The sequence below is a fragment of the Carcharhinus amblyrhynchos genome, unplaced genomic scaffold (assembly GCF_965287045.1).
Source record: "Carcharhinus amblyrhynchos unplaced genomic scaffold, sCarAmb.v2.hapA scaffold_491, whole genome shotgun sequence".
NCBI classification, from domain to species: domain Eukaryota; kingdom Metazoa; phylum Chordata; class Chondrichthyes; order Carcharhiniformes; family Carcharhinidae; genus Carcharhinus; species Carcharhinus amblyrhynchos.
The window spans coordinates 1-58,563 of NW_027650231.1; the positions used below are offsets into that span (position 1 = coordinate 1).

General features: G+C 44.0%; 1 protein-coding gene across 1 annotated transcript; it reads right to left on the reverse strand.

The window, feature by feature from the left end:
• Nucleotides 1–5,156: 5,156 nt before the first annotated feature.
• On the reverse strand, nucleotides 5,157–40,016 carry LOC145339478 (NACHT, LRR and PYD domains-containing protein 3-like; the record flags this gene model as incomplete). The annotated part of the gene is given in 3 exon segments (XM_080183946.1): nucleotides 5,157–6,367; nucleotides 7,514–7,998; nucleotides 39,824–40,016. Coding segments are annotated over 3 exon segments (1,889 nt in total), but the record flags the coding sequence as incomplete, so codon positions are not given.
• Nucleotides 40,017–58,563: the final 18,547 nt, after the last annotated feature.

Consider the following 58,563-nt stretch of genomic DNA (forward strand, 5'->3'; position numbering starts at 1 on the left):
GGTGGAAGCCGATCTGGGAGATTTTGTTATGGATTTGCAGCAGATGGAAAGGATTGAGTACGTGAATATTAAGGAGGAGGATGTGTTGGAACTTTTGAATTCTATCAAGGTAGATAAGTCGCCGGGACCAGATGGGATGTACCCCAGGATACTGTGGGAGGCGAGGGAAGTGATTGCAGAGCCCCTGGCGATGATCTTTGCGTCGTCAATGGAGACGGGAGAGGTTCCGGAGGATTGGAGGATTGCGGATGTAGTTCCTATTTTCAAGAAAGGGAACAGAGATAGCCCGGGAAATTACCGACCGGTGAGTCTGACCTCAGTGGTTGGTAAGCTGATGGAGAGGCTTCTGAGGGACAAGATTTACGAACATTTGGAGAGGTTTGACATGATCAGGAATAGTCAGCATGGATTTGTCAAGGGCAGGTCGTGCCTTACAAGCCTAGTTGAGTTCTTCGATAATGTGACTGAACACATTGACGAAGGAAGTGCCGTGGACATAGTGTACATGGACTTCAGCAAGGCGTTTGATAAGGTCCCCCATGCAAGACTTCTTGAGAAGGTGAGAGGCCATGGGATCCAAGGGCCTTTGGCCTTGTGGATCCAGAACTGGCTTGCCTGCAGAAGGCAGAGAGTGGTTGTGGATGGGTCTTTTTCTGAATGGATGTCAGTCACCAGCGGAGTGCCTCAAGGATCTGTTCTGGGACCCTTGTTGTTTGTCATTTTCATAAATGACCTGGATGAGGAAGTGGAGGGATGGGTAAGTAAGTTCGCTGATGACACGAAGGTTGGTCGTGTTGTGGATGGTCTGGAAGGATGGCAAAAGTTGCAGCAGGACATAGATAGGATGCAGGACTGGGCGGAGAAGTGGCAGATGGACTTCAACGCAGATAAATGTGTAGTCGTCCATTTTGGCAGAACCAACGGGATGAACGAGTACACTATCAAGGGCAGAAGTCTGAGTAGTGTTGAAGAGCAGAAGGATCTTGGGGTCCGGGTCCACAGGACTCTTAAATCGGCCTCGCAGGTGGAGGAGGTGGTCAAGAAGGCGTATGGTGTACTGGCCTTCATTAATCGAGGGATTGAGTTTAGGAGTCGGGAGGTAATGCTGCAACTTTATAAGACCCTTGTCAGGCCTCATTTGGAGTATTGTGCGCAGTTCTGGTTGCCTCACTATAGGAAAGATGTAGAAGCTATTGAGAGGGTACAGAGGAGATTTACAAGGATGTTGCCTGGACTGGGAGGCATGCCTTATGAAGTTAGGTTGAGGGAGCTGGGACTCTTTTCCCTGGAGAGACGAAGGTTGAGAGGTGACCTGATAGAAGTTTACAAAATGTTGAGAGGAATAGATAGGGTGGATTCTCAGAGGCTATTTCCCCAGGTTGAAATGGTTGCTACGAGAGGACACAGATTTAAGGTGCGGGGAGGGAGGTTCAGGAGTGATGTTAGGGGTAAGTTTTTCACTCAGAGGGTGGTGAGTGAATGGAATCGGCTGCCGTCAGTGGTGGTGGAGGCGAACTCGCTGGGGTCTTTTAAAAGACTTCTGGATGAGTATATGGGGTTTAATGAGATTGAGGGTTATAGATAGGTCTGTAGGTTGGTAGGTGTTGATGTGATCGGCACAACTCGTGGGCCGAAGGGCCTGTTTGTGCTGTAGTGTTCTATGTTCTATGTTCTATGTTCTATGTTCTATGTTCTATGTTCACCCTATCTATACCTTTCATAATTTTATACACCTCTAATAGGTCTCCCCTCATTCTCCGTCTTTCCAGGGAGAACAACCCCAGTTTACCCAATCTCTCGTCGTAGCTAAGACCCTCCATACCAGGCAGCATCCTGGTAAACCTCCTCTGCACTCTCTCTAAAGCCTCCACGTCCTTCCGGTAGTGTGGCGACCAAAACTGGATGCAGTACTCCAAATGTAGATGAACCAACGTTCTGTACAACTGCAACATCAAATTCCAGCTTTTACACTCTATACCCCTTCCTATAAAGGCGAGCATACCATATGCCTTCTTCACCACCTTCTCCACCAGTGCTGCCACCTTCAAGGACTTGTGGACTTGCACACCTAGGTCCTTCTGTGTTTCTATACTCTTGATGGTTCTGCCATTTATTGTATAACTCCCCCCTACATTCGTTCTTACAAAATGCATCACCTCACATTTATCTGGATTAAATTCCATCTGCCATTTCTTCACCCAATTTACCAGCCTATCTATATCATACTGTATTGTCTGAAAATGTTCATCACTATCAGCAAGTCCAGCCATCTTTGTGTTATCTGCAAACTTGCTGATCACACCAGTTACTCCCTCTTCCAAATCATTTATATATATCACAAATAGCAGAGGTCCCAGTACAGAGCCCTGCGGAACACCACTGGTCACAGACCTCCAGCTAGAAAAAGACCCTCCCACTGCTACCCTCTGTCTTCTGTGACCAAGCCAGTTCTCAGTCCATCTCGCCACCTGTCCTTGTATCCCATGAGCCTTAACCTTTTTCACCAACCTGCCATGAGGGTCTTTGTTAAACGCTTTACTGAAATCCATGTAGACGACATCCACGGCTCTTCCTTCATCAACCGTTTTTGTCACCTCTTCAAAAAATTCCACCAGATTTGTAAGGCACAACCTCCCTCTTACAAAACCATGTTGCCTGTCACTAATGAGCCTGTTCTGTTCTAAATGCGCATACATCCTATCTCTAAGAATCCTCTCCAACAACTTCCCTACCACGGACATCAAGAGAAATGGTAAATCTAATACTGACACAGAGGAAACTAAATTCATTGGTTGGTTAAAAAAAATGCCGTTTGCAACTGGCTTTATATTGCTGTGAATTGGAAGCTGCAACAGAAAGGATCAATGACGGTTCTGCTGTTGATGTGGTGTACACGGATATTCAAAAATCATCTGATGCAATCTGAGTCATATGTGAAAGCAATATAAAATAATCAGTAGAATTGTTAACGGATTGCAGGATCAGAGACACTGGACATACATGTACATGGATCATTGCTGTTAGGAAAGTAAGTGTAGATAACAGATAATAAAGAATACAGCATCTTGGACTTTGTTTGTGTTTGTGGGCATTAGACAATAATTCACAAGTTGAAGTTTAATTTGTGTTTCTGTGCTTGTGAGCTAAGAAAGGGCTGACACTTTAATTTCACTTCATGTTAAATAAAGCTGCCTGCCTGGTTTCACTTTAAACTGTCCCTGCATTTTAATTCAATGTTTTTGACGTTATAAGGCTTATAGAGGTTAAAAAAATGGTTTCTTATATTCAGAGACTCACAATGAATGATAGAAACACTGAGTTTCAGGCGGTGTTCACAGAGGCTGCCAGTATAGGCAGGGCAATGCAGAGATTCAGAAACCAACCCTAACTGAGGATGTCACCAGTGATCACGTGACTTATAAAGGGACATTGTCCCAATATAACACACACCTACTGTAATATATAACAGAGGGAGAGCTCAGTAAAATAATCCTGATAATAATTAAACACAAACTGTAAGCTGTACCGAACAAGAGAAACTAATTTCTGTACAGCATCGTACATAATCAGATGGTTTCTGTTGGGAGAGGGAAAGATCCTTTTTCAGATTTTGGAGGGAGGCCTTTACAGTTCTAATTATTTAAAATTCATCCCAATAATGTTTTCATTCACTCAAGGAATGTGATCATCACTGGTTTTGCCAACATTTACTGCCCATGCCTATTTGCCCACGAGAATCTGCCTTCTTGAAATGATGTAGTTTTATCAGAGAATCATAGATTTATTACAGGTTCAGAATGAGGCCAATCGGCCCATCATGTCTGCAGCTGCTCTGAAATGAGCATTATTACTTTACACCATTCTCCCACACTTTCTCTGTGACCATTGGACATTGTTTCCCTCTCGACTTCCTCGAATGAACATGTCTCTGTTTTATTAGATCAAAGGAAATGGCTTCTCAACAATGAAAATATTCGCTATGAGACCAAACAAACAAACGTTCGATAAGGTTCACCATGGTAGGCTTCTGCAGAAAATGCAGATGTATGGGATTGTGGGTAATCTAGGAAGTTGGATCAGGAATTGGCTATCAGATAGGAGACAGAGGGTGGTGGTCGATGGTAAATATTCATCATGGAGTACAGTTACGAGTGGTGTGCCTCAGGGATCTGTTTTGGGGCCACTGTTGTTTGTAATTTTTATTAATGATCTGGATGAGGGTATAGTTGGGTGGATTAGTAAATTTGCTGATGACACCAAAATTGGAGGTGTGGTAGATTGTGAGGAAGGGTGTCATAGTCTGCAGGGAGACTTAGATAGGTTGCAGAGCTGGGCCGAGAGGTGGCGGATGGAATTTAATGCGGAGAAGTGTGAGGTAATTCACTTTGGTAGGAGCAACAGATGTGTCGAGTATAGGGCTAACGGGAGGACTTTGAATAGTGTGGATGAACAGAGGGATCTAGGTGTGTGTGTACATAGATCCCTGAAAGTTGGGAATCAAGTAGATAAGGTTGTCAAGAAGGCGTACGGTGTCTTGGCGTTTATTGGTAGGGGGATTGAATTTAGGAGTCGCAGTGTAATGTTGCAACTGTACACTACTCTAGTGCGGCCGCACTTGGAGTACTGTGTGCAGTTCTGGTCCCCGCATTACAAGAAGGATGTGGAGGCGTTGGAGAGGGTGCAGAGGAGGTTTACTAGGATGTTGCCTGGTATGGTGGGGAGGTCCTATGAGGAGAGACTGAGGGATTTAGGGTTGTTTTTGTTGGAAAGAAGGCGGCTAAGAGGGGATCTTATTGAAACATATAAGATGATTAGAGGTTTAGATAGGGTGGATAGTGATAGCCTTTTTCCTCGGATGGAGAAAGCTAGCACGAGGGGGCATGGCTTTAAATTAAGGGGGGGTAGCTACAGGACGGATGTCAGGGGTAGGTTCTTTACCCAGCGGGTGGTGAGGGATTGGAATGCCCTGCCTGCTGCAGTTGTAAATGCGTCTAGTTTGGGGGCGTTTAAGAGATCTCTGGATAGGTTTATGGACGAAAAGGGATTGGTATAGGCTAGTGGGTCAGTGTTTTTGTAACTGGTCGGCGCAACATCGTGGGCCGAAGGGCCTGTTCTGCGCTGTAATGTTCTATGTTCTATGTTCTATGTTCTATTACCTCAACTCCTGACACTTGTGCAGAACGGGTCCCAGCCGCTGGAGCCCTTCACACTGAATGTAGCATCGCTGCAGATCGAGGTGTTTTATTGTATCACAGAGTCCAATGACATGAGACAGGACTGTACAGTCAATCGGGGTCAGTCGCAATCCCCTAAATGAAAGTATTTTCACAGATCCCACTGTGTTCTCAGCCAGTGCTCTATTCTGAGACTCAAACAGGTAGTGGAATGTGTTCAGGAGCTTCCTTTTCCCAGTTTCAGTCTTTGTGTCTCCAATCTGCCCTTCAACCTTCTCCTTCACCCAGTCAATCACTCGGCAGGTTGTTTGATGAAGAAATTGACCTAGAAACTCCTCCAGGGGTCGAGCTGACTGAGGGGAGGAGAGACCAGCAACAAAACGGAGAAATATCTCAAATCACCCATCTTCCTCACTGTGAGCTTCACTGAGGAGTTTCCCGATCTCCCTGGGATCTGGAGTCAGGAATTGTGTGAGTGCAGCTACAAACTCTTGGATGGTGAGATGTGGGAATGTGTAAACCACACTCTGGGCAGAATCATCTCTCTCTAAAAGTTCCATCAGGAACCCAGGCAGGAACTGGGAAGGTTGTAGATTGTACTCAATCAAATCTCCATTTCTAAACACAATCTTCTTCTTGGAGACTCCTGTGTAGGCCATCTCACCAAGCTTCAGTAACACATCACGGGGGTTTTCAATCTCTCGCCCATGGTTTTTCAGAAAGTTGTAAATATAGTAGGAATATAGTTGGGTGATGGTCTTGGGAACTTGCTGCTGTTTCCTGTCTCTTTGTGTAAAGAAGGGACCCAGTGACAGAGCGAGGATCCAGCAGTAGGAAGGGTTGTAACACATGGTGTACAGGATCTCGTTCTCCTCCACGTGTTTGAAAACAGCTGCTGCCACCGTCTGATCTTCAAAAAACTTGCTGAAATATTCCTTCCGTTCATCACCAACAAATCCCAGGATTTCAGCCCAGACACTGATCTCAGCCTTTTCTAATAAATGTAATGCAGTGGGGCGGCTGGTCACTAGCACTGAACATCCTGGGAGCAGCTTGTGCTGTATTAAACTGTGCACAATGTCAGACACTTTACACCAGAATTCAGGATCTGTGCACATGGACTGAGGTTCTGTATTTCTCCGATTGTCGGCAAAATCAATCGTGTCCTTGAATTCATCCAAACCATCGAATATAAAAACAGCAATCCCTCTGGGTTCTTCCAGAGCTCTCCCAGAATATTCCCAAAGTAGAACATAGAACATAGAACACTAGAGCACAAACAGGCCCTTCGGCCCACAAGTTGCGCCGATCACATCAACACCTATCTATAACCCCCAATCCCATAAAACCCCATATACTCATCCAGAAGTCTTTTAAAAGACCCCAGCGAGTTCGCCTCCACCACCACTGACGGCAGCCGATTCCATTCACTCACCACCCTCTGAGTGAAAAACTTACCCCTAACATCACTTCTGAACCTCCCTCCCCGCACCTTAAATCTGTGTCCTCTCGTAGCGACCATTTCAACCTGGGGAAATAGCTTCTGAGAATCCACCCTATCTATTCCTCTCAACATTTTATAAACCTCTATCAGGTCGCCTCTCAACCTTTGTCTCTCCAGGGAAAAGAGACCCAGTTCCCTCAACCTAACTTCATAAGGCATGCCTCCCAGTCCAGGTAACATCCTTGTAAATCTCCTCTGTACCCTTTCAATAGCTTCTACGTCTTTCCTATAGTGAGGCGACCAGAACTGCGCACAGTACTCCAAATGAGGCCTGACAAGGGTCTTATAAAGTTGCAGCATTACCTCCCGACTCCTAAACTCAATCCCTCGATTAATGAAGGCCAGTACACCATACGCCTTCTTGACCACCTCCTCCACCTGCGAGGCCGATTTAAGAGTCCTGTGGACCCGGACCCCAAGATCGTTCTGTTCTTCAACACTACCAAGACTCCTGCCCTTGATAGTGTACTCGTTCATCCCGTTGGTTCTGCCAAAATGGACGACCACGCTTTTATCCGCGTTGAAGTCCATCTGCCACTTCTCCGCCCAGTCCTGCATCCTATTTATGTCCTGCTGCAACTTTTGCCATCCTTCCAGACCATCCACAACACCACCGACCTTCGTGTCATCAGCAAACTTACTTACCCATCCCTCCACTTCCTCATCCAGGTCATTTATGAAAATGACAAACAGCAAGGGTCCTAGAACAGATCCCTGGGGCACTCCACTGGTGACTGACCTCCATTCAGAAAAAGACCCATCCACAACCACTCTCTGCCTTCTGCAGGCAAGCCAGTTCTTGATCCACAAGGCCAAAGGCCCTTGGATCCCATGCCCTCTCACAAAAACAGTAGAAAAACAGTATCAGATTCCTCAGGGTTATTCTCCCGTTAATAGTGTTCAAATCCCGGAATTTAAAACTGAAGACAAATTGAAAGTGTGGGTATATTTTCCCAGTGGCCCAGTCATAAACAATCTTTTGTACCATTGTTGTTTTTCCAATTCCCGGGACTCCGCTCACTGCTGCTGAATTCCCAGATTTGGATTTTCTCTGGGAAAAGCTGCTCTGGAACAATTGATCAGTTCGGATTTTTTCCAGTTCTCTCCGGAGATGTTTCACTCTCCATTCTTCATGGTCTCGGCCTCTTGCCAGCAGTTCATGTTCAACAAGTGTCCGATCTCGAACATTGGAAATAACCGTTAGCTCAGCGTATCGATCAACCAGCTGGAAAATCTTAACCTTCTCCTTTATGAGGATAGTGTTCACTCTCAGAGTTTCAGTTTGTACCCGGAGTGTCTCCTTGTGTTTCTGTTGGAGATCTTCAATCAGAACAGAGAGAAAATGTGTTTTTTTGTTATTAGCGTTAATAAGTAACTTCTCAAAACCACTATACTGAAAACAGATTTAATTCATTAAAAAGTTAATGGGAATCTTATTTGAAAGTGAACAAAAGCTAAGAAAATGTTCATATCCTTACTTGATTCTATCTGTATTTGAATACAGATCTCTATTCCGGTAATATTTTCTCTCTAATTGTGAATACTACCCAAGCTGCCGTGTATTGTAGACAGTACAAATCCCCACGTGATCCTGATTGCACAACAATGGAGATTCCAGTCGTTCAATGTTTGAATTCTTCAGTGATGTTTCCCCAGCTGAGTTCTGGATATTGTTAGGAGTTGGGGCACAGATTGCTCAGCGGCTGAATGCTATCAAAGCAGAATTTTACTATTTTTATTTGTGATGTTGTGCACAGTCGGAGGGAGAAAATTGTATGCCACATGCGTCCGTATGAAAATGCACCTCCATCTCAGCAACCTGAGAGTGCGCACAGCACTCCAGGATCCAGCCAGGCTGTGTATCAGCATTCTGCCGGCTGTGTACAGGGTTTCACAGTGTATCAGGATCCTGCCAGGTGTGTACAGGGTTTCACAGTGTATCAGGATCCTGCCAGGTGTGTACAGGGTTTCACAGTGTATCAGGATCCTGCCAGGTGTGTACAGGGTTTCACAGTGTATCAGGATCCTGCCAGGTGTGTACAGGGTTTCACAGTGTATCGGGATCCTGCCAGGTGTGCACAGGGTTTCACAGTGTATCAGGATCCTGCCGGGTGTGTACAGGGTTTCAGTGTATCAGGATCCTGCCAGGTGTGTACAGGGTTTCACAGTGTATCAGGATCCTGCCAGGTGTGTACAGGGTTTCACAGTGTATCAGGATCCTGCCGGGTGTGTACAGGGTTTCACAGTGTATCAGGATCCTGCCAGGTGTGCACAGGGTTTCGCAGCGTATCAGGATCCTGCCGGGTGTGTACAGGGTTTCACAGTGTATCAGGATCCTGCCAGGTGTGTACAGGGTTTCGCAGCGTATCAGGATCCTGCCGGGTGTGTACAGGGTTTCACAGTGTATCAGGATCCTGCCGGGTGTGTACAGGGTTTCAGTGTATCAGGATCCTGCCAGGTGTGTACAGGGTTTCACAGTGTATCAGGATCCTGCCAGGTGTGCACAGGGTTTCGCAGCGTATCAGGATCCTGCCAGGTGTGTACAGGGTTTCTCCTCGAGATATGCACTTTGCCGCAATATCAGAGTTTTGGCTGTAAAGTGTCAATAGCATTGAGAGAATCTTTGGAAACAAATGAGGAGGGAGTGAAATGATGAACTTGGTGAAAGATTTTCTTTTAGAAACTGAAAACTTTTCACTCTTTACTGAAATATCAAATTTTTGGAGATAACATTGTGGAAATCGTCGGAAACAATTCTGATCAGCTCAAAATGTTTTCTCATTCAGTTATGGAACTTCGCGAGGGATCTGACTTTTGGCAACAGAGACTGACTGGCATTCAGCGACCCTTTGGAAATCTATGTTGATCTACCCAGAATTCTTCGCGCAGTCATACACTGAGTGTAATATCAGATTTTCGGCAGGAATACTTCATTGGCATTGAGGAAATTATTGGAATCAAATGTGGGTTTGCTAAAATGCTTATCTCACCGAGATATGCACTTTGTTAAAATTTGTGGCGTTTAAGGTTGAAATGGTATTGAGGAAAACATTGGAATCAATTTTGGTGTTACTCAACATGCTTACCTCATCCAGATATGCACGTTGCTGCAACGTCAGCTTTTCAGCCAACATGAGTCAGTGGATTTGATGTTATACTTACCGCCAAACCTGGATTTACTCAAAATGCTGATCTCTTCGAGATATGCAATTAGCCGCAATCACAGAGTTTACGCAGTCAAGTGTCAATGGCGTTGAGAGAATCTTTGGAAACAGATGAGGAAGGAGTGATATGATGAAGTGAAACTGAAATGTATTCACTTTACACTGAAACATGAAATTTCGGAGATATGCTTGTGGAAATCGTCAGAAACAGTTCTGCATTCGCTCAAAATGCTTTTCTCATCTAGTTATGAAACTTGGCGAAAGATCTGACTTTTGGCAACAGAGACTCACTGGCATTCAGCAACTCTTTGGAAATCTATGTTGTTCTACCCACAATTCTTCACACAGTCAGTGAATGAGTGCAATATCAGATTGTGAGCGGGAACAGCTCATTTGGTTTGAGGAAATAATTGGAATCAAATGTGGGATGACTGAAATGCTTATCTCACTGAGATATGCACTTTGCGCAAAGTTAGAATTTGTGGAGTTTCACGTTATAATGGGAGAGGATAACATTGGAAACAATTCTGGTGTTACTCAACATGCTTACCTCATCCAGATATGCACTTTGCTGCTCTGTCAGCTTTTCAGCCTACATGAGTCAGTGGATTTGATGTTATATTTACCGCCAAACCTGGATTTAGAACATAGAACACTACAGCACAAACAGGCCCTTCGGCCCACGAGTTGCACCGATCACATCAACACCTACCAACCGACAGACCTATCTATAACCCTCAATCTCATTAAACCCCATATACTCATCCAGAAGTCTTTTAAAAGACCCCAGCGAGTTCGCCTCCACCACCACTGACTGCAGCCGATTCCATCCACTCACCACCCTCTGAGTGAAAAACTTACCCCTAACATCACTTCTGAACTTCCCTCCTTGCACCTTAAATCTGTGTCCTCTCGTAGCAACCATTTCAACCTGGGGAAATAGCCTCTGAGAGTCCACCCTATCTATTCCTCTCGACATTTTGTAAACTTCTATCAGGTCGCCTCTCAACCTTCGTCTCTCCAGGGAAAAGAGTCAAGCTCCCTCAACCTAACTTCATAAGGCATGCCTCCCAGTCCAGGCAACATCCTTGTAAATCTCCTCTGTACCCTCTCAATAGCTTCTACATCTTTCCTATAGTGAGGCAACCAGAACTGCGCACAGTACTCCGAATGAGGCCTGACAAGGGTCTTATAAAGTTGCAGCATTACCTCCCGACTCCTAAACTCAATCCCTCGATTAATGAAGGCCAGTACACCATACGCCTTCTTGACCACCTCCTCCACCTGCGAGGCCGATTTAAGAGTCCTGAGGACCCGGACCCCTAGATCCTTCTGCTCTTCAACACTACTCAGACTTCTGCCCTTGATAGTGTACTCGTTCATCCCGTTGGTTCTGCCAAAATGACGGATCTCTTGATTTACTCAAAATGCTGATCTCTTCGAGATATGCATTTTGCCGTAATATCAGAGTTTTGGCTTTAAAGTGTCAAAAGCATTGAGAGAAAGTTTGGAAACAAATGAGGAAGGACTGAAATGATGAACTTGTTGAAAGATTTTCTTTTGGAAAGTGAAAACTTTTCACTCTATACTGAAAAATCAAATTTTTGGAGATATCTTGGTGGAAATCGTCAGAAACAATTCTGGATTTGCTCAAAATGCTTTTCTCATCAGGTTATGAAACTTGGCGTAAGATCTGACTTTTGGCAACAGAGACTCTCTGGCATTCAGCAACTCTTTGGAAATCTATGTTGTTCTACCCACAATTCTTCGCGCAGTCAGAGAATGAGTGCAATATCAGATTGTGAGCGGGAACAGCTCATTTGGTTTGAGGAAATAATTGGAATCAGATGTGAAATTACTGAAATGCTTATCTCACTGTGATATGCACTTTGCCGCTATGTCAGAATTTGTGGAGGTTAAGGTTACAATGGTGAAGAGGAAAACATTGGATTCAATTTTGGTCTCACTCAACATGCTTACCTCATCCAGATATGCACTTTGCTGCGCTGTCAGCGTTTCAGCCTTCATGAGTCAGAGGATTTGATGTTATATTTACCGCCAAACCTGGATTTACTCAAAATACTGATCTCTTCGGGATATGCACTTTGCCGCATTATCAGAGTTTTGCTGTAAAGTGTCAATAGACTTGAGAGAATCTTTGGAAACAAATGAGGAGGGAATGAAATGATGGACTTGGTGAAAGATTTTCTTTTGGAAAGTGTAAACTTTTCACTCTTTACTGAAATATCAAATTTTTGGAGATATCTTTGTGGAAATCGTCAGGAACAGTTCTGGATTTGCTCAAAATGCTTTACTCATCTATTTATGAAACTTGGTGAAAGATCTGACTTTTGGCAACAGAGACTGACTGGCTTTCAGCAACTCTTTGGATATCTATGTTGTTCTATCGACAATTCTTCGCGCAGTTAGAGGATGAGTGCAATATCAGATTGTGAGCGGGAACAGCTCATTTGGTTTGAGGAAATAATTGGAATCAAATGTGGGATGACTAAAATGCTTATCTCACCGAGATATGCACTTTGCCGCAAAGTTAGAATTTGTGGAGATTCACGTTACAATGGGAGAGGAAAACATTGGAAACAATTCTGGTGTTACTCAACATGCTTACCTCATCCAGATATGCACTAAGCTGCTCTGTCAGCTTTTCAGCCTTCATGAGTCAATGGATTTGATGTTATATTTACCGCCAAACCTGGATTTACTCAAAATGCTGATCTCTTCGAGATATGCATTTTGCCGCATTATCAGAGTTTTGGCTGTAAAGTGTCAATAGCATTGAGAGAATCTTTGGACACAAATGAGGAGGGAGTGAAATGATGAACTTGGTGAAAGATTTTCTTTTGGAAAGTGAAAACTTTTCACTCATTACTGAAATATCAAATTTTTGGAGATATCTTTGTGAAAATCGTCAGAAACAGTTCTGGATTTGCTCAAAATGCTTTTCTCATCAGGTTATGAAACTTGGCGTAAGATCTGACTTTTGGCAACAGAAACTGACTGGCATTCAGGAACTCTTTGGAAATCTATGTTGTTCTACCCATAATTCTTCGCGCAGTCAGAGAATGAGTGCAATGTCAGATTGTGAGCGGGAACAGCTCATTTGGTTTGAGGAAATAATTGGAATCATATCAGAAATTACTAAAATGCTTATCTCACTGAGATATGCACTTTGCCACTATGTTAGAATTTGTGGAGGTTAAGTTTACAATGGTGTAGAGGAAAACATTGGAATCAATTTTGATGTCACTCAACATGTTTACCTCATCCAGATAGGCACTTTGCTGTTCTGCCAGCTTTTCAGCCTACATGAGTCAGTGGATTTGATGTTATATTTACCGCCAAACCTGGATTTACTGAAAATGCTGATGTCTTCGAGATATGCACTTTGCCGCATTATCAGAGTTTTGGCTGTAAAGTCTTGAGAGAATCTTTGGAAACAAATGAGGAGGGAGTAAAATTATGAACTTGGTGAAAGATTTTCTTTTGGAAAGTGAAAACTTTTCACTCTTTACTGAAATATCAAATTTTTGGAGATGTCATTGTGGAAATCGTCAGAAACAGTTCTGGATTTGCTCAAAATGGGTTTTCTCATCAGGTTATGAAACTTGGCGAAAGATCTGACTTTTGGCAACAGAGACTGACTGGCATTCAGCAACTCTTTGGAAATCTGTGTTGTTCTATCGACAATTCTTCGCGCAGTCAGAGAATGAGTACAAAAACAGATTGTGAGCGGGAACAGCTCATTTGGGTTGAGAAAACAATTGGAATCATATGTGAATTTACTAAAATGCTTATCTCACTGAGATATGCACTTTAGAACATAGAACATAGAACATAGAACACTACAGCACAAACAGGCCCTTCGGCCCACAAGTTGCGCCGACCACATCACCTCCCTTTGCCGCTATGTCAGAATTTGGGGAGTTTAAGGATGCAATGGCAACGAGGAAAACATTGGAATCAATTTTGGTGTCACTCAACATGCTTACCTCATCCAGATATGCACTTTGCTGCGCTGTCAGCTTTTCAGCCTACATGAGTCAGTGGATTTGATGTTATATTTACCGCCAAACCTGGATTTACTCAAAATGCTGATCTCTTTGAGATTTGCACGTTGCCGCATTATCAGAGTTTTGGCTATAAAGTGTCAATAGACTTGAGAGAATCTTTGGAAACAAATGAGGAGGGTGTAAAATGATGAACTTGGTGAAAGTTTTTTTTGGAAAGTGAAAACTTTTCACTCATTACTGAAATGCCAAATTTTTGGAGATATCTTTGTGAAAATCGTCAGAAACAGTTCTGGATTTGCTCAAAATGCTTTTCTTATCAGGTTATGAAACTTGGCGTAAGATCCAACTTTTGGCAACAGAGACTGACTGGCATTCAGGAACTCTTTGGAAATCTATGTTCTTCTACCCACAATTCTTCGCGCAGTCAGAGAATGAGTGCTATATCAGATTGTGAGCGGGAACAGCTCATTTGGGTTGAGGAAATAATTGGAATCATATGTGAAGTTACTAAAATGCTTATCTCACTGAGATATGCACTTTGCCGCTATATTAGAATTTGAGGAGTTTAAGGATACAATGGTGAAGAGGAAAACATTGGATTCAATTTTGGTGTCACTCAACATGCTTACCTCATCCAGATATGCACTTTGCTGCGCTGTCAGCTTTTCAGCCTACATGAGTCAGTGGATTTGATGTTATATTTACCGCCAAACCTGGATTTACTCAAAATACTGATCTCTTCGAGATATGCACTTTGCCGCATTATCAGAGTTTTGGCTGTAAATTGTCAATAGCATTGTGAGAATCTTTGGAGACAAATGAGGAGGGAGTTAAATGATGAACTTGGTGAAAGATTTTCTTTTGGAAACTGAAAACTTTTCACTCTTTACTGAAATATCAAATTCTTGGAGATATCTTGGAGGAAATCGTCAGAAACAGTCCTGGATTTGATCAAAATGCTTTACTCATCTATTTATGAAACTTAGAACATAGAACATAGAACATAGAACATTACAGCGCGGAACAGGCCCTTCGGCCCACAATGTTGCGCCGACCAGTCTTATTTTTAAAAAAAAAACATTGACCCACTAATCTAAACCACTCCTTTTTCGTCCATAAACCTATCCACCAATCTCTTAAACGCCCCCAAACTAGGCGCATTTACAACTGCAGCAGGCAGGGCATTCCAGTCCCTCACCACCCTCTGGGTAAAGAACCTGCCCCTGACATCCGTCCTATAACTACCCCCCCTTAATTTAAAGCCATGCCCCCTCGTGCTAGATTTCTCCATCCGAGGAAACAGGCTATCACCATCCACCCTATCTAAACCTCTAATCATCTTATATGTTTCTATAAGATCCCCTCTTAGCCGCCTTCTTTCCAGTGAAAACAACCCCAAATCCCTCAGTCTCTCCTCATAGGACCTCCCCTGCATACCAGGCAACATCCTGGTAAACCTCCTCTGCACCCTCTCCAAAGCCTCCACATCCTTCCTGTAATGTGGGGACCAGAACTGCACACAGTACTCCAAGTGCGGCCGCACCAGAGTTGTGTACAGTTGCAACATGACGCTGCGACTCCTAAATTCAATCCCCCTACCAATAAACGCCAAGACACCGTACGCCTTCTTAACAACCTTATCTACTTGATTCCCAACTTTCAGGGATCTATGTACACATACACCTAGATCCCTCTGCTCCTCCACTCTATTCAAAGTCCTCCCGTTAGCCCTATACTCAACACATCTGTTATTCCTACCGAAATGGATTACCTCACACTTCTCCGCATTAAACTCCATCCGCCACCTCGCGGCCCAGCTCTGCAACCTGTCCAAGTCACCCTGCAAACTTCGACACCCTTCCTCACAATCTACCACACCTCCGACTTTGGTGTCATCAGCAAACTTACTAATCCACCCAACTATACCCTCATCCAGATCATTAATAAAGATTACGAACAGCAGTGGCCCCAAAACAGATCCCTGAGGCACACCACTCGTAACCGAACTCCATGATGAATAATTACCATCAACCACCACCCTCTGTCTCCTATCTGCTAACCAATTCCTGATCCAAGTACCTAAATTACCACCAATCCCATACATCTGCATTTTCACTTGGTGAAAGATCTGGCTTTTGGCAGCAGAGACTCACTGGCATTCAGCAACTCTTTGGAAATCTATGTTGTTCTACCCACAATTCTTCGCGCAGTCAGAGAATGAGTGCAATATCAGATTGTGAGAGGGAACAGCTCATTTGGGTTGAGGAAATAATTGGAATCATATGTGAAATTACTAAAATGCTTATCTCACTGAGATATGCACTTTGCCGTTAGTCAGTATTTGTGGAGGTTAAGGATACAATGGTGAAGAGGAAAACATTGCAATCAATTTTGGTGTCACTCAACATGTTTTCCTCATCCAGATATGCACTTTGCTGTGCTGTCAGCTTTTCAGCATACATCAGTCAGTGGATTTAATGTTTTGTTTACCGCCAAACCTGGATTTACTCAAAATGCTGATCTCTTCGGGATATGCACTTTGCCGCTTTATCAGAGTTTTGGCTGTAAAGTGTCAATAGCATTGAGAGAATCTTTGGAAAAAAATGAGGAGGGAGTAAAATGATGAACTTGGAGAATGATTTTCTTTTGGAATGTGAAAACTTTTCACTCTTTCCTGAAATATCAAATTTTTGGAGATATCTTGGAGGAAATCGTCAGAAACAGTCCTGGATTTGATCAGAATGCATTACTCATCTACTTATGAAGTTGGGCGAAAGATCTGGCATTTGGCAGCAGTGACTCACTGGCATTCAACAACTCTTTGGAAATCTATGTTGTTCTACACACAATTCTTCGCGCAGTCAGAGAATGAGTGCAATATCAGATTGTGAGTGGGAACAGCTCATTTGGTTTGAGGAAACATTTGGAATCATATGTGAAATCACTAAAATGTATATCTCTCTGAGGTATGCACTTTACCGCTATGTTACAATTTGAGGAGGTTAAGGTTACAATGGCAACGAGGAAAACATTGGAATCAATTTTGGTGTCACTCAACATGCTTACCTCATCCAGATATGCACTTTGCTGCGCTGTCAGCTTTTCAGCCTTCATGAGTCAGTGGATTTGATGTTATATTTACCGCCAAACCTGGATTTACTCAAAATACTGATCTCTTCGAGATATGCAGTTTGACGCATTCTCAGAGTTTTGGCTGTAAAGTGTCAATAGACTTGAGAGAATCTTTGGAAACAAATGAGGAGGGAGTGAAATGATGGACTTGGTGAACGAATTTCTTTTGGAAAGTGAAAACTTTTTACTCTTTACTGAAGTATCAAATTTTTGGAGATATCTTTCTGGAAATCGTCAGAAACAGTTCTGGATTTGCTCAAAATGCTTTTCTCATCAGGTTATGAAACTTGGCGTATGATCTGACTTTTGGCAACAGAGACTGACTGGCATTCAGCAACTCTTTGGATATCTATGATGTTCTATCCACAATTCTTCGCGCAGTCAGAGAATGAGTGCAATATCAGGCTGTGAGCGGGTACAGCTCATTTGGTTTGAGGAAACAATTGGAATCACATGTGAAATTAATAACATGCTTATCTCACTGGCGTATGCACTTTGCCGCAATGTTGGAATTTGAGGAGGTTAAGGTTACAATGGCATAGAGGAAAACATTGGAATCAATTTTGGTGTCACTCAACATGTTTTCCTCATCCAGATATGCACTTTGCTGCGCTGTCAGCTTTTCAGCCTACATGAGTCAGTGGATTTGATGTTATATTTACCGCCAAACCTGGATTTACTCAAAATGCTGATCTCTTCGGGATATGCACTTTGCCGCATTATCAAAGTTTTGGCTGTAAATTGTCAATAGCATTGAGAGAATCTTTGGAGACAAATGAGGAGGGAGTGAAATGATGAACTTGGTGAAAGATTTTCTTTTGGAAACTGAAAACTTTTCACTCTTTACTGAAATATCAAATTTTTGGAGATATCTTGGAGGAAATCGTCAGAAACAGTCCTGGATTTGATCAAAATGCTTTACTCATCTATTTATGGAACTTGGCGAAAGATCTGGCTTTTGGCAGCAGAGACACACTGGCATTCAGCAACTCTTTGGAAATCTATGTTCTTCTACCCACAATTCTTCGCGCAGTCAGAGAATGAGTGCAATATCAGATTGTGAGAGGGAACAGCTCATTTGGGTTGAGGAAATAATTGGAATCATATGTGAAATTACTAAAATGCTTATCTCACTGAGATATGCACTCTGCCGCTATGCTAGAATTTGAGGAGTTTAAGGATGCAATGGCAACGAGGAAAACATTGGAATCAATTTTGGTGTCACTCAACATGCTTACCTCATCCAGATATGCACTTTGCTGCGCTGTCAGCTTTTCAGCCTTCATGAGTCAGTGGATTTGATGTTATATTTACCGCCAAACCTGGATTTACTCAAAATACTGATCTCTTCGAGATATGCAGTTTGCCGCATTATCAGAGTTCTGGCTGTAAAGTGTCAATAGACTTGAGAGAATCTTTGGAAACAAATGAGGAGGGAGTAAAATGATGGACTTGGTGAACGAATTTCTTTTGGAAAGTGAAAACTTTTTACTCTTTACTGAAGTATCAAATTTTTGGAGATATCTTTCTGGAAATCGTCAGAAACAGTTCTGGATTTGCTCAAAATGCTTTTCTCATCAGGTTATGAAACTTGGAGTATGATCTGACTTTTGGCAACAGAGACTGACTGGCATTCAGCAACTCTTTGGATATCTATGTTGTTCTATCGACAATTCTTCGCGCAGTCAGAGAATGAGTGCAATATCAGGCTGTGAGCGGGTACAGCTCATTTGGTTTGAGGAAACAATTGGAATCACATGTGAAATTAATAACATGCTTATCTCACTGAGGAATGCACTTTGCCGCAATGTTGGAATTTGTGGAGGTTAAGGTTACAATGGCATAGAGGAAAACATTGCAATCAATTTTGGTGTCACTCAACATGCTTTCCTCATCCAGATATGCACTTTGCTGTGCTGTCAGCTTTTCAGCCATCATGAGTCACTGGATTTGATGTTATATTTACCGCCAAACCTGGACTTACTCAAAATGCTGATCTCTTCGGGATATGCACTTTGCCGCATTATCAAAGTTTTGGCTGTAAAGTGTCAGTAGCATTGAGAGAATCTTTGGAGACAAATGAGGAGGGAGTGAAATGATGAACTTGGTGAAAGATTTTCTTTTGGAAACTGAAAACTTTTCACTCTTTACTGAAATATCAAATTTTTGGAGATATCTTGGAGGAAATCGTCAGAAACAGTCCTGGATTTGATCAAAATGCTTTACTCATCTATTTATGAAACTTGGTGAAAGATCTGGCTTTTGGCAGCAGAGACTCACTGGCATTCAGCAACTCTTTGGAAATCTATGTTCTTCTACCCACAATTCTTCGCACAGTCAGAGAATGAGTGCAATATCAGATTGTGAGCATGAATAGCTCGTTTGGTTTGAGGAAATAATTGGAATCAAAAGTGAAATTACTAAAATGCTTATCTCACTGAGATATGCACTTTGCCGTTAAGTTAGAATTTGTGGAGGTTAAGGATACAATGGTAAACAGGAAAACATTGCAATCAATTTTGGTGGATTTGATGTTATATTTACCGCCACACTTGGATTTACTCAAAATACTGATCTCTTCGAGATATGCAGTTTGCCGCATTACCAGAGCTTTGGCTGTAAAGTGTCAATAGCATTGAGAGAATCTTTGGAAACAAATGAGGAGGGAGTGAAATGATGAACTTGGTGAAAGATTTTCTTTTGGACAGTGAAAACTTTTCACTCTTTACTGAAATATCAAATTTTTGGAGATATCTTTGTGGAAATCGTCAGAAACAGTCCTGGAATTGCTCAAAATGCTTTTCTCACCTGGTTATGAAACTTGGTGAAAGATCTGGCTTTTGGCAGCAGAGACTCACTGGCATTCAGCCACTCTTTGGAAATCTATGTTGTTCTACCCACAATTCTTCGCGCAGTCAGAGAATGAGTGCAATATCAGATTGTGAGAGGGAACAGCTCATTTGGTTTGAGGAAATAATTGGAATCATATGTGAAATTACTAAAATGCCTATCTCACTGAGATATGCACTTTGCCGCTATGTTAGAATTTGAGGAGTTTAAGGATGCAATGGCAACGAGGAAAACATTGGAATCAATTTTGGTGTCGCACAACATGCTTACTCCATCCAGATATGCACTTTGCTGCGCTGTCAGCTTTTCAGCCTACATGAGTCAGTATATTTGATGTTATATTTACCGCCAAACCTGGATTTACTCAAGATACTGATCTCTTCGAGATATGCAGTTTGCCGCATTACCAGAGTTTTGGCTGTAAAGTGTCAATAGCATTGAGAGAATCTTTCGAAACAAATGAGGAGGGAGTAAAATGATGAACTTGGTGAAAGATTGTCTTGTGGAAAGTGAAAACTTTTCACTCTTTACTGAAATATCAAATTTTTGGAGATATCTTTGTGGAAATCGTCAGAAACAATCCTGGATTTGCTCAAAATGCTTTTCTCATCAGGTTATGAAACTTGGCGTATGATCTGACTTTTGGCAACAGAGACTGACTGGCATTCAGCAACTCTTTGGATATCAATGATGTTCTATCCACAATTCTTCGCGCAGTCAGAGAATGAGTGCAATATCAGATTGAGAGAGGGAACAGCTCATTTGGGTTGAGGAAATAATTGGAATCATATGTGAAATTACTAAAATGCTTATCTCACTGAGATATGCACTTTGCCGTTAAGTTAGAATTTGTGGAGGTTAAGGTTACAATGGCAACGAGGAAAACATTGGAATCAATTTTGGTGTCACTCAACATGCTTACCTCATCCAGATATGGACTTTGCTGCGCTGTCAGCTTTTCAGACTACATGAGTCAGTGGATTTGATGTTATATTTACCGCCAAACCTGGATTTACTCAAAATGCTGATCTCTTCGGGATATGCACTTTGCCGCATTATCAAAGTTTTGGCTGTAAATTGTCAATTCCATTGAGAGAATCTTTGGAGACAAATGAGGAGGGAGTGAAATGATGAACTTGGTGAAAGATTTTCTTTTGGAAACTGAAAACTTTTCACTCTTTACTGAAATATCAAATTTTTGGAGATATCTTGGAGGAAATCGTCAGAAACAGTCCTGGATTTGATCAAAATGCTTTACTCATCTATTTATGAAACTTGGTGAAAGATCTGGCTTTTGGCAGCAGAGACTCACTGGCATTCAGCAACACTTTGGAAGTCTATGTTGTTCTACCCACAATTCTCAGAGTTTTGCTGTAAAGTGTCAATAGCATTGAGAGATTCTTTGGAAACAAATGAGGAGGGAGTAAAATGTTGAACTTGGTGAAAGATTTTCTTTTGGAAAGTGAAAACTTTTTACTCTTTATTGAAATATCAAATTTTTGGAGATATCTTTGTGGAAATCGTCAGATAGAGTTCTGGATTTGCTCAAAATGCTTTTCTCATCAGGTTAGGAAACTTGGCGTAAGATCTGACTTTTGGCAACAGAGACTGACTGGCATTCAGCAACTCTTTGGATATCTATGTTGTTCTATCGACAATTCTTCGCGCAGTCAGAGAATGAGTGCAATATCAGGCTGTGAGCGGGTACAGCTCATTTGGTTTGAGGAAACAATTGGAATCACATGTGAAATTAATAACATGCTTATCTCACTGAGGTATGCATCTTGCCGCAATGTTGGAATTTGTGGAGGTTAAGGTTACAACGGCATAGAGGAAAACATTGGAATCAATTTTGTTGTCAGTCAACATGCTTACCTCATCCAGACATGCACTTTGCTGCGCTGTCAGCTTTTCAGCCATCATGAGTCACTGGATTTGATGTTATATTTACCGCCAAACCTGGATTTACTCAAAATACTGATCTCTTAGGGATATGCACTTTGCCGCATTATCAAAGTTTTGGCTGTAAATTGTCAATAGCATTGAGAGAATCTTTGGAGACAAATGAGGAGGGAGTGAAATGATGAACTTGGTGAAAGATTTTCTTTTGGAAACTGAAAACTTTTCACTCTTTACTGAAATATCAAATTTTTGGAGATATCTTGGAGGAAATCGTCAGAAACAGTCCTGGATTTGATCAAAATGCTTTACTCATCTATTTATGGAACTTGGCGAAAGATCTGGCTTTTGGCAGCAGAGACACACTGGCATTCAGCAACTCTTTGGAAATCTATGTTCTTCTACCCACAATTCTTCGCGCAGTCAGAGAATGAGTGCAATATCAGATTGTGAGAGGGAACAGCTCATTTGGGTTGAGGAAATAATTGGAATCATATGTGAAATTACTAAAATGCTTATCTCACTGAGATATGCACTTTGCCGCTATGTTAGAATTTGAGGAGTTTAAGGATGCAATGGCAACGAGGAAAACATTGGAATCAATTTTGGTGTCACTCAACATGCTTACCTCATCCAGATATGGGCTTTGCTGTGCTGTCAGCTTTTCAGCCTTCATGAGTCAGTGGATTTGATGTTATATTTACCGCCAAACCTGGATTTACTCAAAATGCTGATCTCTTCAGGATATGCACTTTTCCTCAAACCAAATGAGCTGTTCATGCTCACAATCTGATATTGCACTCATTCTCTGACTGCGCGAAGAATTGTCGATAGAACAACATAGATATCCAAAGAGTTGCTGAATGCCAGTCAGTCTCTGTTGCCAAAAGTCAGATCTTACGCCAAGTTTCATAACCTGATGAGAAAAGCATTTTGCGCAAATCCAGAACTGTTTCTGACGATTTTCACAAAGATATCACCAAAAATTTGGCATTTCAGTAATGAGTGAAAAGTTTTCACTTTCCAAAAGAAAATCTTTCACCAAGTTCATCATTTTACACCCTCCTCATTTGTTTCCAAAGATTCTCTCAATGCTATTGACAGTTTACAGCCAAAACTCTGATAATGCGGCAACGTGCATGTCTCGCAGAGATCAGCATTTTGAGTAAATCCAGGTTTGGCGGTAAATATAACATCAAATCCACTGACTCATGATGGCTGAAAAGCTGACAGCGCAGCAAAGTGCATATCTGGATGAGGTAAGCATGTTGAGTGACACCAAAATTGATTCCAATGTTTTCCTCTTCACCATTGTAACCTTTACCTCCTCAAATTCCAACATTGCTTTAAAGTGTTTTAATTGCTATATGTTTTACTTTTTTCTTAACCTCTGACCTTTAATATATAACATGATAATTGCTCTGAAATGTATTTATTGTGATTTTAGATGATTCATTATTTTATATCGGTTGTAAACCTGCTGTGACCAGTTTCCCCTGAGGGATATGGCAGCCTCACATTTAACAGCTGCAAACTATAAAGGATGCAATTGTTTGTTTTATTGTGACAACAAATTCAAGTGTTAATCAGATTGCAGATTACAATTGATAACCGGTGAGCTGTGTGCCAAGTGTGAGGGACAGAGAGTGGGTTTAATGTAAACAGTTTTGATTCTCAATCTACCCCACCGACTCCCCACCCCCCCAAAGTCCCACCAAAAAGAGACCATTAAAGAAAGGGGATTTTGATTTCTTAGTTATCCCTCCATATGTGCTCGTGTGTTTTCCACAACCCGTCAGTTTGCAGTGACTGAATTCTCCATGGAAATTCTCGCAGTAAAATTGAGACCAGGAAACATAAGAGGCTTTGTTTTTATTCATATTCAGTTAACGCAGCAAGAGTTATGAGGACTCCCTGCTGCTTTTATTTTACATTGATACTAACAGTGATGAATAAGTGTAATGAAGTGGTACACAGCAAGACGACAATAACAACAACATAATGGTTATAGATTTCCTGTGAGCCTAGGGTCCAGAATCAGAAATCCACTGGTGCATGTCTCCATAACTCAGGAGGCTGGAATTGATGGAGAGTGATGTCACCCTTCCGGGTATAAGATTCTGTTAGTCGGTGTATTCCTGTGACAGCGAATTCTATGATCAATTCACAATTAATTGTAACATTGGACAGTGTATCAGCTGTTGCCTTAGATTATCATTTTACATTCCACCCGGTAACACCGCGATATTTTTCTTTCGTTGCAGTGAATTTAAAACCAGCCTGATAGTCAATATACAGGTGAAAATACGCAATTCTAAGTGGCAAAACGAAGTGTTAGTTACCAGGATACACAGAACTTCCTAAGCACACACAGTTGAATAAACTTTCAGTTCATTGTTACACTCTGCATAGTTAATAAGATCCATGAGCATTTTCGAGCAATGAATTGCTTTATTGGGTTTGATATTAATGCCTGCGGTCCATGTGAGTGTTTATTTTGATATTGTGCTAGATAATGGTGCACGTTGCATTTTTATTTCAGTTGTTCTCATATTCCTGCCGGGGAGAAGCGGCCTCATTCGCTTGGTGATTCTGTCTGACTCACTCAGTCGGACAGTGGGCCTGGCATCCTCAGTCAGTCAGTCTCACTCACTCGGTCAGTCTGCATTTCTCTTTCTGCCTGCCTGTCTGACTCAATCAGTCGGTCAGTCGACCTGGCTTCCTCAGTCAGTCAGTCAGCCCCGCACACTTGATACATTTATCAGCCTCACTCAGTCTGTCCGTCATTCAGTCTCACTCAGTCTGTCCGTCATTCAGTCTCACTCAGTCTGTCAGTCATTCAGTCTCACTCAGTCTGTCCGTCATTCAGTCTCACTCAGTCTGTCCGTCATTCAGTCTCACTCAGTCTGTCAGTCATTCAGTCTCACTCAGTCTGTCAGTCATTCAGTCTCACTCAGTCTGTCCGTCATTCAGTCTCACTCAGTCTGTCCGTCATTCAGTCTCACTCAGTCTGTCAGTCATTCAGTCTCACTCAGTCTGTCAGTCATTCAGTCTCACTCAGTCTGTCCGTCATTCACCCTCACTCAGTCTGTCAGTCATTCACCCTCACTCAGTCTGTCCGTCATTCAGTCTCACTCAGTCTGTCGGTCATTCAGTCTCACTCAGTCTGTCAGTCATTCAGTCTCACTCAGTCTGTCCGTCATTCAGTCTCACTCAGTCTGTCCGTCATTCAGTCTCACTCAGTCTGTCCGTCATTCAGTCTCACTCAGTCTGTCAGTCATTCAGTCTCACTCAGTCTGTCCGTCATTCAGTCTCACTCAGTCTGTCCGTCATTCAGTCTCACTCAGTCTGTCCGTCATTCAGTCTCACTCAGTCTGTCAGTCATTCAGTCTCACTCAGTCTGTCCGTCATTCAGTCTCACTCAGTCTGTCAGTCATTCAGTCTCACTCAGTCTGTCAGTCATTCAGTCTCACTCAGTCTGTCCGTCATTCAGTCTCACTCAGTCTGTCCGTCATTCAGTCTCACTCAGTCTGTCCGTCATTCAGTCTCACTCAGTCTGTCCGTCATTCAGTCTCACTCAGTCTGTCCGTCATTCAGTCTCACTCAGTCTGTCCGTCATTCAGTCTCACTCAGTCTGTCCGTCATTCAGTCTCACTCAGTCTGTCCGTCATTCAGTCTCACTCAGTCTGTCCGTCATTCAGTCTCACTCAGTCTGTCAGTCATTCAGTCTCACTCAGTCTGTCAGTCATTCAGTCTCACTCAGTCTGTCAGTCATTCAGTCTCACTCAGTCTGTCCATCATTCAGTCTCACTCAGTCTGTCAGTCATTCAGTCTCACTCAGTCTGTCCGTCATTCAGTCTCACTCAGTCTGTCAGTCATTCAGTCTCACTCAGTCTGTCAGTCATTCAGTCTCACTCAGTCTGTCAGTCATTCAGTCTCACTCAGTCTGTCCATCATTCAGTCTCACTCAGTCTGTCAGTCATTCAGTCTCACTCAGTCTGTCAGTCATTCAGTCTCACTCAGTCTGTCCGTCATTCAGTCTCACTCAGTCTGTCCGTCATTCAGTCTCACTCAGTCTGTCAGTCATTCAGTCTCACTCAGTCTGTCAGTCATTCAGTCTCACTCAGTCTGTCAGTCATTCAGTCTCACTCAGTCTGTCCGTCATTCAGTCTCACTCAGTCTGTCAGTCATTCAGTCTCACTCAGTCTGTCAGTCATTCAGTCTCACTCAGTCTGTCAGTCATTCAGTCTCACTCAGTCTGTCCGTCATTCACCCTCACTCAGTCTGTCCGTCATTCAGTCTCACTCAGTCTGTCCGTCATTCAGTCTCACTCAGTCTGTCAGTCATTCAGTCTCACTCAGTCTGTCAGTCATTCAGTCTCACTCAGTCTGTCAGTCATTCAGTCTCACTCAGTCTGTCAGTCATTCAGTCTCACTCAGTCTGTCCGTCATTCAGTCTCACTCAGTCTGTCAGTCATTCAGTCTCACTCAGTCTGTCAGTCATTCAGTCTCACTCAGTCTGTCCGTCATTCAGTCTCACTCAGTCTGTCCGTCATTCAGTCTCACTCAGTCTGTCAGTCATTCAGTCTCACTCAGTCTGTCAGTCATTCAGTCTCACTCAGTCTGTCCGTCATTCAGTCTCACTCAGTCTGTCCGTCATTCAGTCTCACTCAGTCTGTCCGTCATTCAGTCTCACTCAGTCTGTCAGTCATTCAGTCTCACTCAGTCTGTCAGTCATTCAGTCTCACTCAGTCTGTCAGTCATTCAGTCTCACTCAGTCTGTCCGTCATTCAGTCTCACTCAGTCTGTCCGTCATTCAGTCTCACTCAGTCTGTCAGTCATTCAGTCTCACTCAGTCTGTCAGTCATTCAGTCTCACTCAGTCTGTCAGTCATTCAGTCTCACTCAGTCTGTCAGTCATTCAGTCTCACTCAGTCTGTCAGTCATTCAGTCTCACTCAGTCTGTCAGTCATTCAGTCTCACTCAGTCTGTCCGTCATTCAGTCTCACTCAGTCTGTCAGTCATTCAGCCTCACTCAGTCTGTCAGTCATTCAGCCTCACAAACTTGCTTGGTCATTTGTTCATCTGTTTATCAGTCACAAGCCACATTAACACTGCAATGAAGTCACTATGAAATTCCCCTAGCCGCCAGATCCAGTGCCTGTTTGGGTCAATGTATCTAACCAGCAGGTCTCTCAGAATGTGGGAGGGAGCGGAGTATTCAGAGGAAACCCAGACAGACATGGGGAGTACGTGTAAACTTCACACACACAATGGCACAAGCTGGGATTCGAACCCGGCTCCGTGGCTCTGTAATACAGCAGTACTAACCACTTTGCCGCTGTCCCACCGAGTAAGCTTCACTCGGCCGAATGGTCACTCTGCATTACTGACTCCGATATTCACTCAGACTCACACACTCACTCAGTCAGTCGGAGCCTTTCCCCACTCAGTTCACCTTAATCACTCAGTCAGTCAGTCCATCTTGTTTGCTCCATTGGTCATTTAGAACATAGAACATTACAGCGCAGAACAGGCCCTTCGGCCCACAATGTTGCGCCGACCAGTTAAAAAACAATGACCCTCTAACCTAAACCAATCCCTTTTCGTCCATAAACCTATCCACGGATCTCTTAAACGCCCCCAAACTAGGCGCATTTACAACTGCAGCAGGCAGGGCATTCCAATCCCTCACCACCCTCTGGGTAAAGAACCTACCCCTGACATCCGTCCTATAACTACCCCCCCTTAATTTAAAGCCATGGCCCCTCGTTGTCCTCTCCCACGTGGTCAATCGGTCTCGGTCGGTCATTCTGGTTTAATCAGTCAGTCGGTCGGCCTCGATCTGTCGGACGGTCAGTCAGTCTCAGTCACACAGTCAGTCAGTCTTGTTCCATCAGTCAGTCGGACTCCCTTGTGAATCCAGCCGTCCTTGCTCATGCAGTGAGTCACCGTGACTCGCTCAGTCAGCCGATATTGCTCATTCAGTCAGTAAGTTGGCCTTGCTTGCTGGGTCAGTCAGTTCACTTCGCTCAGGTTGGTGGCCATTCCATCTCCGTTATTTGGTTGGTTTCTCAGTATTGTTTGTTGTGTTAATTAGTCAGCCTCACTCTCTCAGTTGGTCAGTGGGCCTCACACACTCAATCAGTCAGTCGGCTTGGCCCACTCCATCAGCCAATCGCCTCATTTGCTGGCCGGTCAGTCGGCATCCCTCACTCAGTATGTCCCTTACCCTCAATTACTGAGTGTGCCACTCAGTCAGGCCATCTTGGTCAGTCAGCCTCCCTCGCTGGTCAGTTGATGACTCGGGCTCACTCACTTCCTCGGTTAGATAAGAATACAAGAAGATAAGACCTTGGAGCAGGAGTGGGCCAGTTTGTCCCTCCAGTCTGTTCCGTCAGATTGTGGCTGATCTTTTTGGTGGACTGACCCGCCCACTCACCATAACCCTTATTCCCTTTACTGTTCAGAAATGTATCTATCCTTGCCTTAATAACATTGAATGAGGCAGCATTAACTGCTTCACTGGGCAGAGAATTCCACAGATTCTCCACTCTTTGTGTGAAAAATTCCTCCGCATCTCAGTCCTAAATTGGCTTCCCCTTATTTTGAGGCCATCCCCCGAGTTATAATTTCACCCACCAGTGGAACCAACTGCAACACTTCTATCTTATCCATTCCTTTCATAAACTTCCATGTTTCTGTAAGTTCTCCTCTCATTCCTCAGAAATGCAGCAAGTATAGCCCCAGTCTACTCAGCCTCTCCTCATGAGCCTACCCTCTTCACTCTAGAATCAACCGAGTGAATCCCTTCTGCCCCTCCTCCTCCCCCCTCAAGTCTATCTTTTTTTTGTAAACAATGGCATCAAACCTGCTGTTTTCTAATCTGTGGGAACCACCCCAGAGTCCAGTGAATTTTGGTAAATTGCCACTAGTATATTTGCTATTTCTCCCGCCATCTCTTTCAGTATCCTGTGATGTATTCCATCAGCACCAGGAGACTTGTCTAACTTTAGCCTGATTAACTTGCCCGACATTACCCCTTTCGTGTCAATGATTGTTTCCCAGTCCTCACCTGTCTTCCTGGCATCATTTTTTTCACATGCTATTTGTGTATTCCACTGTGGAGACAGAAACAAAATACTTGTTCAATGACTCAGCCATTTTCACATTTCCAGTTATTCCATTCCCCTTCTTCATCTTTAGTCCAACATTCAGTCCAACACCCAACTTTATTTTTAAATAAGCAGAAGCAAAACCAAAAGGAATATTGCCCGAGAAGAATGAATAAAGAGTTTGGTGTGAACATGGCCACAAGCAAATGTTAACATTCAGTAGATATAACCAGCCGTTTAAGGGGCGTTTAAGAGGTCTGTGGACAGGTTTATGGACGAAAAGGGATTGGTTTAGGTTAGTGGGTCATTGTTGTTGTTTTTTTTTAACTGGTCGGCGCAACATCGTGGGCCGAAGGGCCTGTTCTGCGCTGTAATGTTCTATGTTCTATGTTCTATGTTTTTCTTCTGAATCCATTCAGTAATGATTGGTTCAACAACTTTCTATATTGCTGTACTGCCATTTATCCCACCCTCAATGGCACTTACTGGATATTTTTGGGAACAAGGAATATCCATAGCTACCGATTGGGTGGAAAGGATTGTGTTTCCTTCGAAATGTACTCCCATATATGTATCATTCTTATCGGCTTATTTTGGGAGAGATCGAAGTGTCCTTGTGAGAAGACACCAATTTGTTGGTATTATGATCCCCCCGTTTGTGTTTGAAAGAATATTAACTGATGTTGAAGCTGTTAAGTCTGTTTTGAAACAGGTTCTCAATGACACTGCGGCAGCTCTCATTGAGTGGAGTCATGAGATGGTTACAATGCGAACTGTTGAGCTACAGAATTAAACGACACTAGTCTCCATTTTTGCAGCTAATATTTGACCTTCTGCTTTCAGTGGAATGAAGTGTTGCTCACACATAACCAACACTTCAGAAAAGAGAACGGATTGGTCACCCACCAGTTGAAAAACTGCAATGGCAAACATAACTTTCCCTGTGGAACTGGCCAACTGGCTGGATGGGTTATCTGGGCCAAACCTTGTTCAAGGGCTGGGGTTTTTTCTTCATTACTATCTTAATGTTCATTGTGATTGTACAACTTTTCAATGCTGCTGTTATTTAGCAGCAAAATCCACAGCAGGTGCAGCAGCAGAAGCATCGATCCAGGTGAGCAAGGAACTGTCCTTATTACCAAGCGTTCCTCCAGAATATAAGAATATGTATTGACAGACATCTATCTACACAACATGAAATAATCGTGTTTTTTCTTGGTATTTTAGTATTAATGGGGATAATATTTTAAATAGTGATATACAGCTTGTATAACATTGGCAATGACTATTAAGTTTAAGGACCAATCGCTTCTTCAGTTTTGGGTCATTTTATTTACTGGCCTAGTATTGGCCAATGGTCAGATCGGGGATGGATGTGGGGCTCCTCACAGGTTAACACGAGTTTTAAACATTCGATATTAAGGCACTGATAGAATAACCAGCAAAGTGTGAAATGGTTCTCAAAAAGAGAAAGAATACAATCGAACAAGAGAGCAGTTTACACGCACGGAAATACAGCGAGAAATTTAAACAAGTAATTGTGATTTAAAACATTTACGCTGATATTTCAAATTTATTTGAAACATTGATTAAAGATCAGAGAACAACAAACAGAGAAAATTACAGCACTGTTTAAGGAGTCTGACTCTGTTTAATATTCGACAAAGTCTAGCCAGGCATTGCATTAGCAAATTTATGAAACACTCTTTCACAAAATGTTTGGTAAAATATTTAATTGTTCTGGGCACAGGAATGGATTCCAGAGCAACTTATACTTTAACTGCAGGTTTAATGGATTTATGGTGATCAAAGTTCTTCAGGTTAAGGTGCAAAACTGGACATCAGGATTCTGACCACAAATCTTTCAGAACATTGTTGAGTGGCAGCCTGTGTGTGTCCTGCAGGGGCGCCACTGAGCTGTAGGATCCTATCCTGGCCTATCAGTAATGTCAGGTCCTTAAAGCACGGGAATGTTTGTCAGACATTGTGGCAACTGATAGCGGGTCATTTCCGGGATAGAGGAAAATAATTAACAGACAGGGAAACAGCTCGAAATTAACACGTTGTTGTATAACACAAAGGGTCAGAATGGGATGATTCTGCTAATATCCTGAGATCAGTGAGCACAGTTTAGTTCTCCATACGTATTGATTCAATCAGAACGACATCAATGTGCACATTTCCCGATCCTTCTCCCTTATTTAGTCTAATGGAAAAAAACACAGGGTGCAGCTTTTAGGAAAGGCTGAAATTACTCTGTCCCACTCTGATATCAAGGCCGTTCATTTAGACAGCAGGAAGCACATTGTGTAGAGTTATCGTCTCCACGTGGTTCGGGTAGACCACACATGGATCACTGAGCTAATTGTGGATCCCCAGACTTGTCATATGGACAGCAGTGTCATCACTGTACAGTTGTGGTCTGCAACTCCATCACTCCAGGATCAGTCGGTGCTGTATACCCCGTTATTGTATCAGTAACCCCCCTTTCAGGCAAACCATGAGAGCACTTTGTGCAGATCCTGTATCTATAACCATCTTTGAGACCACACCTGGAATATTAAGTACTGCTCATTTCCCCATTTCCCTGTTCTTGAAAACAGTTGGAGCACTGTGCACACTTCTGAAATCCAAATCCCTCATGTAGACACTGATGGGTTCATTGTGCACAAACCCGCCTTCCATCACCCTCAGTTGCACATATCCTGAAGCACTCTCCTTTGGTTCCATATCTCACTGTTATACAACAGCATTCTGCACAGCTGTCCCCTCAATATCGGATATCACTGGTAGGGCGCTGATACTAAATATCACCAACAATATTGTTTGCTGTGTACATCGTATCGGTATCCCTAACTCTCATTTAGACAATGCTTGGAGATGTTTGTTCCATTTGCCTCATTTGGACCACGATTGGAGCACAGCCCAACTTTTGTATTCATATCTGTCATTTAGGGAACTCTGTGATAATGGTGCACAATCCAGACAGATTTAATCCTCTATTTGGCCACACTGCAATCACTGTGCACAGCCCTGATCTCCATATTATTAATTGAAACCACATATGGAGATCTGCACAGTTTTGTTTTTAATCCATAGTCTTTAATACCGCAGCACTGGGGACTTTACTATGGACACATTTGTAACATCAATATCCATCATTAGCACAGAACTGGAGACACTGTCGAGTTTTGGTCCTAAATCACTCATTTAGCCTCCAGTTTGAACACTGTGCCCAGCAGTGCTCTCCATGGTTCTCATTGATGGGAAAGGACTTTGCACAGCCATATTTCCCATTTCACCTGGGATCAAATGTGGACCCCACAGATTCCTGAAAGTTATCATTTTTCTGTTTCCCAGAATGCCTCAAGGAATGGAGCACCTGGAGAACTGAATCCTGCTCAGGAAATGAATGGATCCGGGAATATTGCTGCTTCTTTCGGCAGTGCCACAGACTTCAAACCATTATCTCCAGAGAATATGTTCCCCACTGTGAGATCGATCCATTAAACCAACTGAAGACAGTCACAGTTCCATGTTTCAGGATCTATTGCAGTGGGTGATTAAATAGCCTCTGACCCACTGTTTTCTGAATCATGTGAACAGAAGTAGCTGCGTTCATGACTGTCCCCCCTGACTCTATCTGATTGTTCTCTGGGGTCAGTGTCTCAGCATATTGACTGAGAGGGAGGGGAATTTAACATGACAACTTTAATATCCGGTCTCGCCAATTTACTTATTCTCACACAATGTACAATGGGACATTTTCCCAGTCACGGACACTACGATCCACACCTTTTCTCGCACTGGCAGGACTGACCCACTGGCAACCAGGGAACAGTGATGGACATTCAGGAGTTGCTCTCACAGGTAATATACAACATGGGCACATGGCACCCGGTCAGGGATGGCCTGTGATATTTCCTGATGATTCACACCTCACATTCTCCCCAGCTGATTAATCAGTACAAATTAATGTTGCCCATTGCAGTCAGTGTGGATTTGATGGGACGGAGGGCCTTTACTGCACTGTGTGAGTCTATGATGCAGTGAGTTATATTAACCTGGAATTCGCTGCCTATAATGATGCTGGAAGGTGAGATGATCAAAGACTTTAAAAAAGGGCATGGGGTCTTCACTTGACAAAGCTAAAATTCTCCCAGAGCGGCAGGCACACAGCAGGAGGAATGAGGCTGAGCGGATGATTCTACAGAGAGCTGGCATTGCCCCCACGTCTCGAATATCCACCTTCTGTTGCAGAATAACTGAATCATAAGATAAGCACAGCAAATGTCCTTTTTTTTATCAGGCATTGCAATTACAATGAGCTCTGATGACAATCTCCCAGTTTCAAGTCACCATTTCTGGAACCATCTTTTCATTACAGAAAGAATGAGTGAATTATATTGAGATTGTTCTAATGTGGCATTTAGATTTACACCCACATCTCCAGACCATTTACTGATGTCTCTGGATTATCGGCACAGTGACATAGAACATAGAACATTACAGCGCGGAACAGGCCCTTCGGCCCACGATGTTGCGCCGACCAGTCTTATTTTTGAAAAAAAACATTGACCCACTAATCTAAACCAAACATTACAATGATACTATTGCTGTTGAATGGGAAAACCATTCATGGGAAATATAAAACCAGGAGCACAGGATACAGTGCAGTTATAGTCTCCCTGAATTGGCCTCTATATCACTCCAGACACTAAACAAAGTTTTTTTTTGACATTTAATTCTTTTCGGAAACAGCCCAGTGAGCCTTTCAGTTCACAGAAAACTAGCGACAAGCTACAGATGTGTGTCTCACCAGTGAAACAGATCAAATAAATATAAAATACCCATTGAAGATCTGGAAAAAGTAATGATACACAAATGCAGGAAATAATGGGATTATGGAGTGATATCTCCACAGTGTAGGATGATCTCTATCCCAGCGACGGAAGGAAATAGATGAATAATTACAGATGTCTGTACTATAAACAAACAAATATCTCTGAATCTTTATAATAGGTGTTCTGCAAACAAGAATCAATTCTAGAGGAATTGGTATTTTTAATGCAGTGTTTGGTAGATTTATCATAGCCAAGTGAAATATGGTTAAGGGGGAACAATCTGGCTGATTGTATTCAGGTCATTTTTTTACACAACCTTGTTGAATGTTGGCCTGTTGTCTTCACATTCAGTCAATATGAGGCTGGATCTGATCCATCACTCTCAGATCCTCATACCATGTTCACGGCCATCAGACAGGATGGCAACTGGTGGCTGGCCAGTTCCGTGATGCAGGTAAATATATAACAGCTCAAAACCAGCAAAACATGTTGCAACACAAATGGCAAGAATGGAATTGTTGTATTCACGTGGAATGCAGTCTGACCCCCAAAACTGCGACCCAATATTCAGGCACCTTCCACATCTCATTATTACAAGTTCTTAGGACGTGAAAGCCACTTACAAGGCCAACTTTGATGAGCCGTTGCTATATGTCTTTGAAGAATTGTTAATCCCCTGCCTTTCCATATGGCAGTAATCTATTTGGAGCACCCACACATTGCGTAGTTACAGCGGGAAAAATGTGTCGGGGCAAGAGGGCACTGCAAGAGGAAATTATTTGAATAAAAACACTGTTCAGGAATACAGAGAAAAAAAACACACAAGCCAAAAACACTGAGCCAAAAATCCAATTTTCACGGCTATAGTTGCAAAAGGCAGAATGGACTCCATTAACGCTGCAACAGATATCTGATCAGTCATTCTGTGATTCCATGATGTTCAATGGGCTTTAGATCCAATGTAGAAATGGTAAAGATTTGTATTACTATCATGCTGTTGCCATCAAATCGATGATTGGAAGGTCCCTACATCCAATGAAATACCCTTGACTTGTAGTCAATATTGTAGCATAGGTAGAACATAAGAACATAAGAAATAGGAGCAGGAGTGGGCCATCTAGCCCTTCGAGCCTGCCCCGCCATTCAATAAGATCATGGCTGATCTGTCGTGGCTCAGTTCCACATTCCCGCCCTCTCCCCATAACCCTTAATCCCCTCTCTTATCAAAAACCCAGCAACCCGTGTCTTAAAAATATTTAGCGAGGCAGCCTCCACCACCTCAACGGGCAGAGAATTCCAGAGATTCACCACCCTTTGAGTGAAGAAGTTCCTTCTCAACTCTGTTCTAAACTGCCCCCCCTTTATCTTGAGGCTGTGCCCCCTAGTCCTACTGTCCTTTCTGAGCGGGAAGAGTCTCTCCATCTCTATCCTATCCATCCCATTCATCATCTTATACGTCTCAATGAGATCCCCCCTCATTCTTCTAAACTCTAACGAGTACAAGCCTAGTTTATTCAGCCTCTCCTCATAGCTCAACCCCCTCAACTCCGGCATCAGCCTAGTAAACCTCCTCTGCACTCCCTCCAAGGCCAAAACATCCTTGCATAAGTACGGTGCCCAAAACTGCACACAGTACTCCAGCTGTGGCCTCACCAATGCCCTATACAGCTGCAGCAAGACCTCCCTACTTTTATATTCAATCCCCCTCGCTATGAAGACCCGCATCCCATTCACCTTCCTGACCACCTGCTGCACCTGCAAGCTGGGTTTTTGCGACTCATGCACAATGACCCCGAGGTCCCTCTGCACCATCGCCTGCTGCAGTTTTTCGCCACGTAAGTAATAATCCTTCCTACCATTATTCCTACCAAAGTGGACCACCTCACACTTGCCAACATTAAATTCCATTTGCCATTTCCTGGCCCATTCGCCCAGCCTATCTAGATCCTTCTGCAGACTTTCCACACCCTCCGCACAATTTGCCTTTCCACCAATCTTGGTGTCATCAGCAAATTTCGACACCCTACACTCGGTTCCCTCCTCCAGATCATCTATATAAATGGTAAATAGCTGAGGCCCCAGCACCGACCCCTGAGGCACTCCACTAGTCACCATCCGCCAATCCGAACAGCACCCATTGACCCCCAGTCTCTGCCTCCTATTTGACAACCAATCCTCTATCCACGCTAACACCCTACCCCCAACTCCATGTCCCCTGACCTTCTGCAATAACCTCCTGTGAGGTACCTTGTCAAACGCCTTCTGAAAATCTAGAAAGACCACATCCACCGGCTCTCCTCTATCCACCGCCCTCGACACATCCTCATAGAACTCCAATAAATTTGTCAGACACGACTTCCCTTTAACGAAACTGTGCTGCGTCTGCTCTATCAAGCAATTCCTCTCAAGATGCCTCGCTATTTCCTCCTTGATGATGGATTCTAACATTTTACCTACAACAGACGTTAAACTAACCGGCCTATAATTCCCTGCCTTTTGCCTGGCACCCTTCTTAAACAACGGCGTAACATTAGCCGTTTTCCAATCTTCCGGCACTTCCCCGGAATCCAGCGACGTCTGGAAAATAACCACCAAGGCATCCACTATCACCTCCGCCATTTCTTTCAGAACCCTCGGATGCATTCCATCCAGTCCTGGGGACTTGTCCACAATCAGCCCCTCCAGTCTGTCGAGCACCGCCTCTCTAGTAACAGTAATGTCATTAAGACCCTCCAGTCCTACCACCTTTCCATCTCTAACACCCGGCAAATTATTCACGTCCTCCTCCGTGAAGACAGAAACAAAAAAGTTATTCAGGACCTCAGCCATATCCCCATCCCCTACCACTAAGTCCCCCTTCTTATCCTCTAAGGGACCAACGTTCACCCTAGCCAGCCTCTTCCTTTTTATATATTTATAAAAACTCTTGCTATCCTTTTTTATATTAAGCGCAAGCCCAGCTTCATAGTTTATCCTACCCTTCCTTATCAACTTCTTTGTCAATCTTTGTTGACATTTAAACCTCTCCCAATCCTCTTCTCGCCCACTACTCTTAGCTCTTCTAAACGCCTCCACTTTTAATTTAACACTTTCCTTCACCTCCTTCGTTATCCACGGCTTATTACCTCTCCTCCTACGGTCCTTTTTAACCATCGGAATAAATTTCTGCTGAGCACCAAGAAAGATCTCCTTAAAGATCCTCCACTGCTCCTCAGCAGACCTACCTTCCAACACGCTCCCCCAGTCCACATTCGCCAATTCTTCTCTCATCCTACCGTACTCCCCTCTGTTCAAACAAAGGACACGCGTTCTAGTTTAATAATATCCTCTCTATAATAGGGTGACCAAGTGTGGCCTTACCAAAATATTGTATAACTTCAACAAGACGTCCCAACCCCAGTATTCAATGTTCTGATCAATGAAACCAAACATGCTGAATGCCTTCTTCACCACTCTGTCCACCTGTGACTCCACTTTCAAGGAGTTATGAACCTGTACCCCGGGATCTCTTTGTTCTGTAACTCTCCCCAGTGCCCTACCATTAACTGAATAAGTCCTGCCCTGGTTCAGTCTACCAAAATGTATCTACTGGCATCTGTCTAAATTAGACTCCATCTGTCATTTGTCATCCCACTGGCCCTGTTGATCTAGATCCCGTTCCAATCCGAGATAACTTCCTTCACTGTCCACTATGCCACCAATCTTTGTGTTATCTGCAAACTTACTAACCATGCATCCTATGTTCTCATCCAAATCATTAATGTAAATGGCAAATCACAGTGGGCCCAGCATGAATCCCTGAGGCACACCACTGGTCACAGACCTCCAGTTTGAAAAACAACCCTCCACAACCACTCTCTGGCTTCTGTCATCAAGTCAGTTTTTTATCCATTTAACTACATCACCCTGGATCCCGTGAGATTTAACCTTATGCAACAACCACAGCCAAGAGGAACCCACTCCAGCAGAATGATTGACAGCCAGTCTGGGTTCACTAGGGCACATGGTGATGAAGCAGTTTCTCGCTGTAGATTGGATAATCCCAGCCTGGAAGAGGTGGCAAGGGCAGCACCCTCTGTCCCCAAGGGCAGTGCCCTCTGTTCCTAAGGGTAGCACCCTCTGTCCCTAAGGGCAGTGCCCTCTGCCCCCAAAGGCAACATTCGCATCATCCCACTTTCTCTTCCATTTGGGTAGCACCTCAAGCAGTTTCTTGTTATTTCTTCCATTGGCAGCATCTCCGGGTGCTCTTGGTGCTCCCGTTCCAGCACCTTTCCTCTTAATTATAGGGGAATGGGGCTCCCATAGCCCAGAATAAACATCCAACAACACTGTCAACACCCAGCTTCTGTACACTTATCACCATAACTCTGGGTGCTGTCTACCCGTCCTCCCTCTCAGGACAAGCTCCACAAGCCTCATAACCGGATCTTTCCTGGTGACTTTCTCTACCTGGTTAGGTGATAGTAGAACTTTATTTACTTGTCTGAAATACATTATCAAAATGCATTTGCAAATCGAGACAGGGGGCGCTCTTAATTGACAGGGGGCACTAAAAATTGCCACAAGTACTCCTGATGGACAGGGACACTCCTAAATGACAGGGTGCACTCCTAATTGAGTAGGGGGGTCTCCTGTACCCTACCTCAGTTTGGAGTACCCGTGTGAAGTGCCCTATCTTGATTTGGAATGTACCTTATCTGGACTTGGTGTACCCCTATCCAGATTGGGAGTCCCCTCCATCTCGATTTAGAGTGCCCCCATCTCAAATTGGAGTGCCCCAGTTCTGGATTTGGAGTGCCCCCATTAGGTGTGGTGGCTGTCTCAATTAGGAGTGTCCCTTTCCTCAATATGGATTGTCGATTTGGAGAATTCCCTATCACTAATAATGGAGCCTTCTATCTCGATTGGGGTGCCCCCCATTTGGATTTGCAGCAGGGACTATTACTGTTACGAGTGCCCACACCTCAACTAGGATGCCAATGTCAACTAGGAGTGCCCCGTCATTCAGGAGTGCCCCCTGTCATTTAGAAGTGACCCTCTGTCAAGTATGAGTGCCCCTGTAAATGATGCTGGAAGGTGAGATGATCAAAGACTTTAAAAAAGGGCATGGGGTCTTCACTTGACAAAGCTAAAATTCTCCCAGAGCGGCAGGCACACAGCAGGAGGAATGAGGCTGAGCGGATGATTCTACAGAGAGCTGGCATTGCCCCCACGTCTCGAATACCCACCTTCTGTTGCAGAATAACTGAATCATAAGATAAGCACAGCAAATGTCCTTTTTTTTATCGGGCATTGCAATTACAATGAGCTCTGATGACAATCTCCCAGTTTCGAGTCACCATTTCTGGACCCATCTTTTCATTACAGAAAGAATGAGTGAATTATATTGAGATTGTTCGAATGTGGCGTTTAGATTTACACCCACATCTCCAGACCATTTACTGATGTCTCTGGATTATCGGCACAGTGACATTACAATGATACTATTCTGTTGAATGGGAAAACCATTCATGGGAAATATAAAACCAGGAGCAGAGGATACAGTGCAGTTATAGTCTCCCTGAACTGGCCTCTATATCACTCCAGACACTAAACAAAGTTTTTTTTTTGACATTTAATTCTTCTCGGAAACAGCCCAGTGAGCCTTTCACAGAAAACTAGCGACAAGCTACAGATGTGTGTCTCACCAGTGAAACAGATCAAATTAACATAAAATACCCATTGAAGATCTGGAAAAAGTAATGATACACAAATGCAGGAAATAATGGGATTATGGAATGATATCTCCACAGTGTAGGATGATTTCTATCCCAGCGACGGAAGGAAATAGATGAATAATTACAGATGTCTGTACTATAAACAAACAAATATCTCTGAATCTTTATAATAGGTGTTCTGCAAACAAGAATCAATTCTAGAGGAATTGGTATTTTTAATGCAGCGTTTGGTAGATTTATCATAGCCAAGTGAAATATGGTTAAGGGGGAACAATCTGGCTGATTGTATTCAGGTCATTTTTTTACACAACCTTGTTGAATGTTGGCCTATGAATTGTCTTCATATTCAGTCAATATGAGGCTGGATCTGATCCATCACTCTCAGATCCTCATACCATGTTCACGGCCATCAGACAGGATGGCAACTGGTGGCCGGCCAGTTCCGTGATGCAGGTAAATATATAACAGCTCAAAACCAGCAAAACATGTTGCAACACAGATGGCAAGAATGGAATTGTTGTATTCACGTGGAATGCAGTCTGACCCCCAAAACTGTGACCCAATATTCAGGCACCTTCCACATCTCATTATTACAAGTTCTTAGGACGTGAAAGCCCCTTACAAGGCCAATTTTGATGAGCCGTTGCTATATGTCTTTGAAGAATTGTTCATCCCCTGCCTTTCCATATGGCAGTAATCTATTTGGAGCACCCACACATTGCGTAGTTAGAGCGGGAAAAATGTGTCGGGGCAAGAGGGCACTGCAAGAGGAAATTATTTGAATAAAAACACTATTCAGGAATACAGAGAAAAAAAAACACACAAGCCAAAAACACTGAGCCAAAAATCCAATTTTCACGGCTATAGTTGCAAAAGGCAGAATGGACTCCATTAACGCTGCAACAGATATCTGATCAGTCATTCTGTGATTCCATGATGTTCAATGGGCTTTAGATCCAATGTAGAAATGGTAAAGATTTGTATTACTATCGTGCTGTTACCATCAAATCGATGATTGGAAGGTCCCTACATCCAATGAAATACCCTTGATTTGGAGTCAATATCATAGCACAGGTAATGTGACAGACAAAGTGTGTGCCGAAATATCTTGCCAACAGCAAGTCCTGATGAGCTTTGTTAGTTTTGTGTGCCGTTTTCTGAGCCATTGGCCTCAGGGCGCAAAGGAATTGTTCCAAACTCTTCATCAATGGATGGAGCTGGAATATTTCAAAGGTTGCTGTTGGGAGATCAGGGCCATATCAAAGTTGTAGATAATTTATTTTTGATGCATCAATGATCTACACTGCGTTCTCTTAAAGGGTGGTGGAAACACATTCATTATTAAAAAAAATCAAAATATGAAAAGCATCAACAAATAGACAATGAAATTGTGTCAGGCCATTGGGGAGCTGCGTGGGGAGTGTGCGCCGTGGGTGGAGGATGTTTGGATACATTTGGATTGTGTTTTTCATGAAAATTTGGAAATACTGTTCTCCAATGACCTCTTGTCCTGCTGAAAGGAGTCAATTTAATCAAAGCACTTTGTTTCTATAAATCAGTTCTATTCCCTCAGGTTTTGCTTTGGTTATTAATCAAAGGCTTTCCTTGGAGAAATATTGAGTCAATGATTGGACTTATTATCGCTGTCAGTTACTGAGCTGACAATATAATACGCCCAAGTTCTAGCCAATCCGCAGAGGGGGTGTATGATCATTAACTAGATAATGCTTTCTGAAGTGATATAACTCCAGTCCACTTGCAAAGTAAGGTGACAAACTGAACCGAAGATGATGAAAACACTGCTCTTGATGCTTGGTGTCATGTCACTGGCCCACAGCAACATCCTGGATAAGAGAGGCGATTGGGCTAAAACTGGAGGTAAGTGCTGGAGCAAACTCTCCGTAGCATAGGTGTGTTATTCCATTCCAACATGCAAATATAATCGCATACCTCTGGTACTGCCTACTACAAGCTGTACAGCATCACTCGATAATATTATTGTCTTATCTCATCAACCGCTGCAATCCAAACCCAGCCCTTGGTTATCTGTATACACCACAATCCCAATGCACACCTGGCTCTGTAAAGATACACCTTCCAAATAGCTGCGGAAATGTCTTTACCCTCACCAAGTCCTGTTCACGCAGGGACTCCTTATCCACCGAGCTACCTTGGTTCGAGTCCATTTAATTATTTAGCATTCAAAGTCTCATGCTTGTTTTCAAATTAACCATGGCCTCGCCAATTCACTATCTCTGCAATCTTATTCAGTCTGTTCGCCAAGTTCTCTCAACTCCTCCAATTCGGGCCATTAGAGTCCAGCTCATACGAACCAAAGCATCATTTGCCGTGGCGTTAAAACCCCAGTGAAAAAGACCAATGAATTATTTCCCTAAAACCTCTTCAGCCTGTCCCCGTTTGATTTGTTCTGAAGTTATGTGATAAAGCAGGAGGCTTCTGGCCACCTGCCCTGGTATTTGCCAAGGTCGGGAATGAGTGAATTAATGTGACAATTCTCATCAAAAATCCCCGTGGTGAATTGTATTCGGTTTCAACACTAATTGTTTGTTTTGTGACTAAGATGTGGAAAATTCTTGTGGACTGGAAGTTGTGAAAGTTTTCCACTTGTGGTCTAGAGTTAAAATCTAGGTGCTATCGGAATCACAGTGCCGTGAAGGAATTAGGAGGAATGTCTTTGACCAGAGAGTGGTGAGAATATTCAATCTCCTACCCAAGAGGAGGCTTTCAGATGACTTTATGAATACATTTAAGGTGAATCTGGATAAGGACGTGAGTCAGAAATGTAATTTTATGTCACACTGTGTTCCTCAGTACTTCACCTTGAGTGTGATATTGACAGGTATAATGTGGGGATGTTTCAAAGATCGCCACCTTCACTCCACCCCTAGAATTATTGACCAAATCAATGCTCCTTGCTTGATTACAGGTGATGACTTCGGATGCACCTCCGTTGGTGGTTTTTGCTTCAAAGGTCACTGCGGATCGGGAATGATTGAGAAACCCGACCTTTGCCCCTGGGGCCACCATTGCTGCGTACATCAATGACATCCAATTACAAGATGCACCGAGCTGTGAGGCTGTCCGAGGCTACAGCACATTGTGACTCATGATTTCTCTGATCAGGCAGACTCCCTCACACCAGCTGTCTCAGTCCTGCCATGAAATAAATTTGCATTAATCACTGCTTCTTGTCTGTCTCTTATTTCTTATTTGAAGGTGTTGTGTCATCACATTGACTGGGTGGGAGGGAAGGCCACAAATGCCAATCATCCATTTCGTCCAACGTGGCATCAGTCACGGTATCAGGCTTTTCCACAAGTGTCCCATAATTGTCCATTAATATCATTGTGTAGGTCATGTCCCACTCTCAAAACAGATTTATAAGCTGTAGTAGTACATCTTCATGCAGTCAGAAAGTTCTAGCCGGAGGACATCCCAGTAGCCAGTCTCCATCATGTCTCATTGCATCAGGGCAACCAAAATCTCTGTAACCTCAGCAGCTCATCACCTCCTGTCATCCCTCATCTAATGACTCAATAATCTCCACAACAGGGAAAAGCACCGAAACTCGGACAAATATCAAAAATTACTCTGGAAAGGGGTTAGCAATGTCGATCATGTAGAATGAACGGGATCACCAATATTGAACGACCTGACTGAGCCTCAGGCGATATATTTGAATGACTGGGTATTTGCTGAGAGAAGCATGACAAGCGACTTGACATCCATTTCATAAATATAAGGATATAAGAACATAAGAATTAGGAGCAGGAGTAGGCGATCTGGCCCCTCGAACCTGCTCCGCCATTCAATAAGATCATGCCTGAACTTTCTGTGGACTCAGCTCCACTTACCCACCTGCTCACCATAACCAGTGATTTCCTTTACAAATTAATCTAAATTGCCTTAAAATCATTCAATACGTTAGTCTCAACTGCTTCACTGGGCTGGGAATTCCACAGGTTCACAATCCTTTGTGTGAAGAAGTTCCTCCTCAACTCAGTCCGAAATCAGCTTCTCTTATTTTATAGTCATGCCCCACGGTTCTAGTTTTACCCTCCAGTGGAAACAACTGTCCTGTTTCGATCTTATCGATTCCCTTCATAATCGTATATGTTTCTATAAAATCTCCCCTCATTCTTCTGAATTCCAGTGAGTATAGCCCCAGTCTACTCAGTCTCTCCTCATAAGCCAACCCTCTCAACTCCGGAATCAACTTACTGAATGTTATCTGTGTCCCTCCAGCGCCAGTATATCCTTCCTCAAGTCAGGAGACCAAAACTGTACACAGTAGTTCAGGTGTGGCCTCACCAGCACCTCATACGGCTGCAACATAACAGAACATAGAACACTACAGCACAAACAGACCCTTCGGCCCACAAGTTGTGCCTATCATATCCATACCTTCCAGGCCTATCTGTAACTCTCAATCCCATTAAATCTCATGTACTCATCCAGAAGTCTCTTAAAAAACCCCAGCGAGTTCACCTCCACCACCACCGACGGCAGCCGATTCCATTCACTCGCCACCCTCTGAGTGAAAAAGTTCCAGGTTCTAGTATTCCCGGGTATTTATCCTCTCCGGTCCTTATAGGTGGTGGTGCGATGGGGGTGCGTGGGGTGGGGAAGGTGGTGGTGGGGGGGTGGCTTTGGAACTTCCTTCAAAGAACAATACAGCACAGGAACAGAGCCTTCGACCCTCCAAGGCTGCACCGATCATATGTTCCGAACTAGACGATCCTTCTGTATCCCACTATTCCCAGTTTGTTCACGTGGCTATTGGGATAAGGCTGAAATGATCCTGACGTGTCCGCCTCAACCACCTTGCTTGGTAGTGCATTCCAGGCCCCCACCACCCTCTGTGTAGAAAACGTCCCCCACATATCTGTAATGAAGCTTGCCCCCCTTCCCTTGAAATTCTGGCCCTTTGTGTTTGTTATTTCCGACCTGGGAAAGAACTTCCAACTGTTCCGCCCTATCGATGTCCTTTTATAAGCTTCTATTATGTCGCCCCTCAATCTTTCCAGGAAGAACACACCTAATTTACTCAATCTCACCTCAGAGCTAAGACCCTCCATACCAGGCAACATCCTGGTAAACCTTTCCTTCCGAAGGAAACTTGGTGAGTTCCTGCAGTACAATTTGTAGATGACACACACTACTGCTACCGTGTCTCAGTCAGAGGGTAGCTTTTTTTTTTGCGAACCAGAAGTGACACTGATTTATTCTGCAGTCGTCTTGGACGATTTTGTAGAAAAGAATACAGGGATGATCTTACAAAGAGCGATGCCATTTCTTATCATAAAAAGCAGAGTGTATTGGAAAGAAAAGTACAGTTCCACGATACAGCTGGAGCAGTTTTTTTCTGAACAACAGATTATTTTTATATTCCGGAACTTTCGTCCACCGCACATCTGGATATTTATTGTGAATAACAGTGAGGAATGAAGGACAGCAATCTTCCTGTTCAGATTCTAATTGTGAAAAACGGAGTCAAATATAACACGGAGGCGTACGACTCGGAGTGACTGAGATATTAATGTGAAAACAAGAGCACAAAGATGTTCTCAGATAAAGCTGGAAAATGCATCGAGGGCAATAACTCTGTGCCTACTCACAAAGTTCGACCACAATACATTTGGAAATGTTCTTTTCAACAGAAGCATAGAATAAAACATCTTGAGAAATTCTTTGTCTTCTGGAAGAGTTTTTGTGAATAAAAACGATAGTGGAACACATTTCTGTCATGTAAACAGAAGGGCTGGAATGTACAATTTTGGAAAAATAATGGAATTAAACGGCGTCACAAAAACCCAGTCTGCAGGTGAAGCAGGTGATCAGGAAGGCAAATGGGATGCTGGCCTTTATAGCGAGGGGGATAGAATATATATTGAAATCCAAAATATTACCTGTTAGATCAGCGGCACTTATTTCGTGTGGTATCTGAATGATGGTCTCAGATTATCCACTTCCCCTTTCCCGAAGGAAAGCCCTCAAAGAGTAATGTGTTTGTCATACATAATTCCTCTTTCAATAATCCGTGTTGCCTTTGCCCATATATGTTACATTTTGTAATTATATGGTTATCGAGTATAATAAGCTTTATAACAGTTTCAAATACTGGCCTTCCGAAAACTTCTTACTCACAGGATCCATTAGATTAATTTATTTCTCCATCCCTTCTTAGGTACTGGGGTGACTTTGCTGTAAATTTAATGGCTAACATCACAGCCTTTGCTCATAAAATATTTACTGCCTGATAAAGCCACAGAGAATAAATAATCATTAATTTTCTGTATCATTTTCCTTTGTCTCTTGCAGTTAATTTAGTGACAATTGTGATCCTATCTGGGGGAAAGTGAGGCCTTTCCGCCATCACCATTCGTTACCTCGTGGCAATGGCAGTTGCAGATCTACTTTACGTTATCATTGACGTCATACTTGGCCAAGTCAATCAATTTCATTTCCCAGTGTCTTTCCTTGACATCACCCCTGTCAGGGCTGGTAAGAAAGTTCTGTCGGAGATAGCCACGGATTGTTCTGTCTGGTTCACTGCAGCCTTCTCATTTGATCGGTTTGTGGCCATCTGTCTCCCAAAGCTAAAGGAACAATATTGCACGAAGAGGACTTCGCTTGTGGTTCTTGCAACAGTCTGCATTCTGTCTTGTCTAAAATGCATGCCTTGGTACTTTACGTATGTACCTCGGGAGATCATTGATAATGTACCATGGTTCACTAAACCAACACCAGGGTTCTTTACTCATCCTGGGTGGAAGGCATATTTCTCCTTGGAAAAGATTGTCATCCCAGTTACCCCATTCATTCTAATTCTGTTAATCAATGCTCTGGCAATCAGATACATTTTAGTGGCCAGCCAAGTATGTAAGAGACTGAGGGGACAGAGCAAGAAGGAGAATGACCCAGAAATGGAGAGCAGAAGGAAGTCTATAATTCTTATCTTCACCATATCTGGTGCCTTCATAATCCTGTGGACTGTCAATGTTGTTGATGTATTTTATACTAAATTTAAAGGGTATATATACATGACATTTCCCGAATACGTGTGTACAACCGTTGGATCTATGCTGCTGTACTTAAATTGCTGCACAAACACATTCATTTATGGTGTAACTCAGTCCAAGTTCAGAGAACAGGTCAAGAAAGCAGTGACATACCCAGTGACACTGATCATCACAACAATGAAAAAGCCATGAACAGACGAGAGTCCTGAGATAACAAAAACAATTGATCTCATTTTTGCTTGCAAACTTCAAGTCGGCAGTGAAGCAATGGGAGGGTGTTACAATGGTTAGTCCTACTGCCTCACAGCATCTGGGACAGGGATTCAATTCCAGCCTCGAATGACTGTCTGCCTTGAGTCTGCACTGCCCCACTTTCTCCCATAGCTCTGCATCAATTCCCAAACTAATCACATTGTCCTGCTTGATTCTGATCTCTCTGTATTCGTTCCCACACTAATCCCTCTTCCCCACTGTCTCTCAGTAGCCCAGTATCAACCTGCAATGAAATTCCAAAGTCCCATTTTCTCCACAATCCCCATATCAATCCCAAATTATTACCACTAACCGGCACTGTCATAGCCCTGGATCAATCCCAAAAGTAACGTCACTGCCTGTACCCTCCCCATAGCCATTTGAGCAATCCCAAAATGAATCCCACTCTCTCTCCATAGCCCTGTATGAATCCCCAAATACATGAGCCTGTCCTGCTCAATCCCTATTGCTACGTATAAATCAACAAACTAATCCCACTGCCCCATTCTCTGCCCATAGCCCTGTTTTGCATACCTGCATGTTTTAACATCATGATGTGGAAAGAATGTTCCGAGGTATGGTACACTGGGGAGACCATGCAGACACTATGACAACAGATGAATGAACACCACGCGACAATCTCCAGACAATACTGCTCCCTTCCTGTTGGCGAACACTTCAGTGGTCACGGGCATTCGGCCTCTGATCTTCGGGTAAGTGTTCTCCAAGGCAGCCTTCACAACATACAACTGCGCAGAGTCGCTGATCAGAAACTGATAGCCAAGTTCCACACACATGAGGACGGTCTCAACAGGGATCTTGGGTTCATGTCGCACTATCTGTAACCCCTGTGACTTGCCTGGCTTTGCAAAACCTCACTTACTGTACTGTCTGGACAAAATACCTATGCTTAATGCTATCTCCACTCACATTGTCTGCACCTTTAACAATTGATTATCTGTAAAGACTCACATTCTAATCAGTGTTCTGTAAATTGTGTGTGGCTTTATATGCCCTGTTTGAGACCAGAACTCTCCACTCACCTGATGAAGGGGAAACCCCAAAAGCTTGTGGGTTTAATGTCAAGTAAACTTGTTGGACTTTAACCTTGCGTTGTGAGACTTCTTACTGTGTTTTAACATCTGCAGTGAATAAAGGCACAATGTTAACTTTCTGTAGTTGCATAAGCATTACACTTGCAATGTGTAAACCGAGCACTCCCTATCATCGAATCATTGAATCCCCACGATGCAGAAAGAGACCATTTGGCACAATGAATCTGCACTGACAATATTCCCACTGAGACCCTATTACCGCAACTCACACATTTACCCCCATAATCCCTCTAACCGGCGCATCCTGGGACGCAAGAGGCTAATTTTACATGGCCAGGGCACCTAACCCACACATCTAACCCAGCGGAAACCCACACAGACACGGTGCAAAATCCACACAGGCAGTGACCCAACCGGGAATCGAGCCTGTGTCTCAAGGACTGTGAGGCGACAATGTGAACCCCTCTGCCCCCACGCCACCCAATGTGAACCCCTCTGCCCCCACACCACCCAATGTGAACATTGATTGGACTAGGAGATTACAGGGACTAGGAACGTCTGAAATGTGGAGTTTTTTCAAGGAGCAGCTACTGCGGGTCTGTGATAGGTATGTCCCTGTCAGGCAAGGAGGAATTGGTAGGGCTAGGGAACCGTGGTGCACAAAAAAAGTTGATTTGTTGGTTAGGAAGAAGAAGGAGGCTTATGTTCGGATGAGGCTTGAGGGCTCGGGTAGTGCAGTAGAAAGCTTTAGATTGGTTAGGAGGGAGTTGAAGAGGGAGTTAAGAAGGGCTAGAAGAGGGCATGAGATGACTTTGGCTGATAGGATTAAGGAGAATCCTAAGGCGTGCTATAGGTATGTCAAGAACAGAAGGTTGGTTAGGGCAAGATTAGGGCCAGTTACAGACAGTAGGGGGAAGTTGTGTGTGGAACCGGAAGAGATTGGAGAGGCATTGAACCATTATTTCTCTTCGGTGTTCACGCAGGACGATATGAATGTAGCTGAGGAGGTCACTGGGGTGAAGGGGTGTAAAATAGAAAGTATTGTAGTTGATACAGAGGATGTGTTGGATATTCTAGATGGGTTGAAAATAGATAAGTCCCCTGGTCCAGACGGGATTTACCCTAGGATTCTATGGGAGGCAAGAGAGGTGATTGCAGAGCCACTGGCTCTGATCTTCAGGTCGTCGTTGGTCTCTGGTATAGTACCGGAAGATTGGAGGACAGCGAATGTTGTCCCATTGTTTAAGAAGGGGAGCAGAGACTTCCCTGGGAATTACAGACCAGTGAGTCTTACTTCTGTAGTGGGCAAGGTTTTAGAAAGAATTATTAGGGATAGGATTTATAGTTATTTGGAGAGTAATGAATTGATTAGAGATAGTCAGCATGCTTTGTAGCGGGAAGGTCGTGCCTTACTAACCTTATTGAGTTCTTTGAGAAGGTGACCAAAGAGGTGGATAGGGGTAAGGCAGTAGATGTGGTATATATGGATTTTAGTAAGGCGTTTGATAAGGTTCACCATGGTATGCTTCTGCAGAAAATGCAGATGTATGGGATTGATGGTAATTTAGGTACTTGGATCAGGAATTGGTTAGCAGATAGGAGACAGAGGGTGGTGGTTGATGGTAATTATTCATCATGGAGTTCGGTTACGAGTGGTGTGCCTCAGGGATCTGTTTTGGGGCCACTGCTGTTTGTAATCTTTATTAATGATCTGGATGAGGGTATAGTTGGGTGGATTAGTAAGTTTGCTGATGACACCAAAGTCGGAGGTGTGGTAGATTGTGAGGAAGGGTGTTGAAGTTTGCAGGGTGACTTGGACAGGTTGCAGAGCTGGGCCGCGAGGTGGCGGATGGAGTTTAATGCGGAGAAGTGTGAGGTAATCCATTTCGGTAGGAATAACAGATGTGTTGAGTATAGGGCTAACGGGAGGACTTTGAATAGAGTGAAGGAGCAGAGGGATCTAGGTGTATGTGTACATAGATCCCTGAAAGTTGGGAATCAAGTAGATAAGGTTGTTAAGAAGGCGTATGGTGTCTTGGCGTTTATTGGTAGGGGGATTGAATTTAGGAGTCGCAGCGTCATGTTGCAACTGTACACAACTCTGGTGCGGCCGCACTTGGAGTACTGTGTGCAGTTCTGGTCCCCACATTACAGGAAGGATGTGGAGGCTTTGGAGAGGGTGCAGAGGAGGTTTACCAGGATGTTGCCTGGTATGCAGGGGAGGTCCTATGAGGAGAGACTGAGGGATTTGGGGTTGTTTTCACTGGAAAGAAGGCGGCTAAGAGGGGATCTTATAGAAACATATAAGATGATTAGAGGTTTAGATAGGGTGGATGGTGATAGCCTGTTTCCTCGGATGGAGAAATCTAGCACGAGGGGGCATGGCTTTAAATTAAGGGGGGGTAGTTATAGGACGGATGTCAGGGGCAGGTTCTTTACCCAGAGGGTGGTGAGGGACTGGAATGCCCTGCCTGCTGCAGTTGTAAATGCGCCTAGTTTGGGGGCGTTTAAGAGATTGGTGGATAGGTTTATGGACGAAAAGGGATTGGTTTAGATTAGTGGGTCAATGTTTTTTTTTAAAAATAAGACTGGTCGGCGCAACATTGTGGGCCGAAGGGCCTGTTCCGCGCTGTAATGTTCTATGTTCTATGTTCTATGTTCTATGAACCCCTCTGCCCCCACACCACCCAATGCGAACCCCTCTGCCCCCACACCACCCAATGTGAACCCCTCTGCCCCCACGCCACCCAATGTGAACCCCTCTGCCCCCACACCACCCAATGTGAACCCCTCTGCCCCCACACCACCCAATGTGAACCCCTCTGCCCCCACGCCACCCAATGTGAACCCCTCTGCCCCCACACCACCCAATGTGAACCCCTCTGCCCCCACGCCACCCAATGTGAACCCCTCTGCCCCCACACCACCCACGCTTGTCACTTTACTTAAGGTTGGTTTTTGTTAGAAATTAAAACCTGGCCAGGGTTTTGTTGTGAGCTGGAATTAGTCATTTCTTCCAGGTGTGATTTCTCCATGTCTGCTTGGTTCCTGGGATTTTCACACTGCCTTTAGAAACAAGCACTTGTGTTAGCAGAGTTCAAACTCCAAAGGTTCCTTGATAACCAGCCAATGAAATGATCAGAAACCCCGATTCCATCGTTCATTTAGTACAATGAGATCGAGCCAGGGCCGTTTTGTTGGTCAATGTACAAATCACTCAGAGATTGTGGAAAACACTTCCCAGGATCCAGATCACTGCCGTCAAACCCCCCACACATATCCGTGGGTTCATCGCTGGCCCCCACAACGACCAGCCACCCTCCCACCCCCCCACACACACCCCAGTCACATCGCTGGCTCCCACAACACCGAACTCCCCCCCACCCCCCTACACACACACATCATTGCTGGCCTCATTGATGGCACCCACAACCTGTCCCCACATCTCTAGCCTCATCTCTAGCTACTACAACAATTCGCAACCCTACCCACACCGCTGACCTCATGGCTGGCCCCTACAACAGCCGCCCACCACGTCACTAACCGCATCGCTAACCCCTAACATCCCCCCGCAACACACACGGACAGACATGGCTGCCCACTTACCTCATGCCCCCAATGCAGACATGCAAGTCCTCCATCCATTGAACATAAGAACATAAGAAATAGGAGCAGGAGTAGGCCATTTAGCCCCTCGAGCCTGTCCCGCCATTCAATAAGATCATGGCTGATCTGTCGTGGCTCAGTTCCACATTCCCGCCCTCTCCCCATAACCCTTAATCCCCTCGCTTATCAAAAACCCATCAACCCGCGTCTTAGAAATATTTAACGAGGCAGCCTCCACCACTTCAACGGGCAGAGAATTCCAGAGATTCACCACCCTTTGAGTGAAGAAGTTCCTCCTCAACTCCGTTCTAAACCGCCCCCCCCTTTATCTTGAGGCTGTGCCCCCTAGTCCTACTGTCCTTTCTGAGCGGGAAGAGTCTCTCCACCTCTATCCTATCCATCCCATTCATCATCTTATACGTCTCAATGAGATCTCCCCTCATCCTTCTAAACTCTAACGAGTACATAGAACATAGAACATAGAACATAGAACATTACAGCGCAGAACAGGCCCTTCGGCCCACGATGTTGCGCCGACCAGTTACAAAAACAATGACCCACTAGCCTATACCAATCCCTTTTCGTCCATAAACCTATCCAGAGATCTCTTAAACGCCCCCAAACTAGACGCATTTACAACTGCAGCAGGCAGGACATTCCAATCCCTCACCACCCTCTGGGTAAAGAACCTACCCCTGACATCCGTCCTGTAGCTACCCCCCCTTAATTTAAAGCCATGCCCCCTCGTGCTAGCTTTCTCCATCCGAGGAAAAAGGCTATCACTATCCACCCTATCTAAACCTCTAATCATCTTATATGTTTCAATAAGATCCCCTCTTAGCCGCCTTCTTTCCAACGAAAACAACCCTAGATCCCTCAGTCTCTCCTCATAGGACCTCCCCACCATACCAGGCAACATCCTAGTAAACCTCCTCTGCACCCTCTCCAAATCCATGTATACCACGTCAACTGCCTTACCCCCATCCACCTCTTTAAGCCTAGTTTAATCAGCCTCTCCTCATAGCTCAACCCCCTCAACTCCGGCATCAGCCTAGTAAACCTCCTCTGCACTCCCTCCAAGGCCAAAATATCCTTGCGTAAGTACGGTGACCAAAACTGCACACAGTACTCCAGCTGCGGCCTCACCAGTGCCCTGTACATTTGCAAACATATTATCCACACTGCTGCCCTGCAGTGAACTAGTGTTGTCCTGACATGTGATCATTCCCTCTCTCGAATTGAATCTTTAGTATTAAATCCCCCCTGAACACAGCAGCCTATTGAATGGCTGCCCGATGGATGAATGACACTCACCTGAACACAGCCTTCAAAATCTTCCACAAGGATTTGATGCCAACCTGCCCTTGAGTGGCCCCACTCACTGCGCCTGCACCCCCCTCATAAACCAGAGCTCTATACAAGCTGCAGGGATGGACACACAGTCAGTCACACCACAACAATGTCTGCACCAAAACCGGCTGTTAGATTTTCTGAGGCCGACCATGTGTAGCTGCCCGATACCGTGAGGGAGAGGTGTCATCCTCTCTTCCCCAGGCAGGGCCCCAGCACAAGGGGTGCATCTGCCACGGGGGAGATTGTGGGGGGAGATTGCAGAAGTGGTTTATGCCAGGAGCCTGACACCGCGATCTGGCAGGCAGTACCACAAAAGGAACAATATTTTGTTGAATTGTCCATGGGATATGGGTGTCGCTGGCTAGACCAGCATTTATTTCCCACTGCTAATGGCCCCTAGAGGAGGAGATGCCCACATCCTGTGAACAAGAAAGTAATTTTAAACATGTCCCACATTCTGGTCTCATTTCCTGATCATCAGAATTACCTTTCTGAATCTCACTGACCCTGCTACGTTTCCAGAAATTCCAATCATTTCTGCTGTTACATAAACCCAGGATTTTATAAGAATTGTAGATTTTACTGAGAGTTAAATGGTAAAGCTGTGAGGGTGGATCTCTCAGGATTCTCTGTACTTCTTAACTATTGACATTATATCACCTGTATAATATCTCAGGGTGAGTTAAAGTGTGAAACTGTGCTAACTGTTTCTTTAAGATCCATCCCCTTGATTTTATACAACAAGGAAAGATTATTCTCCCATTAGAAAGTTGATATATTTCTGTTTGATTAGTTTATAGGGGAGGGGTGTCTCCCGTTACATTCCACAGTAAACAGGCTCTATATTTACTGCAGGTATGGCTAGTGTTCTATCTCTGGGAATTCCTGGGAGTTCCCTCTTCCCAGGAGATCCTCACATAGGAAAAGGATTATCCGAAAATCTTGTTTCATATCACTGACAGTTTGACTGGAGATTTTCCTCATTCAGGAAATTCTGGTTTCCTCGGCTCAGATCGAAGCTCTGCAGTCCTGCCACATTTAACTGTGAATGGTCGTGGACGATGAAATAACAGAAGGAGGAGGATCCACAAATATCCCATCCTCATAGACGGAGGAGACTCACACATCAGTGCAAAAGATATGGCCCAAACATTAGTAACTAACTTCAGTGACTGAACCATCCAGAGGTCCCCAGCTTCACAGATATGTCATCAGCTAATTCGATTCACTCCACACGGTGTCTAGAAATATCTAAAGGTAATGGATACTGTAAAGACCACAGATCCTGACAATATTCCAGTACTGAAGATTACTGCTCCAGAAGTTGCTCTGTTCCTAGCCAAGCTGTTCCAGTTGAGCTACAACAACTGATATTTACCCAAAATGGTGGGAAATTGCCCAGATATGACAGTAAACAACAAGGAGAGAACAAATCCAATCTGTCCATTTACCATCCCATCAGTCTACTCTCGATCATCAGCACAGAAAGGCTAACAAGACTAACAAGTGACAATTAATTAGTATGTTAGGTCCAGGCAACTGAGGACAGAGAGAGCTTTGGAGGAATAAAGGGGGAGAAGGAGATTAGAAGAGCGAAAAGGGGGCATGAAATGGTCTTGGCAGACAGGATTAAGGTCAATCCAAAGGCATTTTATTCGTACATTAGGAACAAAAGAGTTGTTAGAGAAAAAAATCGGTCCTCTCAGGGACAGAGGAGGGGAACTATATTTCGACCCCGAGGGAATGGGGGAGATCCTGAATAAATACTTTGCGTCAGTATTCACAAAGGAAAGGGACTTGTTGTCTGGAAGTGTCCTGAAGGGAGTTGTCGATCCGTTGGAGGAAATCTCCATTACAAGGGAGTACTGTGTGCAGTTTTGGGCGCCGCACCTGCGCAAGGATATTTTGGCCCTGGAGGGAGTGCAGAGGAGGTTTACGAGGCTGATACCGGAGTTGAGGGGGTTGAGCTATGAGGAGAGGCTGAATAAACTAGGCTTGTACTCGTTAGAGTTTAGAAGAATGAGGGGAGATCTCATTGAGACGTATAAGATGATGAATGGGATGGATAGGATAGAGGTGGAGAGACTCTTCCCGCTCAAAAAAGACAGTAGGACTAGGGGGCACAGCCTCAAGATAAATGGGGGCGGTTTAGAACGGAGTTGAGGAGGAACTTCTTCACTCAAAGGGTGGTGAATCCCTGGAATTCTCTGCCCGTTGAAGTGGTGGAGGCTGCCTTGCTAAATATTTTTAAGAAGCGGGTTGATGTGTTCTTGATAAGAGAGGGGATTAAGGGTTATGGGGAGAGGGCGGGAAAGTGGAACTGAGCCACGACAGATCAGCCATGATCTTATTGAATGGCGGGGCAGGCTCGAAGGGCTGGATGGCCTACTCCTGCTCCTATTTCTTATGTTCTTATGTTCTTATGTTCTTAAGTGTTAGGGTTTTTCGGGAACATTAAAACTGATAAATCTCCGGGATCTGATGGCATTTATCCTAGACTGCTCAGGGGAGGTGAGAGATGAAATTGATGGGCCTCTGATGGAAATCTTTGTCTCTTCTTTGGACACAGGTGAGGTCCCAGAGGATTGGAGGATAGCGAATGTGGTACCGTTGTTTAAAAAGGGTAGTAGGGAAAAGCCAGGAAATTATAGGCTAGTGAGCTTAACGTCAGGGGTAGGGAAGTTGATGGAGAGGATTCTTAGAGATTGGATACATACTCATTTAGAACATAGTACTCTAATTAGTGACAGGCAACATGGCTTTGTAAAGGGGAGATCGTGCCTTACAAAACCGGTAGAATTTTTTGAGGGGGTGACAAAAACGATTGATGAAGGAAGGGCCGTGGATGTTGTCTATATGGATTTCAGTAAAGCGTTTGACAAAGTCCCTCATGGTAGGTTGATGAAAAAGGTTGAGGACAGGGGGCTAGATGGATTGAGAACTGGCTTGGCCACAGGAGACAGAGGGTAGCAGTGGGAGGGTTTTTTACTAGCTGGAGGTCCGTGGTGTTCTGCAGAGCTCAGGACTGGGACCTCTGCTATTTGTAATATATATAAATGATTTGGAAGAGGGAGTAACTGGTGTGATCAGCAAGTTTGCAGATGACACAAAGATGGCTGGATTTGCTGACAGTGAGGAGCAGTGTCAGGCAATACAGCAGGATATAGATACGCTGGTAAACTGGGCAGAGAAATGGCAGATGGAATTTAATCCAGATAAATGTGAGGTGATGCATTTTGGAAGAAATAATGTAGGGGGGAGTTATACAATAAGTGGTAGGACCATTAAGAGTATAGAAACAAGAGGGACCTCGGTGTGCAAGTCCACAAGTCCTTGAAGGTGGCAGCACAGGTGGAGAAGGTGGTGAAGACAGCATATGGCATGCTTACCTTTATAGGAAGGGGTATAGAATATAAGAGCTGGCGTCTAATGCTGCAGTTGTACAGAACGTTGGTTAGACCGCATTTGGAGTACTGCGTCCAGTTCTGGTTGCCGTATTACTGGAAGGACATGGAGGCCTTGGAGAGAGTGCAGAGGAGATTTACCAGGATGCTGCCTGGTATGGAGGGTCTTAGCTATGAGCAGAGGTTGGGCAAATTGGGGTTGTTCTCCCTGGAAAGATGGAGAATGAGGGGAGACCTCACAGAGGTGTATAAGATTATGAAGGGTATAGATAGAGTGAAGAGTGGGAAGGTTTTTCCCAGGATAGGGGCGAAAATCGCGAGGGGTCACGGGCTTAGAGTGAGAGGGGCGAGGTATAACTCAGATGTTAGAGGGTGGTTTTTCACACAGAGGGTTGTGGGGGCCTGGAATGCACTGCCAAGTAGGGTGGTGGAGGCAGACATGCTAGGTTGTTTAAGACTTACCTAGATAGGCACATGCGCAGACTGGAGATGGAGGGATACAGAAGAATGTTCCAGTTGAAGATCGAGATCCTCAGGGTGTTCCTGGGAATTGCCTTCCAACAAATTTTATGGCTCACCTGTCTCTTACGTTTGAGCTTCTGGGGATCTTCCTGGATGTCTGTTTAGGCTGTTGTATGTTTATTGATGTCTTTTTTTATATATCCACAGGTGATTCGGTCCGCCTTGTTGTCCAACAAGGGGGATACACGCGGTGGGTTGTGCGAGGGCTGCTCTTGGATGTTGCTTCGAGAGTTGCCTAGTGCTTCACATCGTTAGTGTACGTTTAAACTGGACCAACTGATGGGCAACATGACAGCTCAGTGACTATCACTGTTTGTTGTGCAGTTACAGGGACCCGGGTCGGATCTCCAGCTTGGGTCAGTGTCTGTGGGAGTTTGCAAATTCTCCCCGTGCTTGCGTGGGTTTTCTCCCGGTGCTCCGGTTTCCTCCCACACCTCCCAAAACGTGCTTTTAGGCTGATTGGTTTTAATAAATTGTCCCTGAATTGGATTTCCCTTAATCTGGCGCACATATAATTCCCTAAATGTGTGCCCCTTTATTGTGGAGTCCCTGAGATGTAGACAGACGTCATGGGTAGAAGAAGGATTGGAATGAGGCACTCACTGAGTGTTAAAATGGGCGGCGTGGGCTCATGGGCCGAAGGGCCTGTTTCCTGTGCTGTGTTGTTCTTTGTAGCAATGACCTGCTCGCTGACTCTGAGCTTGTGCTTACTCAGGGTCACTCAGTCCCCTATCGCATTACAGCCTTGATGCAAACACGGACAACAGATGAATACAGGATGTGAGATGAGAGTGTCTGCTCTTGACATCAAGGCAGAATATGACCATATGTAGCAAAAAGGAGCCAGAGAAAAACTGAAATCAATGGAAATAAGAGAAAAAAAAGCTTTGCTGGTTGGAGTAACACCAGCACAGAGGAAGATAGTTGTGGTTGTTGGAGCATCTACAAGATGCAGTGTAACAACTCACCATGGCCCGTTACACAGCACCTTCCAAACTGGGGATTTCTATCCCTGGAAGGACAAGGGCAGCAGGTGAATGGAAACATCACCACCTGGAAGTTCCCTTCCAAGATACACACCATCCTGACTTGGAAACATATCACCGTTCCTTCACAGTGACTGGGTCAAAATCCTGGGACACACTTTTCCACAGCACAGTGGGTGCACCTACACCAGAGGAGTCCCTAAGTGCAATGCCGGTGATATAATAATGAGCATAGTTGCTCTCCAAAGAGTTGATAGGGGTTTAATTCCCAGCTATCTCAGTTTGCTGGAGTGGGTGAAGAGAGGAATTTGATTGAAAACCATCCACTTGTCTGCATGAGAGCAGCTCAAGATTCAGGAAGCTCACCACCATCCAGGATAACTCTGCTTGTTGACTGGTACATCACCCAGCACCATCAACATTCATTCCATCCACCACAGAGATACAGAGCTAGCAGTGTGTACCATCTACAAGATGCAGTGTAACAATTGCCAATGGCCCATTACACAGCACCTCCCAATATTGTGATTTCTATCCCTAGAAGGACAAGGCCAGCAGATAAATGGAGACATCTCCACCTGGAAGTTTCCTTCAAAATACACATCATCCTGACTTGGAAATATATCATCGTTCCTTCACAGTGACTGGGTCACATGTCCTGGGATTCTCTTTCTCACAGCACTGTGGGTGCACCTACACCATGGGAGTCCCTAAATGCAATGATGGTAATACAATAATGAGCATAATTGTTCTCCAGGCAATGACACGAGTTTAATTCCCAGCTGTCCCCGTTTGTTAGAGTGGACAAAGAGAAGGCCAGGAGCCAGTAACCACAACCGAAAAGAGTGGTTCAATTCATTTTCATCAAGTCTGCAGCTCCCGACTGGAGCAGCAGTGTTAAACTTAGCCAAGGG